Consider the following 72,089-nt stretch of genomic DNA (forward strand, 5'->3'; position numbering starts at 1 on the left):
TTTCATGTTTACATATTTATTTATTGCGCTATTGTGTGCATGGGTCTATGTGTATTTTCATATGTGTGACTGGGTATATGCATGACCATATAATGGTCCACATAATGGTGCATATAATGGCGCACATGTGGAGATTAGACAACAACCTTGGGTGTTGGTCCTTGCCTTCTGCATCCTTTGAGATAGGTCTCTTTGTTGTTTGCTTCCATGGATACCAGACTACTTGGCCCACAGACTTCTAGGAATTCTCCTATTCCAACCTCTCATTTTGTTTTAAGAGAAAAAAGATTTCAGGCCCTTGCTGTTGTACTGAGCTCGGAGATCCAGAGATCCTCACGCTACCCATCAGTTACTTTACCCACTGAATCATCCACCCAGCCCTTGTTCATCACATTATTTTTTACAATAAATCTGATGCTGTCCTTCTAAATGTGACTCTGTGTGTAATGCGCCTCTTTTGTCTGACTTCTATAAAGCTTTTTATTCACAACAATGCTAAGATTGGATTAGTATCTTCCAAAGGTCTTTGTGTTAAAGCCTTGGTCCCAGGGTGATGCTATTGGGAGATGGTGGGTCCTTTAACAGACAGACCCAGTAGAAGGTCTTTAGGCCATTGGGGATGTGTCTTCAAAAGAGACTATAAGATAGAGAGGGACAGATGATGACACTGACTTTGACCTCTGGTCTGCTCTTTTCTTCCCAGCCTGAGCTTTTTCCTGTCACATACTGCTGCTACTGACCTGCCTCACCACAGGCTCAGAGCCAACCCATCACTGGTGAAATCCTCCCAAACCTTAAACCAAATAATTTTTTTCTCTTTGTAAGATTATTTCAGATGTGTGTTACAGTGATGAAAGGCGTTTGAACATAGCAAGCTAAGCTAGTAAGCTCTGCTCTTGTGTGCAGTCGTTCCCTGGAAACAGCAAAGTATTTTGGACCTTGTTTTCCTGATCTGTCAGGTGAGACCAGAGCAGTGCGGACTTCAGAGATAGTTATTCTTCCATTGAAGGGACACGCTGTCCGTGGGGAAAAGCCTTATTCTCAGTTCTACAGGAATTCCAGCTACTGTTATCGCTCTTCCTTTGAGTGGCTCTTAACCTAGCCTTGGGAAAGTCTTTCAGGTGCACATTGATCAATATGTGGCCAAGTACTCAAGGGAGACCCTCTGTATAACTCTGGAATAGTGTCTCTGTAAAACTTTCTTCTGTGGGGGCTGGAGAGATGGCTCAGCAGTTAAGAGCACTGACTGCTCTTCCAGAGGAGCTGTTCAGTTCCCAGCATCCATGTCAGGGGTTCACAATTTGTAACTCCAGCTCCAGGGGTTTCAGTGCCCCGCTGGCTTCCATAGACATTTTCACTCACTGGGAATACAGACACGCAAATAAAAATAGAAATACATGTAGCACAAATAATAAAAATCCAGAGACAGATATTGGGGTTCAAGCTGAAGATCAGAAAAAGAAACTAGCTAGGGCACTAGAGAAGTCTTACCTCTACACCTCTACCAGGACTGGGCGACTGAAGACTGAGCCCTGAGCTTCTGTCTCCTCCCGTCTTATATTCACCTTCAGTGTTGGAATTAAAGGCATGTAACTCCCTTGTACTGGGATTAAAGGTGTGAGCCACCACCACCTGGAACTGTTTCTGCATTGATCTTGTGTAGCCCGGGGTGACAGAGATCCATCTGCCTCTGTAAACCTTTTCCTCAGCAAAGCCTTTAATCCCAGCACTCACCAGGTAGAGGTAGATCTCTGAGTTCAAGGCCAGCCTGGTCTACAGAGAAAACTCCAGGATAAGCCAGGGCCACATATTGAGAAGCCCTGTCTCGAAAAGCAACACAAATAAATAGATAGATAAATAAATAAGCAAACAAATAGATAAATAGCCATCTCCCCTTTGGTACTCCACCCTGTAAACTTTGTGTCTTCATCTTCACAGATTCTAGGCTCTGTCTCTTTGTATAACTAACTATCTTATTAAGACTTTGCAGGTGGCTTTAAGTATGGATTGGAATAAGACGAAGCGTCAGAAAAGGGACCGTCAGAGGCTGAGGCAGATGCTTGTGTTCTGGTCCTAGAAAAGGAAGAACGGTGTCTCCTAAGACAGCGAGCAGCTTCGGAAGAGGTTATCCTGGATGTGCTATGAACGAAGACAAAAAAGGCAGAAGAGAAACAGCCAACGGGGACCTGAGATGGCTTCAGGGAGAGGAGAGGAGGAGGGGCAAGGAGCTGGAAGGAAAGGATGGCTCTGAACTGGACAGATGGGGAGCAGAGCAGCGGTGTTCTAAAGATGACAGAATGCAAGGTGAATGAGGGCCATTGAGACGGCCCAGGGGTAAGGGCACTGCTGCCAAGCCTGAAGACCTGAGTTTCATCCACAGGATCCATGTCCTGGAAGGTGAAGACCAGCTCCAGGACAGTGTCTTCTAACCCCTACACACACCACATGTGCACACACAAAATAAATATGAAAAGGAGAGACGAATGGAAAGAGGAGGTCAGGTGTGGGATGTATTTCCAGGGAAGGGTCCATGGAACTCGGTGGTGCATCCGATACGGCCTTGGAGAACCAGTGTTACTTTGACACTCAGAACTCACTTTTATAGGGAAAGTCTTTGCAAATAATCCCAGTGGTGCCTAATTCCCTGCGGTACGTGGTAATCAATGAATGGTTCAGGAAGATTGAAGTTTGGACTAGCTGGCTGGCTTCTTCCTTCTTCTACCCTTATCTCGTCCTTGCCCTAAGACTATGGAGTGGTGCTGCCCACATTCAGGGTGGGTTCCCCTGACCAGTTACTATACCAACGGCCTCTAGAAATACTCCAGTGGCACACCCACAAGTGAATTTTACTAATATAGGCACCTCTCCATCCAAACAAGCTGACAACTAAGTTAGTCATCACGTTTTTTGATATCCAAGCCAACCTTGGAAATAGGCACAAATATCCCCTGCTATTCAGATAATGACCTGAGACCCAGATTAAATAATTTCTGCATTCCTGAAAGCAAAGTCTGAGACAACCACTTCTGAGTAAGGTACTTATTTTTTAATTTTATTTTTTGAGACAGGGTGTCACTATACAGCCGGCTAGCCTAGCCCACGGTGGTCTTGAACTTACACAGACTTCCCTGCCTCTGCCTCCCTGGTATTAGGATTACAGATTTACGTAACATGCCTGGTTTGAGTAAGAAAAAGTAATGCCAAGGAGATGGAGGGGACAGAGCTGGAGAAAGAGACAGAGGGAGTAAATGGGGAGAAGCCAGTGTCCCCAGGAGGCTGTGCATTGAGCGGACAGCACTGGTTCCTTCATTCCATGCAACCATCTGATCATAACCCTTCTGTCGTAAGGTCTCTGCTGCTGTGAGAGACACCATGACCATGGGAAACCCTGTGTTTTTTTAATTTAAAGTTTTTGTTTTTATTATTTTTACATACCAACCCCGGTTCCCCTTCCCTCTCCTTCTCCCGCCCTCCCCCCCACACCCCATCCACTCCTTAGAGGGGGTAAGAACTCCCTTGAAGAGTCAACAAAATCTGGTATACCAAGTTGAGGCAGGAACAAGCCCCTCCCTGCTGTATCAGGGTTGAGCAAGGCATCCCACCATAGGGAATGGGCTCCAGAAAGGAAGTCATGAACCTGGGATAAGCCCTGGTCCCACTAACAGCCCCTCCCCAACAGATCAGGCCACAGGACTGTCACTCACATTCAGAGGGTCTCTTTCGGTCCCACGCAGGTTCCCTAGCTGTCATTCCAGAGTCTGTGACCCACTAGCTCAGGTCAGCTGTTTCTGTGATTTTTCCCATCATGTTCTTGACCCCCTCTCTCCCTTGCTCATGTGATCTCTCTTCCCCTCTCATCAACTGAACTCCAGGAGCTCAGCCTAGTGCATGGCTGTGGGTCACTTCATCTGTTCCCATCAGTTACTGGATGTGGGTTCTATGATGACAATTAGGGTAGTTACTGATCTGATTATAGGGGAAGGCCCATTCAGGCACCCTCTCCACTATTGCTAGGACTCTTAGCTGGGGTCATCCTTGCGGATTCCTGGGAATTTTCTTAACATCAGGTTTCTCCCCAACCCTGTAATGGCTCCCTCTATCAAGATATCTCTTTCATTGCTCTCCCCTCTGCCCCTCCCCAATTCAGCCTTCTTAATCCCTCACGTTCCCATCCCTTCCCTTCTACCCCCTCCCAGTTTACCCAGGAGATCTTAACTATTTCCCCTTCCTGGGGCCCTCTATGTGGTGCCCCTCTTAAGGTCTTTCTTTTTACCTGCTTCTCTGGGGTTGTGGATTGGGGCCTGGTTATCCTTTGCTTTACATCTAATGTCCACTTATGAGTTTGTCTTTCTGGGTTTGGGTTACCTCACTTAGGATGGTTTTTTCCTATTCCATCCATTTGCCTGCAAATTTCCTGATGTCATTGTTTTTTTTTTTACCACTGAGTAATACTCAAAGATGTAAATGTACCACATTTTCTTTATCCATTCTTTGGTTGAGGGGCATCTAGATTGTTTCCAGGTTCTGGCTATTACAAATAATGCTGCTATGAACATAGTTGAACAAATGTCCTTGTAGTATCCTTTGGTATATGCCCAAAAGTGATATTGCTGGATCTTGAGGTAGATCAATTCCCAATTTTCTGAGAAACTGCCATATTGGTTTCCAAAGTGGCTGTACAAGTTTGCATTCCCACCAGCAATGCAGAAGTGTTCCCTTTACTCCACATCTTCCCAGCATAAGTTGTCATCAGTGGATTTTTTATCTTAGTCATTCTTACAGGTATAAGATGGTATCTCAGAGTCATCTTAATTTGCATTTCCCTGATGACTAAGGAAGTTAAAAAAATCCTTAAATGTCTTTCAGCCATTTGAGGTTCTTCTGTTGAAAATTCTCTGTTTAGATGTGTACCCCATTTTTAATTGGATTATTTTGTATTTTGGTGTCTAGTTTCTGGAGTTCTTTATATATTTTGGAGATAAATCCTTTGTCTGATGTGGGGTTGGTGAAGATCTTTTCCCATTCTGTAGGCTGCCATTTTGCAATGTTGACCACACCCTTTGCTTTACAGAAGCTTCTCAGTTTCAGGAGGTCCCATTTACTTATTGTTGCTCTCATTGTCTGTGCTACTGGTGTTATATTTAGGAAGTGATCTCCTGTGCTCATGTGTTCAAGGCTACTTCCTACTTTCTCTTCAGTCAGGTTCAGTGTAACTGGATTTATGTTGGACTTGAGTTTTGTGAATGGCGACAAATATGGATCTATCTGCAATCTTCTACATGTTGACATCCAGTTATGTCAGTACCATTTGCTGGAATTGTTTTCTTTTTTTTTCAGTGTACAAATTTTGGTTTCTTTGTAAAAAATCATGTGTTCATAGGTGTGGGGATTAATATCAGGGTCTTCAATTTGATTCTAATGATCCATGGGCCATGGCAACTCTTATAAAGGAAAGCATTAAATTGGGGCTGGCTTACAGTTTCAGAGGTTCGGTTCATTATCATCAAGGTGGGAAGCACGGCAGCATGCATGTAGGCATGGTGCTGGAGGAGGAGCTGAGAGTTCTGTGTCTTGATCCACAGGAAGCAGGAAGTGAACTGAGATACTGGTTTAGCTTAAGCATAGGAGACCTCAAAGCCTGCCTCCTCAGTGCTACTCTTCCTCCAACAAGATCACAGCTACTTCACCAAGGCCACACCTCCTAATAGTGCCACTCTCTGAGTTATGGGGGCCAATTACATTCAAACTACCACATTATCCATTGAAGACAGAAGACAAATTTATCCATTAACTACCCCAGCCCACACCCCATGAGTAAAGAAAGTTTCACTACACAGTGTGTTAAAGTAGCATTCTTCCATGCTACAGGTGACAGCTCAGTGAAGTCCTATAGGTTGCACAAAGTATATCAAAAAATGCTTCTGGATACAAAGCAAGGAGCTAGTTCAGATGCCGTCAGACTATCCCACACAGAAGTGCAGTACTGGTTTCTACTTTGGTCACCGTTACAACAGGCAGTGCTGAGAGCTTTTGAAGTGCTCACGATGGCATCACAAACAGAAAGCTGTGGGAACCCAGGTCAGGAATATACATTCTTGCTAGGTTTTCATTTTTGGTTTTGTTTTGTTTTAATGAAGTTGCTTTTAATAGTTTGAGATGTGCCATGGAGAAATATTAAACATAAAGTTATATTAGGGCACCCAGAAAATCCCCTACTGGCATGCTGAAAGACTATCTGTTGTTAATTTCAGATCCATTCAAGTTGACAACCAAGATAACCATCACAAAATGTAAGAGATGGTCAAGGGAGAGAGACACAAGAGAGCAGACCTGGATCAAAGCGAGCGCCATGGGGCTGGGCCCCAGGAACACCACCTGTGGGCCCAGCAGGACCAGTCCCAGGCACAGGCAAGAAGGTTGACCTAAGCCACACACCTCCTGGGGTCCCTCCTTCTGGGCTGCCTTTCTGCTTCTGCTGCCTGGTTTTGGAGCACCTCAGTCTGTGGTAGCAGCAGAAGGCCTATCACCATGCTTGACATGGTGGCTCCGCCTTTTCCTATTCTCAGGAAAGCAAGTTCAGGCTGGTTACTGGGGTCATGGTCGTGGCTCCAGGTCTCATCTGCCTCTTTTGTACCTGGGTATCTATTACTCTTAAAGTTGCTAAGGAGACTAAGTAGGAGGGACAAGTTGGGCAGCAGTAGTGGGGTTACTTTAACCATTTTATCAAGTGTGCTACATCTTGCAGCCCTGGACATTATCTCCCCCTTGTCCTCCTCTTCCTCCATCAGGATTTTGTACATAGATAAGCATCCAACCACTAAGCAACATTGGATTTTTTTGAGATAGGAGCCACAATAGCTGCTTTTTAGTTCCCAGTCCTCCTGTCTGCCACATACTGAGTTCTGGGGTTACAGACGTGTGCCACCACACATTACATCTTATGTCATGGCAGCAGGACCTGCAAGACTCAGAGAAATCTGCCGTAGAACCCACAGTCACATGGGAGAAGATCAGATGTCTGCATTTACAAAGCTATTTGGGGTACGGGGTTGGAAGACACATCAGCATAGTTGGGAGGTTCCTTTGTTAACATTTTCAATCTTGGCAGTTTGGAACGTTTATACTGTGTCTTGTGTGCCTATCCGCTCCCCACTCACTGTTCCTCATTAACAGGTCCCAAAGAAGCCCGGGACAAACGGCTAACCATGGCGCCTATTAACATGTCAGGGTGGACAGTGGTCACCAGGCTCACTCAGTGTCTGTGGCTCCTCTCAGCACCTCTCACCCCTGCACACCACCCTAAACCTCGCTGACCCAGGGGTTTCCCTTCCCTTCCTCCAGCTTCTTATTCCTATAAAAACCTGTTGCTTCTGCCATGCCTTCTCTCTGCGCTCTTGGCTCTTGTGGACCCCTCTCCTTCGCTCCCTATGTGTTCTCTTCCTCTTTTCCTCCCTCCCTCTCTCCTCTCTTGACCGGTTCAGTCTGCTGGCCAGGTTCAGTCCGCCACTTTTCCTCCCTGCTCTGGGCTCTCCCAGCTGCCTCTGGCTGTGTTCTCTCTCTACACATCTACAGTAACAACCTTCTCCTCAACCGACCTTGGAGCGGTCATTCACCTACCCACCTCCCACTGCTGTCGGTGCCCTTCCCCTTCCCAGCCCCCCCTCCTACCCTCAGGTTTAATATTTATTGTCCCTGTATTCGTGGTGTCTGAGAGTCAAAGGAGAGTTTGCAGGTGGAGACCAGAGGGCAATTTCCACAGAGCTGAGCTGTTTCTCTCCATCAGTCTGCTCATCAGGCCTTCATGACAAGCACCCATAACTGTTGAGCCATCTTGTCGCCCCTCGTGTTTCGTGTGTGTGTGTGTGTGTGTGTGTGTGTGTGTGTGTGTGTGCGTGTGCAGGCTTTGTGCAGGTATCCTAGCCGCTGTGTGTTCATGACTGCAATGACTGTGCATAGAAGACAGTATTTCACAGCCTTCCTCTCCATCCTCCAGCGTTTATAATCTTTTTACTCTCTCTTCCTCAGTGCTGGCCGGCCCTTGGAGTGGGTGATGCAGATGGTGGGTGAGTTCGCAGTACTTTGGCCAGTCGGAGCATCTCCATTAATTACCTACTCAGGAAGATGCTTTTCCAACCAGAGGCTTTCCCCACTCGCTGCCACTCGACGGGGATGAACACCAATATTTAGAAAGCAGTCTGATTCCACGTCCATTCTTCCCTGTGGGCCTCCCCTGTCACACGCACCCCACTCTCGGCTGACTGCTCTTGCTCTGACCCTGTCTAAGCAGCCCAAGGCCCCATGGCACCTTCTTCTTCGATTTCACACAGATCAGCACCATCGTTTCCCTCGTCCTTCCCCAGCTCCTTGATAAATGTCTCTTGCCTAATGTGTTGTTTTAAACTTTTTATTGTTTCTGGAAACATGAGTTTTGAACACAGACAGATCTTGTTCAATCCTGCTTCTGCTACTTCCAGCTCTGGGTTTCTGGCAGGTCACTTGCCTGTTCCCCTGTGTGAGAGTAGGCCTTGTTCTGAAACTTACAAACAGCCCCAGGACAGTTTGGCTGTCACACCTCCTATCAAAACACAGCTTATTCTTGGTTTGTAGGAGCGGTTTCACTGAGCACCAGGATGTTTCTGGGTGAATAATTCCGAACCATGAAGCGAGTGAGCCAGGTGTTATTGTAGCTGTAGGTCAGTGATGTGGTCAGGTGACAGTCCTACTTGTTAGGGGTTGGCACTCTAGCTATGCACTCTTAGACAATTCACACACAGTGAGTGAATTCATTAAAGTTGATAAGTTCGGGGGAAAAAAATAAATTGGGACATTGGATTAGAAAGTGGCCTGGGAAAGAGGCAGCATAAGAAAAAAATTACCTTAAGCCAGAGATGGGGAAAGTGTCTAGAGGAGGTGACAGAGCTGGGAATGAAAGATGAAAGTGAGCTGCTGTGTGTATCAGTTACCCACTGCCATGTAACAAATTATCCTGCAATGTGCGGTGTTAAATAGCAAACACTCACCATCCCCATGTTCTAGTTTCGTTCCTGTTGCCGTAACACATGCCCTGACCAAAAGAGAGTCTGGGGAGAAAGGGTTTATTTGGCTTACATTTCCAGGTTGCAGTCCATTATGGAGGGAAGTCAAGACAGGAACTCAAGCAGCTAATCACATGACGTCCATAGTCAAGAGCAAGAGAAAAGACAGAATAAACACCATTTTGCTTGCTTCATCTAGCTTCCTCCTCTCTTCCATGGGTCAGGTCACCCTGCCTAGGGAATGGTGCTACCTACCCACAACAGATTGAGTCCTCCAACTGTCAATCACTAACTAAGATAGTCCCTCAAGGTCAGGCCCACAGGCTAACAAGATGTAGACAATTCCTCTTGAAGATAATCTTCCTAGGAGATTCTAGGTCACTTCAAGTTGACAACAAAAGCCAGTCTGCACCTCTACTGTTTCTGGAGGGCCACGATCAGGCATGGTTGAGTTGGGTGCTTCCATGTAGTCTCTCAGGACACTGAGTTCCAGGTTCCAGCTAAATGTGTGGTCTTACCCGAAGAGTAAGAGTGGAGAGAGGAGGATGAGTTCTCACGATCACCCTTGTGGCTGCTGTCAGAGCTCAGCTCCTTGCCACATGGACTGCTGGCTCTTCTCAAAGTAAGCTAGCAAGAGAGTGGGCATAGATACATGCCTATAAGCCCACCTCAGGAGGCGGAAAGCAGAAGGACCGCAAGTTCAAGGTCAGATAGGCTACGTAATGAGACCACGGTTCAAAATGAAAATGCTGCTGGGGATGAGTGGCAGGAAGGAACGTAAACCAGCGCAACTGCTATGGAAAACATCATAGAGGTCCCTTTAAAACGCACACACACACAAACACACACACATTAAAACAAACAAACAAACAGCAGAAAATCAAAACCTAAAACAAGATCCAGCTGTACCTTTCCTGGGATCTACCGAAAGAAATGAATGCACACACACAATAGAGATAACGACGCATCGGCAGTGCTAGTCACAGAATCAGGGTCTCCATTAGTGGATGAATGGATAAGAAACACATAGATATATATCCTATTTTCATGTACAAAATGAAAAATTATTCAGTAATAAAGAAAAATGAAGTCAGCTGGGCAGTGGTGCACACCTTTAATCCCAGCACTCAGGAGGCAGAGGCAGGTGGATCTCTATGAGTTTGAATCCAGCCTGGTCTACAGAGAGAGTTCCAGGACAACCAGGGCTACGTAGAGAAACCCTGTCTCAAAAAACAAAAGCAAAACAAAAATAACCTACAGATATATCACATTGTCAGGGGAAACACAAAAAAGGAAACGGGAATGTGGAATTGACAGTGTTGTGTTGGCATTGGAGGCTTCAGAATGGACCTTTGTTTTTCTATCTTTATTTCTTTTATTTATTCATTTATTTGGGTTTTCAAAACATAGTTCCTTTTTTTATCCCTGGCTGTAGCGAGTCTTTCTCTGTACCAGCCAACTTCCAAATCATGACATGGAGACATCTTATTAATTATGAGAGGTTGGCCAATAGCTTAGGCTTGTTTCTAGCTAGCTCCTGTAACTTAAATTAACCTATCTCTATTAATTTACTTTCTGCTTCAAGACTTTATTACTTCATCTCCATAGTGTCCATCTTGCTCGCACTGTGTCTCATGGCGTCTCTCCTTCCCAGCATTCTCTCTACCCCGAAAATCCTGGTAGCTGTTGGCCATTCAGCTCTTTATTAAACCAGTCTGAGTGACACATCTTCACAGTGTACAGAATGATTATTCCACAGCACCTAAATGTCCTGAAACTCACCCTTAGACCAGGCTAGCCTCAAACTCAGAGATCAGCCTTCCAACTGCTGAGATTAAAGGTGTATGCCACCAATAAGCAGACATTTTCCTATTTTTCAACACATTTATAAATGAATATAGAAATAAATTTACATGTCTGAATATGAATTTTCAAATATACTTATATGTCTTAGTTCCATATTAAGAAAAAAAGTAAAAGTCGATGTGAACATGTTCCCAAAGTCAAATCTGAGACTAGATCAACAAAAATAAGAATAGCTGTGAGTTACAGTCCACAGAATAAAAATGAATATCTTTGGGTACATGCTATGATAAGAGCTGAATAAATAAGTGGAGAAAAATGAATGACTTATTTGAAGCAAAATTCTAGATACCAACCATAGACAAGAAAGATCCATTCGTTAAACACTGAAGTAATAACTATTGGAGGCAAGAAACACCAGAGAATGCTGAAATAATTGTGATGGAGGCAGGACAACAATTAGCTTTTAGGTTTCTCTCCACAAGGAACCTATTAATTATCCAGAAAACAATATTAAGTCTCATCAGGTGTACACTGATATGTATATATGTATATGTGCATTTTTTACACATAAATCAGTCTTTCTATTACATAATTGTATTCCATTTATGGATATGCTATAGCTCATTCATTCACCTGCTAACAGGTAATGAGGTTGTTTCTATTTTCCAGCGGTGACAGGAGAGTCTGGGAGAACCTTTGAACATAGGCCTTGGTGTAGTTATAAATTAATGTAAGTGTCTAGAAGTGGACTGGTGACTCACGACTCACTGCGGCTTATTGCATGGTTAAACTGCCAAGTTATTTTCCAAGTTGGTTGGATCATCTGTGTTGTCAAAGAGGTTCACAGGCATCCTGCTTCCTCCATATTCTCACATTTGGGTGGCCAATCTTACAAATTTCATTTCCATTATTCTAGTAGATATATCATGTTAAAGATATAATTCATGGTGGTGAGCAGCTTTGACATGTTTATTTGCCTTCCATGTATTTTAAAACCTTTTTATTATTTAATTTTATATATGCATGTCTGTGTGTGGGTATGTGCACATATGAATGCAGGTGCCACAAAGGTTAGGGGAGTTGGATGCCCTGGAACTAGAGATACAGATAGTTGTGGGAATCAAACTCAGATCCTCTGGAAGAGCAGTTCATGTTTTTACCACTGGACCATATCTCTGGCCTCTGTTTAAACCCTTTGATTAGTTTTTTTTTTTATTGCTTTGCTTGTTAGCTGAGTGTTGAACTTTGAGGGCATATATTCTAGATTCTCAGACATACATTTTGCAAATTTTTTCCTTTGACATATCTTGTCTCTCATGGGTTTAAGGATGTCTTTTAGGGCCATGAGGTAATACTCAATGGGCAAGCCAGATGACCTGAGCTAGAACTTGTGTAAAGATGGAGGAGGAGGACCAAATCCACAAAGCTGCCCCCTGGCATCCATGTGTGTGCAGTGACACAGACACTGTGGGCACAACCATACAAACTAATAATAAATTTTTTAAAGAGTTAATGAATTTTATATTTGTCTTAATTTTTAATGAATATATTTTTAACGTTAAAATGTTTAAAGATTTTGCTTTGGTGGCATCTAAGAGATATTTGCCTTAAGAACACTGAATTTTCTTTCTAACTTACAACCTGTAAGAATGGCCAAGATCAAAAACATTGATGACAACTTCTGCTGGAGAGGATGTAGAGTAAAGGGAACACTCCTGCATTGCTGGTGGGAGTGCAAGCTGGGACAGCCTCTTTGAATATTAGTATGGAGATTTCTCAGAAAATTAGGAAACAACCTTCCTCAAGACCCAGTAATACCACTTTTGGGTATATACCCAAAGGATGCTCAATTGTGCCACAAGGGCATGTGCTCAACTATGTTCATAGCAGCTTTGTTTGTCATAGCCTGAACCTGGAAACAAACTAAATGTCCCTTGACCAAAGAATGGATAGGGGAAATGTGGTACATTTACACAACGGAGTACTACACAGCAGAAAAAAATAATGACATCTTGAAATTTGCAGGTAAATAGATGGATCTAGAAAACATCATATTGAGTGAGGTAACCTAGACCCAGAAAGACAATTATCATATGTTCTCACTCATAAGTGGCTTTTAGACACAAAGCAATAAAAATCAGCCTACAAATCACAGTCCTAGAGAACCTAGAAAACAATGAGGACCCTAAGAGAGACATACATGGATCTAATCTACATGGGAAGTAGAAAAAGACAAGATCACTTGAGTAAATTGGGAGCATGGAGATCATGGGAGGTGGTTGAAGGGGAGAGGATAGGCGTGGCTCAAGAAAATCAATTAAAAAAAAGAACACTGGTTTTTGCCTATGTTGTCTTCTAAAGGTTTTACAGAAATGTGACTTCCAAGGTTCTGGGATTTTATAATTAAATGATTAGTTCTAAGCTGCCTGTATTTTCATTACTTGGGAAACAGAGACAGAAAGATAGCCTAGGCTACACAGTGAGTTCCAGGCCAGCCTAGGCTACACAGTGAGTTCCAGGCCAACCCAGGCTACACAGTGAGTTCCAGACCAGCCTAGGCTACACAGTGAGTTCCAGGCCAGCCGAAGTGCACAGTGAGTTCCAGGCCAGCCCAGGCCACACAGTGAGTTCCAGGCCAGTCCAGGCTGCTCAGTAAGTTCTAAGCCAGCCAAGGTGCACAGCGAGACCATCTCAAAAGAAGTTATTATTTCTAGCACCCCCTTTCAGCATTCATATGCAAATGATCATGGCATCCATGAAAACACTTCTCCCTCCTCTTTGTCTTTTCCATGTTAGCCCATTCTTAATTCCTTGGATATTTCTCTACCCGATTTATTTTCTCCCTGAAATTGTATTCATCAGAGTTTCTGGGTCTTTTTCTTTGACTATGTGCTTGATTAAAATTAAGGAATGTTTTAAATTACTCCAGATTAACAGCCTTGAGATTTTAAAAAAAAAAAGACTTTCACAGGTTCTCTTGCAACAACACAGTTACATTTGCATTAAATTTCACCTAAAATAGTGGTTCTCATCAACCTGTGGGCTGTGACTCCAGTGGAGTCGAGACACAGACATTTACATTATGATTCATAACAGTAGCAAAATTACAGTTATGAAGTAACAACAAAAAATGTTTTATGGTTGGGGTCAGCACAACATGAGGAACTGTATTCAAGAGTGGCAGCTTTAGGAAGGCTGAGAACCACTGACCTAAAACATCTGTTAGCCAGACTGACCCTTGAGAGGAAAGGAGAGCTGGCTCTAAGCCTCAGCCGGAGGAAGGTATCTCCATTCCCATGGACTGTGCCGGCTCTGATGGAGTGCACCAACTATATACCAGCCCTGAACTTCAGTGTGTTTATGGTGTGCAGTGGAGAAAGGAGGATCTGGCTGCCTAGGCAGGAGGTCTCGTAGTGGAGCAGTCTTAGCCTGTAATCATACCGGAGAAGGAAGCCGCAGTTGTCAGTTTTTGCCCAAACTGGTCAGTCCTTGGTAATCACTTGCACACACTGCCAACATTCACACTTGGACCAGAGGAAGGCTTTGCCGTACCTCTGAACCTCACCCAAAGGAAGGCTTTGCCACGTCCGTGGGTCTGAGAACTTGGTCCTTAACATGGTTCTGCCCATAGCAACAGTACACATTCTCTCAGGGCCTCCTCAGCTACCCACACTTGTTCCTACAGGGACCGGCTTCAGGGTACCAGAAAAGCAACTTGATACCAGTATCATGACATTGGGCAATTCAATGAGGTCATTGCTACATGGCAAGGACAGGATAGACACTTCTCACGGTCATGCAGAATCCATAACTGGAGGAGGCACGCTGAGGCAGCTGGGTTGTTTCTCACAGTAACAATAAACAGTAATAGGTCGCTACTTGCCCAAGGGCTCAATCTAAACTCTTCTTTTTCAGTGACTATAAATATTATATTGAAATCAACTGTACATGTAATTATACCCTGTATAATGGTAAGCTCTCAAATATAAACCAGCTTAGTTAGGGTGGCACATGCCTGAAATCTCAGCACACGGTAGAGGCAAGACAATTGTCAAATCAAGGTCAATCTGGGCTACCTATGAGACCTCCTATCAAAAACAAAGAGTTTGTTTTGTTTAACTATTGGACAGCTTCCCTCAGAAAGTGGGCTGATGGGAGAATCCAGGTGAGTAGGTCACAGGGATTGATGTGTATTCTTTGCTGGTACCATTTCACGGCAGAGGTTTTCTTGGCAAAGATCTCTCAGGGCAATCTGTTGAGAGGGAACACCTCTATATGAAGGGCTCCCACTCTGCTATTTTTAGTATTTGTTATTAAATTAACTTTTATAACTGTAAAAGTTGTTTTTCCTATTGCTGTGTTAAACAGCACAGCAAAAAGTAATCTGGGGAAAAAGGGTTTATTTGACTTAAGGATTATAGTCCATCCTCGAGGCAAAGAGGACTCTGGGGGCAGGAACTAAGGCAATTTACTGCTTCCTGGCTTGCTCGGTTTGCTTTCTTTTTTGTTCTTTTTGTTTTGTTTTGTTTGTTTTTTGTTTTTCTGCAACAGGGTTTCTCTATGTGCTTTGGAGCCTATCCTGGAACTAGATCTTGTAGACCAGGTTGGCCTTGAACTCACAGAGATCTACCTGCCACTGCCTCCCAAGTGCTGGGATTAAAGGCGTGTGCCACCACCACCTGGAAAATGTTGCATTTCTTTCTGAGATGAATTTGCTTATTGATGTGGGAGTGATTTCTTATTAATAAAGAAACTGCCTAGGCCCCTTGATAAGGCCCACCCTTAGGTGGGTGGAGAAAACAGAAGAGAATTCTGGGAGAAAGAAGGTTAGAGGAGGAGTCGCCATGATTCTCCCGCTCCAGACAGATGCAGGTTAAGATCCTCCCTGGTAAGCCAGCNCAGAGAGGAGAGGCATGGCATCTGGCTCACTTCCCTTCTTCCCAGCATTCTGTTCTGTCTACTCCACCTACCTAATTTTCTGACCTATCAGACCAAGCAGTTTTCTTTATTGATTAACCAATGAAACAACAGATTGACAAATGACCTTCCCACATCAATAGTCAATCTGTTTTATCAACATGGCTGCATTGAGAGGTACTTCATTAGTACAGCAGGCTCTGAGTGAACTATCTCTTGTAGACCAGGTTGGCCTGGAACTCACAGAGATCCACCTGCCTCTGCCTCCTGAGTACTGGGATTAAAGGCATGCTAACCTGGTGGAGGCAATTCCTCAATCGAGGTTTCCTCTTCTCAAGTAACTTAAGTTTGTGTCAAGGTGACAAAAACCAACCAGCACAATAACTCAGAGGGGAATATAGCTCGGTAGTAGAGCATGTGCTTAACAAACAATGACTCTGTCGTTCCAGACCCAGCACCACACACACACACACACACACACACACACATACACGCACACATGCATGTATGTACACGCATGCACACATGCATGCACACATGCACATACACATGCCCGTCCCAGAAGTGAGAAATATTAAATATTCTAGTATTCTGGGCTATATGCTAAATACAGACTTAAAACTGTTCTCTTGCCTAGACTTCTCTTCCTATTTATCCTCTCTGCCTGGCAGCCCTACCTATCCCTCTCTCCTACCTAGGTATTGACCGTTCAGCTCTTTATTAGACCAATCAGGTGTTTTAGGCAGGCAAAGTAATACAACTTTACAGAGTTAAACAAAACAACATAAAGGAATGCAACACATCTTTGCATCATTTAAAGAAATGTTCCATAGCATAAAAGAATGTAACACATCTTAAAATAATAATCTACAACATTTCCCCTTTTTGTCTAAATAAAAATGAGAGATCTTAACTTCAACCTAGTAAAACTATATACAACAAAAACAGTTAGTTACCAAGTAAGAATTACATTTACAATATTCAGACCATTTGTATTTAGCAAATTCAGAGAAAATACTCCATTATCTATCTTATCTTCATGATTCCATCTATCATAATTAAGGAAAACTATAAGTCTATTTTTTTTTAACTTCATCAAAGACCCCAGAAGGATGTAGTATTACCTAACAACAGAGACAGTCACCCAAGAGTCCTCTGCAACCTTGAGGCTTCCATCTTCACTTACAGGCCCAGAGTATCTCGCAAACTCTTCAGTGAAACAGAAATCTTGAAGGACTGTTCTACCTTTCTTGGAAAAGTTCAAAAGTCTTTTTCTTGTGTCCTGCTGGTCCAGTCTGTACAACATATTGTCAGCAGTCAAGGCAAGAGGAGTTTCCTGTCCAAACGGCTAGCCTTGCCACAATTGAAGGCAAATTTCTATAGAGTTTCTTTGATGCCCATCATTCTTTTATGAAGTAAATTAGTACTGCCAGGAACAGACAGATGTGTCTCATTGTCATGAGAAACCTTAGGTTATTAAAAATTTTAAATGCCATATTCTGTAGGTCTTTGAAGTGTTTGAAAATCATCTATGTCTAAAATACAACTGTTTAACCTTGAAAACCTACCTAATGTAACTACAAGTTTGATTATTACATATTAACCACCAACCTCACTTCTTAATTATACATTACATTTTAAATGAGCTGCATAGGAACAATACTTCAAACAAGAGAAAAAACATATATACAGTATAACAAAGATAACTTTAAATTTGTATCAACATACCAAAACCTATACCAATGTAAAAGATTTTAGGTTAGTAGTTGTCTTTTTATCCTATATGCTTACATTCTACTAAATGATGGCAACATCCATAACCCACCAAGTAATCAACAATCAACCACTCCATCTCGTGGGAATGTGGTGTCAACTTCTCTAGACTGTTTCCTGTTATCTATGTGTGAAGGCAGCTTTAAGGGTACCTGAGAAAACTGAAATATTGGCCAAGTCCTGGGAAGACCAGCTGTAACCATTGTTGATACATCCTGTCATGATTCAGGAAGTCTCCCTGATCAAATCTGATCCATATTAACCTGGAACAAATTCACGGTCTCTCATTTCTTATAGAAACAGAAGCAAAACCTCTTCCCCAGAGTAACATACTTTTGACTTATTTTTTTTTAAGTTAATTATTCCTAAGTATCTAGGTTGGTTCAGTTTAGCAGTCCAGTTAGCAATCCCTTGTCTGTCAGCAGCTCTCGTTCACTCCTCAGCATTCACTGCAGCAACACACAGGATCCGGACTCCCTGTGTATTTTCCATCTCTGTGTGGCTTATTCTTTTTATATATTACTTTACTTCTCTCTTTAAAGACTTTATTATTTTTAAACTATTTTTTTTACTGTAACTGTTTATATCTTTTTTCTTTCTTAAGCCTACCCACATTGTAACCTGTCTAGATTTGTCTTTATTTTGTGTATCTCTGTCCCTTTTTGACTGTATGAGCCTTTAAACTGCTAAGCAGTGTGGTTAGGACCTCCGCTGCGGTTTTGGCAGCTGGCCCTGCCTGCTTCTCCAGTCAGAGGTAAGTGACCAAGAACTGCATTCAACCCCCAGATCTGGATACCAGTGCCCTTCACTGTAGCAGGCAGTTTCATTTACTTTTTTGTTTCTACTTAGCATGTTTAAGTGCTCTGCTGACAGCAGAACTTCTTAAAAGAGACATACCTATTTTTTATTTTTTGTTTTCTAAGCTTTCTCAGGCCCTATGAAAATTCAAGCCGCATGTTGGAATGCCAAAATGTAGTTGCTTTTTTTTTTTTTTTAACTCTTCTGGGGCCCACCACCAAGCTCTCAAATAAACACACAGAGACTTATTCTTACTTAGGAATGACTGACCTTAGCTTGCCTTGTTTCTAGCCAGCTTTTCTAACTTAAATTATCCCGTTTCCCTTTAGCTACATTTTATCTCTTGGCTTTTTACCTCTTTTATACACCTTGCTTTCCTTCCTCTGTGGCTATGCGACTGGGTAGCTGGCCCCTGGTATCATCCTCTCCTCCTTTTCTTGCTCTTCCTCTTCTCTTGAACCAAGATTTCTCCTCCTATTTTTCTGCCTGCCAGCCCCACTTATTTCTCTCTCCTGCCTTGCTATTAGCTGTTCTGCTCTTTAAACCAATCAAGTGTTTTAGACAGGAAAAGTAACACAGCCTTACCGAGTTAAACAAATGTAACATAGAAGAATGCAACAAATCTTTGCATCATTAAACAAATGTTCCACAGCATAAACATATATAACAGATCTTAAGCTAATATTCCACAACAATTTAATTTTCTTGTGGCTGGGACAAAGTGCCTGACAAAACATTTAGTGAAGGACAGATGTGTTGTGGCTCACAGCATGGAGGTACAGTTCATCACAGCAGACCACAGCTTGTTTACTACCAGAAAGCAGAGACAGAATAATGGAACTCAGCTCACTTTCCTCTTTTTATCCAGCCTAGGAACCCAGCCCAGTGGTATCTGGAACGAGTCACTCTACCTCAGTTACCCTAATCTAGCATGCTGCCTCAACTCACACTTAGAATCTCTTAGTGCTGTGGGACAATGGTCTGTACCCTGTCAATTGTATTTTAATTGCCGACTGGCCAGTTGTCAGGCAGGGAGTATAGGCGGGGAAACGAGAACAGCAAGAAAAAGATTCAGTCTGTAGTTGTCATCCAGACACAGAAGAAGCAAGATGAGACTGCCTCGCTAAAAAAGGTACCAAGCCACGTGGTTAACACAGACAAGAATAATGGGTTAATATAAGTTATAAGAGCTAACAAGAAGCCTGAGCTAATGGGCCAATCAGTTTATATCTAATGTAGACTCTCTGTGTGATTTTCTCTGGGACTAAATGGTTGGGGAACCGGGCAGACAGAAACCCCAACAAGCAGGCCCTGCATGTTACAATACTCCATTGTGTAAATGTACTACATTTTCTTTATTAATTTGTCAGCTGAGGGTCATCTAGGTTGCTTCCAGATTCTAACTATTATAAATAATGATGCTATGAACATAGTTGAGCAAGTACCTTTGTGGTATGAATGAGCATCCTTTGGGTGGGTACATGCCAAAGAGTGGTATTGCTAGGTCTTAAGGTAGATCTATTCCTAATTTTCTGAGAAACCACCATACCAATTTACAAAGCTTGCACTCCCACCAGCAATGGACTCCTAGCAATAATGGATAGGTAGCCTGAACTGGCTGGTCATCTTCTATAATCAGATCGGTGACTACCCTAATTGTCATCAGAGAGCCTTCGTGCAGTAACTGATGGAAGCAGATGCAGAGATCCACAGCCAAGCACTGAGCCAAGCTCTGGGAATCCTGTTGAAGAGAGAGAGGAAGGATTGTGTGAGCCAGGGGGATCAAGGTCATCACAAGGGAAGGCAGAGAGCTAAGGAGCCCCCGTGGGACTGACAGGACAGTTGTATAACTTGGTCTACTTGTGGGACTCCTAGCAGTGGAAGCAGGGTCTGTCCCTGATGCGTTGGCAGGCTTTTGGGAGCCTAGGCCTCATACTGGGTTGCCTACCAAGCCTTAATACAAGGGGAGGGGTTTAGTCCTACCCCAACTTGTTAGGCCATGCTTTGTTGACACCCACAGGAGGCCTGCCCCTTTCTGAACAGAAACGAAGGAGGAGTGGATGGGGGAGGGAGAGGAGAAGGGAGGAGTAGGAGGAGAGGAGGGAGGGGAATCTGTGGCTGGGATGTAAAATAAAAGAATAAATTTAATTAATTTTAAGTGGGGGGGGGATGCCTCCATAAGATCGGGCTGTAGGAAAGCTTGTAGGGTATTTTCTTAATTAGGGATTGGTGGGAGAGGGCCCAGACCATTGTGAGCCTGAGCTAGTGGTTCTGGGTTCTACAAGTAGGCTGGTCAAGCCATTTGGAGCAAGCCAGTAAACAACGTTCTTCCATGGACTCTGTATCAGCTGCTGCCTCCAGGTTCCTGCCCTGCTTAAGTTTCCTTTGATGGCAAACTGTGATGTGGAAGATTAGCCTTATAAACCCTCTCATCCCCAACTTGCCTTTTGGTCGTGGTGTTTCACTGTAGAAACCCTAAGACACACCCTGTAGGAATCCTCAGTACTAAGGACAAGCCGAATAGCTGAGCCTCGCTGTGTCCTGCTCTTTCTCTAGGTCCTAAACTGCTGGACACCATATGCAAGAAGGCAAGCAGATGGGAGAAAGAGAGGGACTCAGCTCTGCTTCTCACCCTTCAGGGGCCCTACCCACTCTCAGGCAACTAACTGCCTGTGAGTTGTGAACATGTGAACTGAGAGCCAAGAATCTCTAAGTAATTAAAACAACTCTCCAATGGGAGAGAAAAAACCCAAAATAAACAAATAGAAAATGATTTCAAGTGGCACAAACTTGTGGTCCCAGCACTGGGGAGTCAGGACTCCTTGGCAGGAGGATACCCACAAATCCAGGATCTCATAGCAAACTCCAGGTCAGCCAGAGAACAGAGCCCCATTCTCATAAAGAACAAGATGAAACAAACGAGCACACAAGGGAATGAAACCACATCCAAGAGACGGTGCAAATGGTCACAGAAACTTTAGGGGGGGACTGCTATAAATAACATTTTTCAGAGTGATCACCCCAAAATGCCATGTCCCAGATGTACTAGTACATGGGAGATGGAAACAGAAGAAGAATTCAGTGTTATAATAGTAAGAGGGAAGCCAGCCCGGACTACAAGAGATACAAGTCAAAATGGCAATCAAAATGGTGCCAGCCTTCCAATAGCAGATAAATGATTTACAATTTTTTTGAGGGAAATATTTGCCAATTTATGATCTGTCCTTAATAATTACAATAATTTCGTTTAAACATCAGAGGAATCTCAGCTAATTCGCAAATGGTTCAAGTAAAAATGCATGTGTATGTATTAGACAAAAGATGTGTTTCCTGTCTGCTTGTTGGCTCGGGTGAAGTGTAAACAAAAGATGTGATTGGGAAATTAGTGCAGAATGTAACAATTAGTTCCTTTTGAAACAAGTAAGGGGAGATAAAATAGATTTGTTTTGTTTGTTTGCTTGCTTTTTCCCTGGCTGTCCTGGAACTTACTCCAGACCAAGCTTCCCCACACCTCAGAGATCTGCCTGCCTCTTCCTCCCAAGTGCTAGGATTAAAGACGTGTGCCACCAGGCTCAGCCTGGGAGTTAATTATCAACTCTAGGGGAAGTGAATAATTACACTAGAAAGGAAATAAACATTTTGTGGTTCAACCATGAACAAGATTTATATGATTATAAAAATGAGTAATATAATATTGGGAACGAAAGGAGGGAAGTGGTGCAAGAACAGAACATGTGGAAGAGGTCATTCTACAGTAAGAAATTCATATGTAATTTAGCTGGGCGGTGGTGGTGCACAACTTTAATCCTAGCACTCGGGAGGCAGATTTCTGTGAGTTCAGGACCACCCTGGTCTACAAGAGCTAGTTCTCAAGCTACAGAGAAACCCGGTCTCGAGAAAACAAAACAAAAAATTAATATGCAATTTATAAAAAGAGACAAATCAAGAAAAGCAATAGAAAATTATTCTTTGAAAATATAGAGGTAGACATACAAAAGAACTGCTAAACACAGGAATGGGAAAGAGAGCTCAGTGGGTGAAGTGCCTGCTGTCCGAAAAAGAGGACTCGAGTTTGATCCCCGGCACCCAAGTCAAGACACTCATGGAATCCCAGTTATCCTGGAGACAGGTCTGGGCTTGTAACCCAAGTCTAGCCCAGTCGGTGAGCTCCTCCTACCCAGACTCCGCCTCAACAGATAAGGAGGCGATTGAGAAACACAACAGCATCAACCTCTGACCTCCATATGCACATACACGCGCACACACACGCATACACGCACACAAAGAAGGAAGCAAGGGAGGAAGAGAGGAAAGAAGGCAGGCCGGCTGTCTAACTGGCTAGATTGAAGGGAGTCAGCTTTGAGAAACGGAATGGCGTCAGCTAGGATGAGCGGGGATGTGTTTTTCCTAATAGGATTTGTCTTGGGAAACTCTGCTTTAGATTTATCAGCTTGATGCAATTTTATTAGAATTCCTTCACTTTCAAAATTGTCCCAGTTTGAATAAAATGTTGAGTTGCTCCCTGCCTTTGTCAGCTGTGTGTGTGTGATGGATGTCTCCTTGAAAGGAAAAACAGAGTCTAAGTAGAACCACTCTGGTTCGTTGAGCTCAGCCAAATATTTTTATTTTTCTCTTCCTCTCCTTTCTCCTACACCCTCCCCCACCCCTCTCGTTATGAGACAGAGTCTCACTCTGTGGCCCAGATGGCCTCTAACCCAGAGTCCTCTGACCTCAGCTTCCCCAGTGCCGGGGCCACAGATGTGGGTCAGCACACTTGGCTACCTTTGACATTTTCCCCTAAATAAGTTCAGTTAACATAAGCAATGTGTCAGGAATATGAATGATGTCTGCCTTTGAACATTGTTTCTTTTACTGTCTCGTCCTTTTGTTATGTTTTGTATTTTTCAAAACAGGGTTTCTCTGTGTAACTCTGGCTGTCCTGGAACTCACTCTGTAGACCAGATCTCTGGCCTTGAATTCAGAGATCCACCTGCCTCTGAGTGCTGAGATTAAAGGTGTGAGCCACCACTGCCAGCACACTCCTTTAACCTTGTCAACAACTTTAAGAGTGAACAACCTTTACCAGTGGTGAGAATGAGGTCAAGAGCAGTCCTCTGACTGACAAGGTGATAAGGACAGTAGACATTAACCCTCACTGGACAGGATTCAGTTATGTTTCCCATGCTCTGTGACAGTATGAAATCATGAAGCATTTGAGCTAGGCCCCAAATGAGCCGAATTTAAGATGTAAAACCAAGGACCCAGATTAATAGCCTAGCTACTAGAAAAATAGACCATGCAAAACCATGGATCACTCAAGCATCATTTCATAAGCCTGCCCTTTGAAGGAAGTTCTCATCAGTTTGTTGTATGGACTGGATTTGCACCCGGACTTCAGGTGTTGAAAGTGAAATCCAAGCACCACCGTGTTGAAAGGTGAACTTTTCACGGTTCTCTTGTTTTAGTGATACAGCTAGATTATGTAACCCAGGCTGGCCTGGGAGTCACTATGTAGCCCAGGCTGGCCTAGTGCTGGGATCCTAACCACGTGTGGCTATGAAGTGAAAACTTTTAATAGTGTTTGCTGTGTAAAGGAGTTTACCCACCCCAAACCTCCATCTTCATCAGGGGGTGCTACAGCAGGAAGCCTCTCTCCAAGTTCTGGGTTTCCCAGCCTTCAGTGTTGTGATCCAAACAAACTTCTGCTCATCATAAACTGCTTAGTCTGTGGCACTCTGCTCTACCAGCATCACGGGGCTGAGCCACATGCCCAGCTAGGTATAAGGGAAACTACCCCCCCCCCCCAGTTTGGGTAAGGACAGCCCTCCTACCACATTCCCCAACCCTGGAGTTAAAAGAATAAATTTTTCCCACGAAATCTCCAAATAGAGACATTCTGGTAGCTGATCTCCAACATCACACTTTAAGATTAGATAAGTGGGTAGTGGCGCTTGCCTTTAAATCTCAGCCCTTGGCAAGCAGAGGCAGGTGGGTCTCTGAGTTCGAGGCCAACCTGGTCTACAGAGTGAGTTTCAGGACAGCCGGGGCTATTCCAAAACAAATGAATCTCTTTCTTTTCTTTCTTTTTCTTTCTTTCTTTCTCTCTCTTTCTTTCTTTCTTTCTTTCTTTCTTTCTTTCTCTCTCTCTCTCTCTCTCTCTCTCTCTCTCTTTCTTTCTTTCTTTCTTTCTTTCTTTCTTTCTTCTTTGTTTTTCAAGACAGGGTTTCTCTATAGCTATGGAGCCTGTCCTAGAACTCCCTTTGTAGCCCAGGCTGGCTTCGAACTCACAGAGATCTGCCTGCCTCTGCCTCCTGAGTGCTGGGATTAAAGGCATGTGCCACCACCACCTGGCAACAAATAATATTTTAAAAAGAAAGTTATACATGATTTACTTAAAAAAAAAAGTTAAGCCAGAGCTCCAGCTTCAAAATGACCACAGAGGCCACTGGATGTGCAGACTTTGGATCAAGTTAATTTTGCTGCATGATTTTTTTTATTTATAAGTCCTTTATAAGAAAGTTTTAAAACATTAAGGAAAAAGGAAAAGAACAAAAGGAAAAAAAATCTGAATCCCAGTATCACATAAACAATAAACATTTTAGGGAATGGTGTGTGTGTGTGTGTGTGTGTGTGTGTGTGTGTGTGTGCGCGCGCGCATGCAGTGGAGGCCAGAGACCAATTTAGGGTGTTCCTGCCTATCTCTCTTTATCTTATTATTTATTAATGTTGTTTTTTTTTTCGACATGGTTGCATTATATAGTTCTGGCTAGCCTGAAACTTGCTATGGTGACCAGACTGGCTGCAGACTTACAGAGATTCACCTGCTTCTGTCTCCCAAGTTCTGGAATTAAAAGTGTGTGCCACCATGTCTGTCTCTACTATGTCATGTCTAGTTTTTGAGACAGGGTCTCTCACTGTCGTGTAGGTCACTGATTGGATAGACTGGCTTGTCGTAGATCCAGAGCTCCCCTGTGTCCACCCCTCACACTGGACTTGGAGGCACATACTTCTACATGGACTCTGGGGGTTCAGACTCAGGTCCTCAGGCCTGTACAGCAAGCACATTACCTCCTGAGTCACCTCCCAAGTCCCTTTTTAACACAAATCTAAAATTAGGAGCATCATGTAAACTTCTGAGTTTGCTGTTTTGTTCGTTCATTTGTTTGTTTTTTGTAAATACTACTTTGGACAGGAGTCCACGTCTGTAACCACCTGACCACCTTTTCCTTCCATTAGTTGTGTTCTATGAACTCTTCACTTAAAGAAAATGTTATACATATCTGTAGTTGGTTTGTTTTTTTGTTTTGTTCTGTTTTTTTGTTTTTTTACTCTCTGTTCTTTGGGGGCCCAACACCCAGCTCCCAAATAAGTATACAGAGGCATATTCTTTCTTATGAATGAATAAGAATTAGCTTGGCTTATTTCTAGCTAGCTTTTTCTTAGCTTAAATTATCCCATCTACCTTTTACCTCTGGGATTTTACCTTTCTTTCTTCTACATACCCCCCTTTTTTTCTTCCTACTCTGTAGTTGGCTGTGTGGCTGGGTAGCTGGTCCCTGACATCTTCTCTCCTCCTTTCCTTGCTCCTCGATCTCCTCTTCCCAGATTTCTCCCCCTATTTATTCTCTCTGCCTGCCAGCCCAACTATCCTTTCTCTTGCCTTGCTATTGGTCATTTGTGTCTTTATCAAACCAATCAGGTATTTTAGACTAGCACAATAACACAGTTTTACAGAGTTAAACAAATGCAACAGAAAAGATTGCAATACATTGTATCATTAAGTAAATCCTCCAGAGCACTCCTGACTGTAAGGCATCTTAAACTATACTCCACAGCACACATCTTTGTATCTGTATCCAATAATTTCCCTGAAGAAAGATTCCTGTACCAAAGAGCATGTTTGTGGGCTCTTCTAACTCACATTGTAGATTACCCTTCTCGAAGGTTGTTACCTCTACCAATAGAGGGCATGCGCGCATAGGCCCTCATCCAGCCAACATGTGTCTACTTTCATTGGTATGTCTGTCTTTCCTAAGGGCTAAACCACTGAGGAAACAAGGCAAAGGGCTGGGGATTGAGGCAATGAGGACAAACAAATGAAGTCTTTAATTCATTTAAAAGTCTTAATGTCTTTTTCTAGCCCCTCCCACATGATTTATTTTGTCATTTTTGAACTCTGTCCTCGGTTCATCTTCCCAACTTTCCCTACATCTTTTCTATTATTGACTCTGTGACAATCTGTTATTATTAAAATGCATTCCTTTGAGGCAAGGGATATCATTTATGTGTTTAGATTTGAATAGCAATGCCACTATATAACAGTGCTACCATGAAATCAAGGAAGCACAAATTACAGACTCAAGCCTGTCAGAGTGAACTGTTTGATACAATCTCCTACAGGGTCTGCTGCCCTGGAAACAAAACCACTCTGAAGGTAGTTAAGATAGAAGGGTGAAGCTGTACTTTCCTATATCCCCTCCACTCCCCACCCCACCTCTACACCTCCCACTCCTGGCCCTGTTCCCTCCTACCTCCTCCACTAGGTGGACACTGAAATTTCTGTTAGCCACGTTTTACACTTGATCTTAGCCAAAAGGCCGAGAAGCGATTGTTAGCCACGTTTTAAAGGTATACCATTTTTTTTGGCTACATTCTCATGGTCCATTCTTTGCTTTCCACGGCTCATTTACTCTTGGGTGGAGGGCCACATTCCCTGCCCCTAAAATTTCCACCCCTAGTAGTTTAGGGTTGTTTATGTTTTTGCACGCTGGCTAACATCTCCCCTAGAATTTCTACTTGTTCTACTAATCAAGGGGCTCATGGAAGCCTTGTTCAGGTCATGAATCCAACTATGCTCTACCTCAAGACCAACACAGGAATTTAAATAGAGTATGTCTCTGCTAGAGTTAAACAAACACGGAACCAGGTACCTTGTGCTTGTCTGTCAAACTTGTGTTATATAAGCTCCTCTGGCTGGCTAAAACACACAGACCTTTGCACCCGGACCTATCCACACCTAACAACGTTTGTCCTGAGAACTCAGTTGGACATTGTAACAGCTAGTCACAACTGGGTCTTATACTAACATTCGTCTTGGGTAAACCTCCTCCAACACACATGTGTGAAAAACATATTCTTACGTAAAGGTAGACAATGAACTGTTTTCTTTTTTCGGAGTTTCACCTTAAGCACCTCAAGCCAGTAATGCTAATAATAAAATAATAATAATAATAATAAAAAAAATAATAATAACTCCCAGTTAACCGGGACTGGCCTTAAAACATAGGCTCAGATTTTTATAGATCTTGATTTGGGGTGGGCGTGGTGGTGCACGTCTTCAATCCCAGCGCCCCAACGATCTCTGTGAGTTCTGAGGCCAGCTTGGTCTACAGAGTGGTTTCCAGGCCAGCCAGGACCACCAAATGAGACCGTCTCAAAACAAAACAAAAACCACAAACAAAAACAAAGCTCCTTAGCTGCCTTTATTTTCGCACACAGCCACAAACTTGCACAACGCCGCCGGGTCCAATGTCCAATCCCGGGACTGAAATCAGTGACCAAACATCTGCGGATACGAAGGGTGGGAACGCCTTGGTGGCAGCCCCTCTCCCTAGGCACCCAGCAGCTAACCCCGCCCCTCCCGAGGCCCCGCCCCGATGCCTACGTCAGTTGTTATGTCTTGACTCGGGCCCGGGCTGCAGCGGGTCCAGTGCTCCGGGGGCGGCGGCTGCGGCCTGTGGAGGCGGCCGGAGGGCGGCCGCGGTTGGCGCGGCGTATCCGCTCGAGGTGGGCGCTGCGCAGCGACGCAGCTGACAGGAAGCCGCCCGGGAGAGCCGCGTCGGGCCTAGCGTTATTTGCTTTTATTTATCTATCTATTTATTTATTTACCCCCCCCCCCACGACAGTCGCTTCGCGCTCAGGAGCCTCCTCTGCAAGAGCCGCCGCGACGCCCCCTCGCGGGCCGCGGGCCTAAGAGGCGCCGCCTGGGAACCCGGAGCCCCTGACGGGCCTGGGCGGCCGCCGGGGCCTGAAGCCTGGGCGTTCGGCGCGCCACTGCGGCGGCCGCTCCTCCCCGCTCTGGGCGCGCCGGGCCCTGGGCCTGGCCTAGCCGAGCGCCGCGCCCTCCCGACCGGGGCCACGCAGCCCGGCCCCAACCGCCCTCCGCCCGCCCGCTGTCTCTCCGAGCCGCCGCCGGCTCGGGCCCCGCCGCTGGGGTCACCCCTGGTAGGCTCTTGCCCGCTCCCAGCCTCCGCTGCTCGATGGGTGGGGTGCTTTTGAGCGTCCCCCCTGCTCCTTTTCTCAGCTCTTGACCGCAAGGACAGCGCCCGTGCCCTGCCGGTCCCCTCAGCCGCACGCACGCCGCCATCCACCTGCCTCCCCGCGGGGATGGCCCGCCGGTGACCGCCACCGCCGCGCGCCCGCCCCAGCTGCCCTCGTCCAGGCTGCGCTGCGTCGCCCCGCGCTTGACCCCCTCCCCTGTCCACGGCGTCCCGGCTCCCGGCGACGCCAAGAGGGCGAAGATGTGGCTGAAGCTGTTTTTCTTGCTCCTGTATTTCCTGGTTCTGTTCGTCCTGGCCAGGTTTTTTGAGGCCATTGTGTGGTATGAGACCGGCATCTTTGCTACCCAGCTGGTGGATCCAGTGGCATTGAGCTTCAAGAAGCTGAAGACCATTCTGGAGTGTCGAGGTTTGGGCTACTCCGGGTTGCCCGAGAAGAAAGATGTTCGGGAGCTGGTGGAGAAGTCAGGCAAGTGCCGGGCTCCCCGAGGTCGCCTCCACTGTCCTGGCTCTCCCCCCCCCGCCCCCGCCCCCGCCCCCCTCCGAATGAGGCGGCCCCCGGAATGGTCAAGCACACTGCTCCCGAGAGCTGTCCAGGTCTTCTTTGACCACGTTTTCTACGAATATGTAAATCCGGGTTTTGAAAAGGGGGCGTACTAGGTGTCTTGGTGTGTTTGTAAGGTTCTTTGGAAATGACAGTTTGAAAATGTAGGTTGTAAAAAAAGTGTTAAATTGATTTATTCCAGGATTCAAGAACGTCAGTTGAAATTGATTAAAATATAGGAAAGGAAAAACTCCAAAATGTAGCTGTATATAGCAGTATCTGCCTCCATAGTAAAAAGCTACCGGGAGGGTAAAACATCATTAAAATAATAACAAAGAGGCACGTGGACCTAAGATTTGCATGTAAATGATGTGTTGGCTAAGGTGTGCAAGGTGCAGATTTTCTCTTTATGCTTTAAATGAAGTGAACATTTTGTGTCACCGCCGGCCTTCTTTGGAGTTCATATTTTCTTGCAGGATTGCAATTTTTATTTTTTAATTTTGAATATATACCTTTCTTGTCATGTGTCACAGGCATCCCTGCGTCACGTAATGGGTTGAGGAAGAGAACTGATAAAAACGCTGAAAGAATATTTAATGCCTTAACAAATATATTTCCATTAGCCAACAATTTGGGGTTTAGGATTGGGTAGGGAAATACAGTTAATTTGATTCACTGCTGTACAAAGAAAAATGCCTCTTTGTTTAGGTAGTAATCCTGAGAGAGGCATGTAAGTTGAGAGAGGCATTCTGAATTGCTATAGGAAGCGTTTGAAACTGCTGATTATCTTTTTCGTCGTTTCAGGAGTATTTGTCAGCTGGGCCTTTTACAAGATAATTTTTTTCCTTATTTAGTACTGTCTAGACTTATAGTGTGATAGGCAAGAATACAAACTACAGCAGGCCAACACTTGTGGACTCAGCTCACGGCCGGGGTAGGGGGAAGGAATCCTTTCCAGAAGGCCGCATTTTCCAACTTGTCTATTCGTATCTCCCTTCGCTGCCTCTGTGACGCCATTGGTTGTTGGGGGAGGGAAGTGGGTTGGCTAAGGTTATTATCCCATAGAGTTGTTTGAGCACACTTTTCCCCCTGTGAGCTTTATGTTAGGTATTTGCTGCCTTTTGAACTTGTAATTGTCGTGTGGAATGTACAAGGAATCTACATATAGCCTGAAGAATAGACAGCTCAAGTATGATCCACATCACCTGTGTTAAAGCATAACAACAAAAAGTCTTGGAATGGCGATTCGCCTGTAAACCCAAATGTTTGTTGTGGATGGCTTTGCTTCTGGAGTGGAATGGGGTCACTGACTCACTACGTAATATTTACGGCAAAAGATAAATAATGTGACGTGAGAGGTTTGGTTTTTATATTTTATGATACAGGATCCAAGTTTACACTAAACTTGTATATGAATGTGGGGTTTGTTCTGATAGGTAAATATTCTATCTCCCACGCACATAAAAACCTTGTTGCTATTTTAGGCAGGCTGATGGCAAGTTCTGTCAACCTACTTCTAAATCTTTTGAGTCAGAACACATAAACCAGGCTGTTGAAAAATGCAGGCTTATATAAAATTACATGATTACTAGTTTGATTTTTTCTGGATTGGTATAAATTGGTAATTTATTAACAGGCTATATGATGACCCCATTAGAGAGAGTATAAACTGTACTATAAGAGATAGGTTTTATGTCTTCACTCTTTGCTGATGAATGAATCTTGTATTCAGGTGCTATTCTTTTTTCCCATAGAATGAGCATATTATAATATGGCTATTTATGATATTAAAATGAAATTAATCATTGAAGTTGGGAACATGGGATTTTTTTAAATCTTACCAAGTTTTTTGTTTTCTTCAGGTGACCTGATGGAGGGTGAACTCTATTCTGCTCTTAAGGAAGAAGAGGCATCTGAGTCAGTTTCTAGTACCAATTTCAGTGGTGAAATGCACTTCTATGAGCTTGTGGAAGACACAAAAGATGGCATCTGGCTTGTTCAGGTAGAAAGAGCAATAATACTTGAGCACCGTATTTCTGCTAACTAGTATTTACCACTGACCGACACTTCTGTTGTGTCATGCTTCCTAGGCAAAACTCAGTTCTCTTAGGGTTTTTCAAACCATAGTAATGAGAACCAGGGCAGGAGGTGCAGCTCATTTGGTAGCGCACTACTGTGTATGATGCCCTGCCTGACACCACTTAGACCAGGTGTGGTGGTGCACACCTGAAAAGCCAGCCAGCAGGCAGGAGGTGGAAGCAGGAGACCCAGAAGTTCAAGGTCTTCATCAGCTGCTTAGTGAAATCAAGGCCACGTATTCAAGAATACGTGAGACCCTCTCTTTGAAAAACAGTAAAAATTCAAGAGTGGAATAGGAAAGAGTGGAGAAAGGGAATTGTTTTGAGAACCAGCAAAAAGAAATGTATAGAAACACATATGTTCCTTTTTTTTAAAAAAAAAATAATGGTTTATTTATTTTTTCCAGACAGGGTTTCTCTCTGTAGCTTTGGAGCCTGTCCTGGAACTAGCTCTTGTAGACCAGGCTGGCCTCAAATCCACAGAGATCCGCCTGTCTCTGCCTCCCAAGTGCTGGGATTAAAGATATGCACCACTGTCACCTGGCTTTTTATTTTTATTTTATGTGCATTGGTGGTTTGCCTGCATGTCTTGTGAGGGTGTCAGATCCCCTGGAACTGGAACTACAGACAGTTGTGAGTTGCCATGTGGGTACTGGGAATTGAATCCAGGACCTCTGGAAGAGCCGCCACTGCCCTTAACTGCCGAACCATTTCTCCAGTTCCTTTTATTTAAAAGTGTGCACTATTTTTTTATGATCTTTAACTCTAGTTTTGAGTTTATTAGTCCACAGTATTTTAATATGTAAGGGAAGAACACAAAGGCAAATAAATCTGTGCATTAGCAAAGTAACCCACTTTGAATGGCAGCTCTGCTAACTAGCCCCGAATCAGCAGCTCAGCTAAGTAGACAACTTGACTGTACTGGGGAGCTGGGGAGCATGCAATATTTTGTTTATGATGATGAGATCGTTTTTATGATATCAAGACTGTAAGATTTGATTAGTATATTAGAAATTTCAAATTGTAAAGGGCTTTAAAAATTATCTTTTATGCTTTCCATGGCATGGTTTAGGATAACTGGATACACATTAATGTAACCATGTAAATAGAATAATTATATGATATTGAGCATGTAATGTTATCCTAAATGTTGCTTAGAAGAAAGCACCGTTTAATTTTTAAAATCTGCATTTACTTACAGTACACAACAAGTAGACTAGAGGCCTGAATGAGCATGAATGAAGAACGTAGTGTGGAAGGCTGAGACTCACAAGTCCTAGCAGGCTAACCCTTTCTGAAGCACTAAGATGGGACGTGGTTTCTTCAAGTCCTGGGACTTGAACTAGACTCATTTCTCAGATCCTCTGATTTTTTTTCTCTTCTCAGACTGGATTTTATTTAGCCACTGACAGTTCATAGAGATCCCTCCCTTCTTCAGTGCATTTGAGCTTTCACTTTGCTGTTGACAAATTCTGATTTAGGGTGCGAAAATGAAACTAGCTTCTTCATATTGCTTTCTGAGAACAAAGACTTCAAGGTTTGGTTTTAAAATAAGGTTTGAATTCCGAAACCTTAATTGGAGGCCCAGTGTTGTTATTGACTTGCAGTATGATTGGAAATAGCTAGATTTTCTCTGTGTCTGGCCTCAAGTACATAGGCATTTAAAGAGGATGGATTGACGCTGCCATCCAGTGCACCTAAAAGGTGAGCTTTGGTAATTGTGGAGATTTCTCTGGAAGCCCCTGGCCTTCCCTGTATAGTACATTCCTACTGCACTGACTTTTTGCCTTCTCATAATCAGCAGAGGTGGAGCCTGAGAGGGTCCCTTCACTGTGCAGTCAATTCTAGTTCACTTCTGTCTTACTTCATTAACTTAAGAAATACGATGAAAGAGTTGAGAACATAGCTCAGTGGTAGAACGTGTGCTTAGCATGCAGGAAGCCCTAGATGTGATGTCCAATATTGAAAGAAAAAAAAATCATCCATCTCTTTAAAGCTTTAAGAAAGTGTTACTCTATTTCTTCCCCCAGTACTTATTCCTAACAGGTCAAGGAAGATTTATCGGTTTTGATAATTTTAGATCTTTTAACAAGATAGAATTGAATAGCCAGTCCTATCACTATGTATTTATGGCCTAAATGCTTATCACTCACATGAATAGATTCTCTGCAAATGAATGGGGAAGAAGGCACTATATACTTATGGAACTCAGAAGAGTCATGACAGGGGCCTAGGAATTGCTTTGAAATCCAGGATCTGCCTGTAAATTAAGGGAATATCTGATTGACTAGTTAGCAATCTATTCTTCACTTTTAAGTTATCTTTTTTTTTAAAAAAATTATGTTTATTTCATATATATCAGTGTTTTGCCCCATTTATATCTGGGTACCATGTGCATGCCTGATGCTCACAGAGGCCAGAAGAGGATGTCAGAGCCCCTGGAGTTAGTGTTACAGATGGTTGTTAGCTGCCATGTGATGCTGGGAGTCAACACAGGTAGAGCAGCCAATACTCTTACCCACAGACCCGTTTTTCCAGCCCCAATTATCTACTTTTTGATGTCTTACTGAAGATAAATATATATGGATTAAATTCCTTAGTATATGACAAAGTTAGCCCCTTTATTCAGTATAAATGGCTATGCAAGGCCCTCTTCTAGGACATGGAGATACAGCAGGAAGATACCGAGGGCTATCTATGCTCAGACAGCTCACATTCCAGCTGTGAGAATCAGACACCAAATAAATTAATATTTAATACAACACCAGTAAGTTGAAAGTTATAAAAAGGAAAAGAAGCAGGCTAAAGAAACAGAATAATGAGGATTTTTTTTACAAGGTGGCCAATATAGCTTCTAGTCTCTGCCTTGCCTTCTCCCAAAGTGTTTTAAAGGCATATTCACAGTTGAAAAGCACCTCCTAAGAACAATGGGATGTGTTTATATGGGTTCTTTATAAAGAAACAGGACAATAGGACACAGTTCTCCAGCAGTCAAATCAAAGTTTGCACTAATTTCCAGTGTCTGACTTGTGTTCGTTGTGGCCAGTGACTGACGTCTGTCAGATGGCTCATCTGGTCTGTTAGGACAGCTGAGACCTGCCCTTGGCCCTGGGAGCTGACCTGCTAAGCTTATTGGCTGGGCACCTCCTGTAAGCTTCATAGTTATTTTTGGGTTTTTATTTCTTTAGTGTTTTAAACTATACTTAAAAAATTTAAAGTATCTTCTAGGAAGAGAAAGAAAATGTTCTCTTGGTCGGTCGTCGTTCTTCTGCCAGGTCATATTAATCCAGTCTTTTCAAAGGACAGCTTTCAGGAATACGTTTTCTACAGCTTGAATTGCGGTTCTTTTCTGCTTCTGTCTTTGTTTTCTGTTGTTGTTGTCTGTTTTGAGGCAGGTTCCCACTTTGTAGTCCAAGCATTAGCAGCCTTCCTGCCTCATCTTTCTGAGTGCTGGATTATAGGTGTCAGCCATCATGTTAGTCTCCATGTTAGGTATTGTAAAAGACGCTTGTGTTTGTGTGTTTGTTTTTTTTTTTTCCTTTTTTAATGAGGAGTATTTTCATAGACTGTACTGCATTGACCCTGGCCACTTCTGTCTTCAGCTTGTTGAGCTCGATTCCATGTGCTTCCTCAATTCTCTTGTGTGTGTAGAGACTGGAACTGTATTGCTTTTCCTGTTGCTGGCCAAGATACCTGGTGGCAGCAGTGTAGGAAGGCAAGGTCTAGCTGGGCTCCCGGTGTGAGGATCTATCCGTCATGGAGGGGAAGCATGGCAGCAGCAGTGTGGGAGGGAATGCCACTGTGGGACCACAAAGGACTGCTTTGCAGAGTTGATTCTCCCTTCCTTCCAACTCAGGTCACCAGGCTTGCCAGACAAATGCTTTTACCCACTAAGCCATTTGATCCCCTCATCTCCCACTTTTTAAAATTACATCTATCTTTTGTGGTGAGAAGCACTTACTGAGATCGAGGGCAATTTGTAGGAGTTGGTTCTCTCCTTCCACCAGCCATCACAAGAACTAATTTTCATTTTTAAATGTAGCAAAATCTGTGTGGTAGCTTTATCAATAATATGTACTGTGTAATGCGCACAGAATCAAGTCCTTTGTGGCACAGTTGGTACAAAGTTACAACTTCCTGCTTTGTCCCTAACCTAAATTCCTGTCTCTCATTAGCCATTTATTTCCCAATTTTGTGGATTCTTTGATTCTACAACTAGCTAGTCTTCTTGGCACCAAAATTAGAAGATGATTATTTTGTTTCAAAATGTTGCTGGTCAGAGACACAAATGGCAAAGGCTTTTTGGAAGAGTTATATAGTGAATAATAATATAATGGAAGAGTTATATAGTGAATGGCTTTTATGGAGTTGTTCTCTAACATTTTTATTTCTTTGTTTTGACTTTTGTCATGATTCGAAAAGGGATATAGCTGCTTGTTCCCTATTGGATGGCCCACTTAATGAGCTTAAAGTCACTGAAGCTGCACAGCAGTGAAAAAATTCTTTATGACTTAAAGAACTGGAAAGCTTTGGGCATTATTTACTGAAGTATTATGTTAATGCATTTCCTGTTTGGCTGGAACCTGATTTTAAACTTGTTTATCTTTGCTCTTAGATAAGAGTTTTGTTTAGGGCATTTCTAATTTATTCATCCTTTTATTGGGCTACTACAGAGCAAAATATAAGCATAAGCATAATACAAGCAAGCCACTTGTGTTTGTCTTTACCCATAATTTAAGCCAATGAGAATAGTACACTTGATTTTAGCCAGAAATTAGAGAAATGGTAACAGGGTGAATACTTAAAAATTAGTTAATTAAAATGCTATTCAGTTTTAGCTTTTGTCCATCACTGACCCTTCTTTAATGTATGCAAAACTTTCAGTTGACTAACATAACTGTATAGGATTTTAGCAAAGTAATTTCTAATTGTATAGCTGTAGTAACAGAGTTATATAAAATGATTTCATTAAAAGCTTAGATGACTTACATTTTTGTACTGCTCTCTCAGTTGGGGATCCTTAAACACTTCCAGAGCAGATGCTAGAACAGATTGCTGAGTAAATAAGGCCCCAGGGTTGAACATTGTCATGTAGCTCGTCAGCTGTGTTCCCAACTCAACTCACTCACTCCTGCTTTCCCTGCCAGAGCCTAGATGTGTCCGGGAACAGCCCTCTCTCACTCCTAACACAAGAATGCTTGTCATGAGTCTACACGGTACTTCTACAGTGAGCACCTGGGTCTTCTCTCAAAGCTGCCCGGAGACTTAGAGCCGTGCTACATTGACAGAAGCAAGCTCTCAGCTCCTTGGAGTGATGTTGTTGCCAACACAGGCTTAACGTGCCTCAGTTATTTTATAGCTTTAGTCAAGAAATGGAAAAATGTTCAGGAAAGAGAGTTATTTTAAAAGGGAGAGAAAAGGAGGAGCAGAGAAAAAGGGGAGTGCAAAATCCAGAGAGTAAGAGAGAACACAAAGAACAAGAGAGTATACTCTAGACTCACAGAGACCTACCTGTCTGTCTCCTGAGAAATCTGAAAATTACATTCTGGGGTCAAAAGAACTACTGTTCACTCTTGAGAAGTGTAAGGAAAGAAAGTAACACTTGCCTTTGGCTGGGTATGCAACTGAGTGGTGGAACATTTGCCTGGTATGTCCTTAGTGTCCTATGTTCCACCTCCTGAACCCCACCACACACACACAAAAGGAATCAGGAAGTAGGCACACTATGCCTGACTGCCCTGATTCACCAGGTAAACCTTTGCATATAGCTTTAGACCAGAGAAAAGGTAAATATTAAATATTATCTTAGGTAATGTGATTAACCTGAACCTCCTTAAAATGCCCAGGTCCTCAGTCATCTAAGAATGGGTGAACTCATCTCTCCCTCAGTAAGACCATCTATTTTCATTAAAAACACTATCAAACCATTTGCTTAATTCTCTAATCTGTATGCGTATTGAGTATCAAATGTATGTTATATATGTTACATTTACATGTACATTTCCATAGGGTTAGAACAGCAGTGTCCATGACATTGTGGAGGTACTGGAGTGATCTGGTAGCACAGAAAGGAGACTTCCATTTTCACTTCATGTGCCCCCAGCCTGTGATGCCCCTGACACTTTAGACTTCCCAGGAGAAAGGCCACATTTTAGGTAGCTGTACCACCCCTTGCCTCTCCCAGGGAGTTGACTGCTGGTACTCAGTTCAAACATGCCTGGAGTTTCACTTCCTGGAGGATTTTTGATTATGGAATTGGTTCTTCCTGCTAGAAAGATTAGAGGTCTCAGAGTATTGTGTTGTAATATTAAATTGAGTAGTGTTAGTAAAGATGGCATTTATGAAAACAGCTTAGGCCTGTATATATGCTGTACTTAAATTTAGATGCCTCATAAAAACTTGAGATTTTTTTTTTGGTTTTCCAATTAATTGTATTTTCTTTTATATTTAAAAAATTTTATTGCTATCTTCAGTGAGACTCTGCCTCCATTAAGTCAGGAAGATCAAAGGATAAAGAGAAGAGATACTAACTATTAAACTGACATAAATAGAGAAGCTATTAACGTTTTGAAAGTCAATTTAGATTTTTTTTCTTTCTTTAAAAAATAATCTCTTTCTCTGAGACCTAATTGTGTTTGAGGAGTATTTACACAGTTGTTGTAGAAGTTTATGATTGTCAAGTTCATTATGACTGTTCCTTTTCCTAGAGTCTTTCAAAGTTGCTGAGGGAAAAGTCCTAAGAGTAGCATTGATCTAGTCAAAGCATAGTTAAAAGAAAACATGTTTGATTCTTGGCTATAAAAGTAAACTTGGAAAAATGTGAAGTTTGAACTGGTTAAGTCCACATATGATAATTTTTATAAGCTTTATTTGTTTTTTTAAAACATTATTTTCAAGGAGAAATTGATTTCAGGGCCATTTTCTATCTGTGTAACATAATCCTAGAGACTAGGTCACGTGGTAGAGAATATGGCTAGATTTTTCAAAAGTTTTTGACTCCTATTACTCCTAGAGCTTGGGGTTTAACACCCTGCACTTGTGTATTTTTCTAGTTGGACAGTTTTAGCTCTGTAAGTGAGAGCCAGTAAGGCAGCAGGTAAAGGTGCTCACTGCACAAGCCTGCTGACCTGAGTCCCGTCCTCAGGACCAGCACAGTAGGAGAGAACTGACTGCCGAGAGCTGTGCTCTGCTGTCCACACGGGTGCTGTAGCACTCACGCTATATACACTAATAACAGTAAATTAAAATTTAAAGGGAAAGAAGTAATTCAGTTAAACCAGAACTAGAAAGAGGATTTTTGCTGTAGATATGAATGATTGGGTTTAGCCAATTAAATTTCACTTTTTTCCCCTTTCTTTCTCTTTTGGGAAATAGGTCATAGCAAATGACAGAAGTCCTTTGGTGGGTAAAATCCACTGGGAGAAAATGGTAAAAAAGGTTTCAAGATTTGGAATACGAACAGGCACTTTTAACTGTTCTAGTGATCCCAGGTAAGTGGATTGGAATCTTTCTTGCTTAATAAAGACAATACTACCAGAAACCCACCTGAACAGAAAACTAATTTTATGTTTAGTGTACAGCTAGTTATTAAGATGTCTGTAGTTTTGCATAAGCTGCTGTTTGTTGACTTTCTGAGCGAGCCCTTAAAATGGTCTGTAGTCCTTTTGTTTCAGTATCCTCTTGCAGATAGACGGTGTGGGTGACATCACTGTTCTCATCTGCAGCTCAGACTGACATTGAACTCACTGTAGCCCTTCTTCAGTCAAGGGCTGGGATTGCAGGCATACACTACCACTTTCGCACTTCTGACCTCGAGTTTGCATTTCCTTAGTCACTTTCCTTCTCTTCTACAACTGTCCCTAGGCATGCCCTTCTCCCTAACGTCACAGTCAGACTTAGCATTCTATTTAATCAAACATATACTTTCTAACTTTTCTACCCTTCACGGTTTTCTTTCTCTTCACATTTTCTTAGTTTGTCATCTTCAATAGTCAGTGTATTATTACATTCATTTTTGTCCTGTTATTCCATTTTTTACATTTAAAAAATTTAGATTATATATGTCTGTATAGAGGAACATATGTGGATATAGAGGAATGTGTGTGTGTGTGTGTGTGTGTGTGTGTGTGTGTGTGTGTGTGTAGAGGAACATGTATGAGTGCAGGTGCTGTTGGAGTTCAAAAGATGGTGTAGGATCTCCTGAATCTGAAGTAATAGGCAGCTGTGGGCCACACTGTGTGGGCACTGGTGAAAAAAAAATCAAAATTTTTTATATAGCCAAAAGAAGTGACTAATAAGTTGGGCAAAGTGGTATATGTCTGTATTCCCAGTGGGAGGTAGAAACAGGAGAATCTCAAGATCTCAAGTTCTAAGCCAACCTGTGTAGTGAAATACTGTTGCAAAACAATAACAACAAAATTGAAGAATGTTTTTGTGATAGTATCAGTGAATTTATTCTGACCTTTAAAATGTTCTTTTTGAATTGGATGTAAAGGGTTTTATGCTGATACATGGTAATATAAGATTCTTAAAACAATATATGCATATAGTCTGGTCTTCATTTGGATACCTTTAGATTAGTATTTAGAAAAATGAATATTAGTAACCTAGTATTTATAAGTGTTAGAAATTATTACCCAAACTTGGAAAACACGATTTAATTTTAAAGTTGTGACACAGGGAATATTCTTCTGTTGGGTACTCTTAAGTTCTCTTCAGAATAACAAAACTTAAAAATATGAGTTCTGAACTGAAAAGAAAATATAAAAGGAAGAAATGAATCAACTAAAACCTTGCCTGCTCTACAAAGAAAGACTCTGTGTCATAAAGATTATCATTTGATATATGACACAAATCAGAAATGAATGTAGTTATAGGAGAAAAGATAAAAATAATGACCAAGCATAGAGATGTGGGACTGGAGAGATGGTTCAGTAGTTAACATTTTTCTGCTATTGCAGAGGACCTGGAGTCAGTTCCCAGCACCTAGATAGCTTACAGATATCTGTCTCTAGTGCCAGGGGCTCTGATATATTGTGCACACATGATACATATAAACTCACACACACACATAAAAATAAAGGCAGATTGTAATGAACAGAAATGTGTCATCACAAGTATCTTGCATTGAAAGCTCCTTAGATAATATCTGAAGGAGGCCATCATATACCTGCATTTTACCTACTGTGCTTTTGGCAAGGGCAAAAACAGATTCTAACCATTGAACTATTTTACATTGGATAAATATATAGTTAAGGGGTAGAAATACGTCTAAGGCAGGTTGTTTTTTAAACCATTTTATGTTGATGGAATCTGCATTGTAAGGGAGTGAATCAAGGAGTAGGAAGCTGAGAGTCAGGATCTATGATTCAGAGTTACTGAGATTGCTTCCCAGAGTCCTCAGCGACCTGCTCTTTGAAAGTCAACATAGCATCTTCATTTATCTTTCATTAGACCACAGTGTTCCTAAGATTAATTAGTCATTTTACCATTATAGAGCATAGGCCACACAACTAGACTTTCATCTCTGATCCTATGAATGTGTAACATACTCATTTAACCGTAATAAATATGAACATGTGCTTAATAAATAAAATGAGCATCTATGACTTTTGTCAGTTTTCTGAGTAGCAACATAAGAAACCAAGTGGAACCTGTTTTTAAGTCTAATGAAGCATAGCCATGTGGTAGATTTTTTTTTCTTTGGTTTTTCGAGACAGGGTTTCTCTGTGGTTTTGGAGCCTGTCCTGGAACTAGCTCTTGTAGACCAGGCTGGTCTCGAACTCACAGAGATCCGCCTGCCTCTGGCCCCCCCCCCCCCCCCCCCCCCCCCCCCCCCCCCCCCCCGAGTGCTGGGATTAAAGGCGTGCGCCACCACCGCCCGGTTTATGTGGTAGATTTTTTAAAAAATCCTTTATCAAGATAAATTTTGTGCATCATAAAATTCCACATGGCAAGTTTGGGGCAAGGAAGGTGTTATTAAAAAAAAAGGAGGAGGAAAATGTTTCCAGTTATCATCTATGCAGTCATGCAGCAGCTGTTTCCTTTTTAGTACTTCTCATCACCTAGTTTTCAGAAGGGACAAACGTCCTAGCAAGAGCTTGTTGGTACCAAAAGGAGTCGAGTCCCCTGCACCTACCGAAGACTTAGCCAAGTGCTGGTCGCAGTTATGCTCTTCTGCGGTCACTGCACTGGTGGACGCGGCTCGTTCTTGGGCCACATCTCTTTGTCGGTATACTGTCTTTGCTTCTTAAATGTTAAACCTTTTCTTCGAGTCTTCATTAAAGAGAGAAGAGAGTTACCCATGGAACTTGGAGTAACTCTCTTGGACTGGCTTATGGAAAGCTCAGTCACTCTGTGGTCGACAGTGCTGCTGCTCTGTGGGCATCAGGTCATGTGGTAGTACTTACGAGAAATCGCAAGGCGGGGTTTCTTTCTACACCACCTCAGGCACCCAGCTTGTAGGAGCATTCATCCTTCTCTGTCTCTACTTAATGTCCAACCATCTTTCAAGACTTATTTCATTTCCCAAACCTTTCTTGAGATCTTCCCATGCTCAAACCCCTGCTGATATCCCTTTTCTTTGATCTTTCATATTGGTTTTGCATCCTTCACAGGATTTTTTAAATTCTATATGAACAGAAATTACTTTCCATTATCTTTGGTTCTTATTATGTAATGAGTATCACATAAGAGATGCTGAAGTATTTACTGATTCTTCTGTTTTGTACAACCTTTTCTTTTCCTAGAAATATATTCAAAGCAGACTATAGTAAACTAGCTTGTTCTGACACAATTACCAAGTATTGGTCTCTCTGGTTATTTGAAGGTTATCTGAGAAGAGGGTAAAAGGGGACTTTTCAGGCCCTAAAGAAACTGTTAGGATGTAAGTTGTGCAGTAGCCCAGCTGTTGACTACAGTTTACTCTCTTACAGGTACTGCAGGAGAAGAGGCTGGGTTCGTTCCACCCTCATTATGTCTGTCCCACAAACAAGTACATCTAAAGGAAAAGTCATGCTTAAAGAGTATAGTGGACGCAAGATTGAAGTAGAACACATTTTTAAGTGGATAACTGCCCATGCAGCTTCTCGAATCAAAACTATATATAGCGTTGAACATTTGAAAGAAGAATGGAATAAAAGTGATCAGTACTGGATAAAAATATACCTATTTGCAAAGCTTGACCAACCACCAGCTTTCTTCTCTGCATTAAGTATAAAATTTACTGGAAGAGTTGAGTTTATTTTTGTTAATGTGGAAAATTGGGACAACAAGAGTTATATGACAGATATTGGTGTCTATAACATGCCATCATACATACTTAGAACTCCTGAAGGAATTTACAGATATGGTAACCACACAGGTGAATTTATATCCCTCCAGGCCATGGATTCATTTTTGCGCTCATTACAACCTGAAGTAAATGATCTGTTTGTTTTGAGTTTGGTTCTAGTTAATCTTATGGCTTGGATGGACTTATTTATTACACAAGGAGCCACCATCAAGCGGTTTGTGGTTCTCATAAGCACTTTAGGGACATACAATTCCCTAATAATTATTTCCTGGCTACCTGTGTTGGGCTTTCTACAGCTCCCTTACTTAGATAGTTTTTATGAATATAGCTTAAGATTATTGCGATACTCTAATACAACCACACTGGCTTCATGGGTAAGGGCAGACTGGATGTTTTACTCTTCACACCCAGCCCTGTTTCTCAGTACCTACCTTGGACATGGTTTGCTAATTGATTACTTTGAGAAGAAGAGACGGCGCAGCAACAATGATGAAGTTAATGCGAATAATTTGGAATGGTTATCAAGTCTGTGGGACTGGTACACTAGCTACCTCTTCCACCCGATTGCTTCTCTTCAGAACTTTCCTGTAGACTCTGACTGGGACGAAGACCCTGACTTATTCTTGGAACGGTTAGCTTTCCCTGACCTTTGGCTTCATCCTCTGATACCAACTGATTATATTAAAAACTTACCAATGTGGCGGTTTAAATGTCTTGGGGTACAGTCTGAAGAAGAAATGTCAGAGAGTTCTCAGGACACTGAAAATGACTCAGATAGTGACAACATGGACACTTTTAGTAGTAAGAATGTATTTGAAGATAGACAAAGCATGGTTCACAGTTCTCCAGGAAGAGCAAGCCACTGTGATGCTGGGGCTTGTTCATGTGCCAATAAATATTGTCAGACCAGCCCGTGTGAAAGGAAGGGGAGGTCATATGGATCACATAACACTAATGAAGATATGGAACCGGACTGGTTAACTTGGCCTGCTGGTACACTGCACTGTACTGAATGTGTTGTTTGCCTTGAGAATTTTGAAAATGGATGTTTGATAATGGGGTTACCTTGTGGTCATGTATTTCATCAGAATTGCATTGTTATGTGGTTGGCTGGAGGCCGACACTGTTGCCCTGTTTGCCGTTGGCCTTCGTATAAGAAAAAGCAGCCATATGCACAACAGTTGTTGTCAAATGATGTCCCATCGTAACCATGTGCAATTTGTCTTTAATAAGCTTTGAGTATCTTACAGCTTGCCTTTTTAATGTTAGTCACAAGTTTTGTGGTTTGAAGTTTAGTTTAATGTTAGTGCAGTGACAGGAAGTACACATTATGCTGATGTTGATGGCAGAGTTGATCTGGTTGCCTGTGTGTCAGTTGAATGCATACTAAACTGTAAAAATTTATTTCCAGCATTGGAAATTCAGAAGTTAATGTTTTTTGTAAGCACAAAAGAAGTATAGTAGAAATTTATCCTAGGAAGACTTTACAAGGCAGAGTCAAATCTAGTGGGACTGAGCTGGTTTCTTATTCTAAATGTTTTCTCCCTTTTTACAATCTTTGTCCAGCACCTCTTGGTTAAATAATGTATGCTCTGAGACATGAAATTAAAGCAGATCTATGAAATAAATTATTTTAAAACCAGAAGGTTATAGGCTTTCCAGTGTTAAGCTGTGGTACGGCGACTGCTTTTTGTAGGTGTGTTGCTGGTGTGTTAATTCCACGGGGAAGGAGAGGGCAGGAATCCTGCCGCTGCCACTGGCTGTGAGTAGTGGAATCCTCACCGCTAGGCAGCTTTGACAGGAAAGCATGTCATGGGGGTTTTTAAATAAGTGTTACATTTTGTTATTTAGCATATTCATCTAAATAAAAGCAACTATGGCTTATTAGTCATACAAGGACTAGCTTGTATGTTTAACTGACTTTTTAAAAAAGTCAGTGCTAGAGGAAAGCTGAGATTATAGATAATATAGTAAATATCTATTTCTCTTTAATGCTCCATATTTGTATTTTATTACATCTACTTTATCACTTTTTAATGACAGTTTTAATATTTTTCCTTCCCCCCTCCCCCGAACCTGTTGAAAATACACTGAAACATCATGCTGCTTTAGCCCTGATCTGTCACCGTATGTCCCCTATAAGTCAGGGCTTTCTCTGCAGACACCACATCACTGTCACCCCTGAAACATAATACTGACTCAGTAACAACTGATACATGACCTTTGTTCCCCATATCTTTTATGTTTCATCTTTCTTGTGACTGTAGCGAAGAATCATTTATTATTGGGTTTGGTCTCCTCTCATTTTATCCTGACCTCTGGAGAAACTGCTGTCCTTTTGTTTTAGTTGTTTTGTGTGGTGCTAAGGCTTGAACTCAGGACCTCGGCATAATAGGCAAGTACCCTGAGCTGCACATCAACCCTTTTTATTTTTAAATTTTGAGATAAGTCCCACTAGGTTTCCTGGGCTGCTCTCGAACTCAGTGTGGCTCAAAGAAGCCTTACACTCAATCTTCCTGCCTTGGCCTCTGGAGTAGCTAAGATTACAGGCTTGTCCCACAGGTCTGGCGCCCTTTCTGATACTGATATTGGAAAGGTATAAATGAACGGGTTTGCACAGTGTTCCTCATTCTCTTTCATGGTAGATATGAGTGTTGCCCATGTACACATCAGGATGCATGTGGTACAGCTTTATTGTTGGTGATGCTAAATTTGTGTAAAGTGCTATCTGTCAAGTCTCCTTTGTGGGACACTTTCTCTCTGTGTAGTTTAAGAAGCAACCTGTGAGTATACGATCCTTGTCCTTGTCTCAGTTGCTTAAACAGCCAGTGACGATTCTCTGAATCAGTTATCAAACAGTTGCCGTGTGGGCACTTTACAATTTCATCTTAATGCTACAATTATTAGCTAGAGGTGTGTGTGTGAGAGAGAGACACACAGACACACAGAGACAGACAGAGATGGGGAGTGGGGAACAGAGAGCGCAAGACTTTCCATTTTTCTTCCATGTTTTGAATATCACTGAACTCAGGGTTTTTGTTTTCAGTCTATTAAAACCCCAGGTGTTAGAAGAATGCTTAGTGGTTGTGCGCACTGGCTGCTCTTACAGGAGTCCTGGGTTCAGTTCCTAGCATCCATGTGGCAGTTCACCACTTCTATCCACAACTACTGTTTCAGGGGATTCAGTTCCTTCCTGCCTCTGCAGGCAATGAGTGTAATGGTACACAAGCAAAGCCCCCCCCCCCACATACTTAAAAAACAGCTTTGGTGCTCAAACAATGTTTCTCTCTCTCTTCCCAGAAGTCCCACCTATATCTCCTGCCTAGCTTTGGCCATTCCGCTTTTTATTACACCAATGTACACCGATACATCTTCACAATAGGCACCTCTAAAATCCTTAGTTAACTTCAATCCAAATGGCAAGGGAAAAAAAAAACTCATACTAAATTGCTCCCAGTACTAACATCTTTTTTATGATAAATTGTGCCTTACTTTCAAATACTAATAGAAAATAGATGCTTTCCCACTGTTTGTGGGATTATGTCATGATAAATCCATCATAAATTGAAAGTATCACAAGTAAAAGTTGGATTTCCAAGTCTAAACTACCAACACAGTACACTGTAGAAGAATGTCAGTTGTCTCCCCTTCAAGACCCTTTGACTGGCAGTTCCAGCTAGATGCCCCATCCAGAATACCTTACTTTTCTAGGTTAGGAAATGCTCAAAATTTCAACTCATTTCTCTAAAGAGATAGACTTCTTTTTCATTGTCATAAAAATCAAGAAATCAAACATCATAAATAGGGATCTGGGGCCATAGCTCAAGTCAGGAAAGTGCTTGCCTAGATAGAATTCTTGAAGCCCTAGTTGATCCCCAGCATCATATAAAGTGGGCATGGTGTAATCCCAGCACTCAGAGGTGGAGTCAGGAGCCTTAAGGATGCTAAGGAACATTCTTAGCTACATAGCAAGTTCAAGGCTTGAGCAACATGAGAAGTCTGAAAAAAAAAATCAAGAGTAGGCAGCTACCTAGTAGTAAGACCTAGTAGCTATGGAATTTGTATTTCATAAATTTAAGAATTTAAAGTAGCAGCAGCCAGTACTGTGTGCTACTGAACGAAAGCTGCACTCATTTCTTGTGGATGGGTTACACCATTGCTCACCTCTTTCAGCTCATACTTCTAGTAGATGGCTCCAGTCTACCTGTTCCTCAGAGGCTCTTCCTGCATCGCCAGTTTTATATATCTGCTGGACAGCTCCTCATGGGTGGTGTTTGTTCTACCCAGGTCTTCCTGGGCATGCCAGGCAAGCACTCTGCCACTGAGCTCCATCCTCAGCCCTTGTTTTTTGGGGGAACAGGGTTTCATGGAGCTTGGGTTGGCCTTGAATTCATAATCATCCTGTGTTCTACACTGCCATGCCCTGGCTCTGGATTCTTTCCATGAGCTATAGTGTCCAGTTGTCTCTCTTCATCCCCAGTCACCCTCTTAAAGTTCCAGTCTCAGGTAATGGAGATGAGGAGGAATGTGTGTGAGAGAGAAAATGTACATGAAAGTGTAGAAATGTTTAGACTAAATTTCCCCAGCTTTCCAGAGCACACTGTATTTTGGATACCATGGCCCTAGAATGTTGAAATAGGAGCCGCAGGGCTGCGTCCCCGGCACCCGGCAGCCCGCATGGCTAGCTTATGCCCCGAAATAATTACACGGAAACTGTATTCTTTCAAACACTGCCTGGCCCGGCTAGTTCCAGCTTCTTATTGGCTAGCTCTTACATATTGTTCTAACCCATTTCTAATATTCTGTGTAGCCCACGAGCTGGCTTACCAGGGAGGATCTTAACCTGCGTCTGTCTGGAGTGGGAGAATCATGGCGACTCTTACTCAGCTTCTTTTTCCCAGAATTCTCTTCTGTCTACTCCGCCTACCTAATTTTCTGTCCTATGAGGGCCGAGGCAGTTTCTTTATTAATAAGAAATCACTCCCACATCACTAGAACAGGTCTTTTAAACCTTTTTCATTCATGATCCCTTTCACCCAAGAAAATTACCTTGGATGTATTGGTATATAAAATAGCTATACAAATCAGATGTTTACTGGCAATAAAATCATAAACTCATTTAAAAACAAACCTCTATTATGCATACAGCTTTACTGTTCACTAACGAGGAAGGCAATTTTTCACACTAGCGAGATAGGTAGGTGTGCTTAGTTTTACACAATTAAATCTTGGCTGAATATATTATGTTGATCTAGCTTACCACATCTTCGTACTTTAGAACTAATCAGCATTTTTATTTTTATGGCTGTCAGTGCAGAAGATGCCGCTTTGCATACATATGTAATATAAAATGAAAAGCAGAAATATGTTTAGAACCATTTCAGAAATTATTCTGAAAATTATTCTATCTAATCCTATGTCAAAATTCAACAATTTTTAATAAAACTGAGTCAACAACTAGCAATTCTTAAAATCAAACAATCTGATGCAATCCAACCCAAAGATATTTAGTAATTTCACTAGTATACTGATATTGGTGATTACATGCTGAGAAATAAGGAAAATATTTCAAGTCTTTGCTTCCTATGGCTAACCCAGGATATTCTGTAAGAGCAGAATGTGTGTATGTACTAGAAACTCTTCAATCAGTCACATATGATGGCCCTGAGTCTGAGCCGAGATGTTTCAGGCCATATGTGTTGGCACTGTGTGGTACCGCTGACATACAGTGCAGCCTGTGTGTTGTATGTTCAGGACAACGCTCTAGTGAAGCCACCCTGTGCAACACAGGTGAATGTCAAACACCTCAGCTTCATCATCTGTGATTTTGTAATACCCTTTGACCTTTTGCAAATTCAGGAAACTTTGACTGTTATCAAATTTATTCAGACCCCCACATTCATTTACTGGATCCCCATATGGGGTCACAAGCCACAGTTTTAAGAAGTTGAGGCCTAGATAAGGAATCTTAGCATTGGCCAGCAGTGCCCCTTGTCATACATTCCTGGTTTACTTTCATTAGTGGTCCGCACCTGTACCTCCCATGCTAGAATTTTTCTCCGGGGGTGTATTTTGCTATCATCCCCTCTACCTGGTGGTATTGTTCCCACACACAAAAACACATCTTTGCTTGTTGTTGTTAAAATCCTTTATGCTAGTACAAAATTTAATATTGATTATTGCCAAGTTCTCTTAGTTTGTGTATGATGGGAGAATGGTCTCTACATGTTAGAATGGTGCTTGAATACGCCTTGTTGTTTTGAGGGCCTGTTGTTATTGTTGTTTTAGACAGGGTCTTACTGTGTAGCTCTAGCTGGCCTAGAGCTCACTATGAGCCTCAAACCCACAGGAATCCAACTGCTTCTGCTTCCCAAGTGCTGGGATTAAAGATGTACATATCTTGTTCCCTGGTGCTAGAGACCAGATCCAGGGCTCTGTGCATGTTAGGCAAGCTCTACCACTGACCTCCATCACCAGTCTCTAAAGTATCTTATCGATAGTCTGTCTTAAAACATAATCAGGCACCTAAGAGATGGCTCAGTAGTTAAGAACACCTACTCTTCTTGCAGAAGGCCAGCTTCAACTCCCAGCATCCCTGTTGGGCAGCCCACGGTTAACTCTAGCTCTAAGGGGATCTGACATACTCACGTGCATATATTCTCCACCATATAGACATAATCTAAAATAAAAATAAACCTTTAAAACCTGTTCAGTATTGATATGGAGAATATTTAACTGTGTAGCCTATGTATAATGAACAACAAAGGTAACCTTAAAATTAGCACCTAAAGATATGTCAAAATTAGGCATTTGTACTTCTTCATGGAGAGGTGGGTGGAGACAGTGTTTCTCTGTATAGCCCTGCCTGACAAGTGGAACTTGCTTTGTAGACCAGGCTGGCCTCAAGCTCATGTATATCCACCTGCCTCTGCCTCCCGAGTGCTGAGACTAAAGTTATGTGTCACCATGCCTGGCCGGCATTTGTGTCTCATTTTTTAGTATCTGCCAAACCAATGAAACCCCCCTCCCAGATATTCTCTAGGAACTTAGTTCTACTCTATGTAGGTTTTGAATGAATTTGATAACCTAGCTTCCTAGTCCCTGTAGCAGGAAATATACACATAGAGTCTATGGTGAAGGCCAGAGGCAGCTGCATTCCTCTCCTTGAGGAATAAGAGGGGAGAGGCGTTCGAGGTGATTCAGCACTAAAAACAGAGTACTAATGTTGTGAAGATGTCACTGAATCTGACAAAAGAAAATGTTTCTATTTTCTGGACAAGTTATTTGGAAGATGATGCCGTGAGAAGACAGAGTTCTGCCTGGAGTCCTTTACAAGATGCTAATGTGACTGGAGAGGTGGCTCAGAGGAAAGAGTACCAGGGTTTCAGTCCCAGCACCCATGGCTCAACAATCCCCTGTAACTCCAGCTCCAGAGGATCTGAGTCCTCTGGCCTCTTCAGGCGCCTGCACACACACACACACACACACACACACACACACACACACACACACACAACTGTAGGATAATTCATGACTAGCTCAGCCAGTAATGTGTGTGCTTTGCAAGCACAAAGACCTTAGTTTTCTCTAGAACCCTTGTAAAATGTGCTGGACAAGGAATTCTGTCCTTCTTATTCCAGAGAGACAGAGAAGAGGATCCCTGGAAGTCAGAAGTGGATTCCTGGAACTGACTGGCCAGCCAACTGTAGCCTACTTGTAGAGGCCAGTGAGGAACACAGGCTAGAAAAAGAAAAATGAGAGGTACCTGAGAAACTACTTCTGAGATTGTCCAGTGGCCTCTGCATGACACACACACACACACACACACACACTCCTGCACTCGCCCAGTTTATCTATAACCCTGGTGATATAAAATTCATAAATTTCATAGAAAGACAGTGTCTATAGCATATTTGTATCCTTGCTATTGCAAAGTTCTGCAAACTCATTTGGGGGCATATTTTTCAGAATGCCTTTTTTGTTGACTAATCAGAGACTGGTGACATTTCTACATGGGTAGCTTACTTGAGTTTTGTGATTTTTTTTTTTTAGAACAACTGGTAGGGTGTTTTACAGAGAAGAGCAGTCAGAACACTTGTATCTTCAGGAGGCTCATATTTGTCTTCCATATGCTCTGGTTTGTTTTCAGTCCTGAGCCAAGTGGCCAAACAGTAGGTTTCGGAAACAATACCCAGCAAGCTGACTCCTGCCTTTGTTGCCAGAGACCTGGGTAGGAGGAACATCTCAATTGCCAAATAGCAGTATCCTGGGCTTTTAAACTGTGTGCTCAGTTCATTTCCTAGTGCTGAATATGGTGCCCTGCGACCCAGCTCAGTGAACGAAGCGGTGCCCTGCGACCCAGCTCAACAGACACTGCTTTATTTTGAATCCACCCAGCAGTGTTCTATGAGGGGTAAAATCGGGTGTGACTCTTCACTGTTTTCCTACTTAACACCATAGAACCTGAATGTCAGAATCGTGTGTGATGGCCACTTAGTCCAATCTTCTGCCTTAGTTTAGGTTACTGATGGCCTTGTTATATTTGGCACGCTTGTCATCTAACAAAAGACACCATACCTTCCAAAATCTGCAAACCCCACACCTGCCAGGACTCACAGAGAAGCGTGGGGTAGCTGGCAGCTCTGTGGCCTGTGGTGTTGAAGATGAACACCTCATTGGATGCTTCCCACGCAACCATCTTTGGGAAGAAAAATGAGTCAGTTTGTCTTTTGAAAAATGCAGAAAAATATAATCTGCTCTCCTGGAAATGAGTTTCTGTCACTCATTCACCAGAATCTTTATTTCAAGAAAGCCCATGAGCTCCTTCCTGTGCTTTCAGAGTCAAACTCCTCCCCTCACCCCGGTCATCTCCAAAAGGGGGACGGGGGCCACAGGACCAGCTCCTCATTCTAGGCAGGCAGGTCCTGCTGTTCCCTGTAGGAGGGCAGATCTGTAGGCTCTGCTGTGTTCTCATGGCCGTGCAAAGGACCGAGGGTAATATGCTGAAACAAAAGGCAGTTTGTAGCCCAATATGCACCAGATGGAGTTGCACAGAAAGGACGCTGTCGTTTTCTAGGGACTAGAAAAGCACACAGGAACCACTGACTTGCATGCCTGTCCTGAGGAAAGGCGTGGAGTTGGAGAACATTAGTATGAGTTTTCAGCAGAGGAGGTCATAGTAAGTATAAATTACATTGTTTACCTGAGGCTGCTGAGGGCAACACTAGCGTTTTCAGAAATAATGTTCCTAGAGGAAGAACTACGGGTGGGAAGTGGGAATGGTTTTTGTTGCTTTGTACAATATATTCATCACCTAACAAGAGAGATGGGACAAGGATGGAACAAACACACAATGTTCTTGATGTCATTTTGTTTAACCACTTCCAGACATGAGAAGGAAATATAGGGCCAAGGGGATGGATGACTTGGTGGGTAAAGGCAGGTTAAGAAAGACAACCCGGGTTTGGATTTGGAGAGCCCACATAACAGCCAGATGCAGCAGCGCACATTTGTGATCCCCACATTCCTATAGTCCTGAACTATAGTCAGCTAACTACAGAACACACAGAAACAAAAGAGACCCAGCCTCAGAGAAAGCCAAGAGTGAAAACTGACTTCTGACCATGTCCTGGTTCCCAACATGCACTCTGGTATGTTTCTTAGCTACTTCTCCATTGCTGTGAAGAGGCACCACGACCAAGGCAACGTATAAAAGAAAGCATCAATTGAGGGCTTGCTTCCAGTGTTAGCTGGGTAGTCCCACATCGTCACAAAGAGCATGGCGGCAGGCAGGCATGGCACTGCACAGTAGCTGAGAACTTAGATCTCACCCACAAGCAGCAGGCATAAAGATAGCCAGACTGGGCCTGGTGTGGGCCTTTAAACCTCAGAGCCCATCCCCAGTGGCACACTTCCTCCAACAAGGCCACACTTCCTAATCCTTCCTAAACAGTCTACCAACTGGGAACCAAACATAATGACTTCTGGGTCTATGGGGATCATTCTCATTTCAATCATCACAGTAATGTTTGCCTGTACAGACACACAGACGCACACCAGAACAAAACCCATACCACTCCTGCTCCAAAGGAGAAGGAAAATACATTCATTTTCTCTCTTTAGTTATTCCTTTGAAAGACAATGTGTTTCCATAGAAATAGAGAAGTGGGGGTCTGGAGAGATGGCTATGACCCAGCAATTCAGAATACATATTACACTGCTCTTCCGGAAGATCCAATCCCATTCCCAGCAGCCGTGTTAGAGGCTCACAACTGCCTGCAACTTCAGCTCAGGAGATAAAACACACTCTTCTGGCTTCTGTAGGCAACTTGCACTCACTTGTACAAATCCACACATAGACACACACGCAAACACATAACTAAAGATGAATCTTAAAAATATGAATATCAAATGTACAAATCTTTAATTTATTATAAAGTCAAACCATTCATGTTACCAGATTAGAAAGAGAATGGTTTTAACCCAGAAGCCTCTTTCTGGTTCCTTCCCCATCAGTACCAAGGTGGGATGCAAAGGCAGGAGATGTTAGGCAGATGTGGGAAAGGATAAGAACCTTTCGCTCCGTAAGCTTGATATGTCTCCTGTTTGCCAGAGTTTCAGCCTAGATCACTGGAGACTGCCTTACATAACAGTTACACACAGACGTTTATAGTCCATGCCTAAAGCAAGACTACAAACAAGATTATTAAAAATAACTAGTAACTAGTGAACCATGCTCAGAATAAAAATATATGTAGTGGGGCTGAAGAGAAGGTACAGGAGCTAAGAGCTGTTCTTCCAGAAGACCTGAGTTTGATTCTCAGCAACCACATGATGGCTCACAGCTGTCTGTCACTCTAGTCCCAGGAGATCTGATACCCTTTTCTGACCTCTCAGGGTACCAGGCATGCATGTGGTGCTCAGACCTATATGCAGGCAAAATACTGAGGAGGCAGAGGCAGGTGACTGTCTATGAGTTTAAGATCAGAATGCTCTACACAGTGTGTTAGGCCAGCCAAGGCAACATAATGAAGTCCTGTCTTAAAACAAATTTTTTAAAGTGTGTGTGGGTACATTTTGATAAGCACTGTTAGGGAATTTCCCAGAATATCTGTGCAAACTAAGATGGCTGCAATATTATTAGGCAGTATAATTTTATGGGAACATCATTGTACATGTCGTCCATCACTGACTGATGTGTCCTTTCTTGGCACATGACTGTATTTTGAATGAATGTACCACAATTTAATCATGCATTCCATCATGATGGACATACAGCTTATTTCTAGTGCTTGGCAATGACACATAGTGAGGCTATGAATATTCTCATATATGATTTAGAGTGGGATTTCTGGATTACTGAGTTTCCCTATGCCCAGTTTTGGCAGACACTAATTGTCTGAAGTCAAGACCCAGCAGATATCTGAGGCCTCAGATAATACCAAACCCAGTGATCACTAATTTTTCCCATACATCTTTATGATAAATTTCAATTTATAAATTAGGTACAAGCAAGTGATTAACAATAAATAGAATGATTATAAATTATGTTAATATTCTCCCTCAACGTCTTGTTTTTTCATTATAGGAGACATTTTATGATTTTCCCTTGGCATTTCCAAATTACTAACATCATCATTTTTTTTAAAGTAACATTTTTTATTTGTTCTTTGACAATTCCGAACACCGTGCTCATATGCACCCAGACTTCTTCCCTCCCCCCCCCCCCCCCGGCACCTCCAGCAAGTCACTCAATAGACACTTATTCTCACTGCTTGTACCAGTTGTGAGTCTCTGCATCAACTGTTGACTGCTGAGAGAAAATCCCCTGTAGCTTAGCTTAGGGCAGCCCCAAGCCATGGCCTCACCACTCGTACCCAGGGCCATTACTCCAGAAACGAGTGTTACTTGAAACTGATAAGACAAGCTGATAACCAAGACAGCACGTGACATTCGCAGTGTGCACACTGGACAAAAGGGCAATTCCTGTTCTAGGCAGGATGGTAAAAGATTCCATCACTGTACTCCGAATGGGGTGGAACTTAAAACAATGCTTATTTCTAAAATAGTCCATTTTATATTTTCAGCTTGCCATTGGCAGCAGTTGACTGAAACTGTAAAAGGTGAAATCACAGCTAAAGGAATATGAGTGCACAGGTTATAAGACAGTATGTGCAGGGCTCGCTCCGTGCAGGCTCAGCTCCTATCAGATGAGCACACAGGCTATAGACAGTATATGCAGGGCTCGCTCCGTGCAGGCTCAGCTCCTATCAGATGAGCACACAGGTTATAAGACAGTATGTGCAGGACTTGCTCCGTGCAGGCTCAGCTCCTATCAGATGAGCACACAGGCTATAGACAGTATGTGCAGGGCTCGCTCCGTGCAAGTTTGGATGAGTGCACAGGCTATAAGACATTATGTACAGGGCTCACTCCACGCAGGTTCAGCTGCCATCAGGGCTTTGGGCACCCACCCTGTGGGTAAGTAGTGGGCTGTTGCAGTTTGGAAACAGGTTCTTTCATTTCCATTGTTTTCTCTTCTTAATCACTGATTTCTTTGGGTGAGAAGGGGTGTTTGTTTTGTCTGGTTTTGTTTAAACGGTCTCTCTATGTAACTAAACTGACCTCAGTACACTCAATACAGGATCCTCCTGCCTCAGCCTTCCAAGTGCTGGGATTACAGGGATGAGCCACAATACCTGAAGACATTGCTCTCTCTCTCTCTCTCTCTCTCTCTCTCTCTCTCTCTCTCTCTCTCTCTCTCTCTCTCTCTCTCTCTCTCNGTCTCTGACAGGCTGGTCTCTAAGTCATTCTGCAGCAAAGGATAAACCTGGAACATCTAATCTTCAGATAGGTCAAACACCATAAGCCTGGGGTGCTGATTTCTAGCCCTACTAAAATGTGGTCATACAGTGTGCCGTGTACACAGCTTGTATTTCATGTGTGACAACTTCCTATCTGCGTGTACAAAATATGACAGATCAGTAGGTATCATATACTTTATATGTGTCTTCCTGATCCATCAAGTATCAGAAGAAAGCTCTTAGGTTTTCTATCTATAATAGTGGAGATTACAGCCCCTACTATAACTGTATTTGGCCAGCAGGTGTCTAGGGGGGCAGTGAAGGCTAAGCAAGGACATGTGTACAGAGCCCTCTTTTTGAGATCATTGTGACTATTTTTTAAACATAATACTTTTATTATTTGGGAATTTTGCATAATGAACCCCCAGACTCACTCCCCAGTCTTCCCAGGCCTACCCCTCTTGTGACCTCTCCCCTCAAAAAAGAAACAAAGCAACAATAAATCCATCAAACAAACAAAAGACACAAGTCCAATTTGTGTTGCCCACATACTAACCGAGCATGGTCAAACTCCCAGCGGCCATCCCCTTAAAGAAAACTAGGTCCTTTCCCACGTGCGTCCTTTCAAGAATCCATCGAGTGTGGAGAGCTGCATTCCAGCATCCTTAGCATAATTTTTAAGAGTTCTCTGCGATAACTTCCTGGGGGTGGGGGTTCTTAGAAGCCATCTATGACTCTCTTTCTCAGCTGTGAGTCTGAAGTCATCGGTGCCACTGCGAAGTAGCTTCTTTGTCCCTTACAGTCAACTAGAGAATGGACCATAGACTTCTGCATGGTTACTGGAGACAACACAGACATACACATGGCCCAGGCATCGATACGTGCCACGGACCTCAGCACAGCCTACACTGGCAGTACAGACCACAGACATCAATGCAGCCCTCTGCTGAAGCACAGGCCATGAACACCATCATGGCCCCTAGTGGCAGTTCAGCCAACGGACATCATCGTGGCTTCAGGCTGCAGTGGGACCACAGACCTCAACATGTCTTCAGGCGGCACACAGGCCACCCACTTCAACATGGCCTCTGGTGGCTGCACGGCCCATGGACATCACGGCTCCAGGCTGCAGTATGACCACCGAGCACAACGTGGCCATCAGCGTGGCCTCAGGTGGCTATAGAGTTGTTACATGGATTGCTACTATTTTTAAAGGATTGTTACTATTTTTAAGGGACGTTCTTTGGGATTTCATTTAGTATTGATGTGTGGTTTATGGAATTCTGTTGGGATCTTGTTAGGTTTTCTCTCACAAACATTTTATCCATCATCAGTCATTTGGAGAGAGTTTTCCAGAATGACTCAATTCTGGTGTGTTAGAACCAGCCCAGGGTGTTAAGAAACTGAAGAAGATCAGACAGGCCTGGGATCTCACAGAGAACAATGTCCTGGTGGCGCCAGAGCAGAGGCATCCCTGAAACTTGGTTGGAAGAAGAGAGCTTAAGGTGGCCTAGACAAAAGTAGCTTTTGCTGAGCTACTGGTCCTTCTCAAATTACCACCGAACTGCCTAGGCACTCCAACCCCAGGAATCCTTGCTAAATCTTCACGGATTACTCTGCTGGCTGCCTGTGATTATAACAGACTTAGAAATAACCGGGGAAGAAGCTGGCCAGGGTTACTCCGAGCGACAGTCACGGTGGCTGTCACCACAGCTGCACAGATGGCCATTCGGCAGGGTGCATGGCCACGAATAAGCCATCCTTTGGGTTTTCCACAGCACTTGGAAGGCATCTTTTTCTTTCTTGCGGTTTCCAGGTTGTTGTCCTTCTGATTGTGGCCCTATGTATTTATTTTCTCTCTGGTTATTTTTAAGATTGCCACCGTATTCTTATCAGAAAGAGAAATTAGGATCAATATCCTATTGAGAATACCTTCAAAATGTTAAGTATTTAGGAATACATCTAATCCAAGAAGAGAAAGGGCTTACAATGAAAACATCAAGACACCGAAGAAGGAAGTCGCAGAAGATATTAGCAGACACTAGGTGATGGAAAGACCTTTTCTCGTGATCCTGAACTGGCAGAATTAATACTGTGAAAATAAATACTAAAATTAATTTACAAGACTTAATGCAGTAACTATCGAAATTCTGATGGTATATTTCATAGGCCTAGAAAAAAAACTATACAAGAATGCATATAAACTAAAAAGAGCACAAACAAGGAGCAGGAACACTGCTGGAGGCATTACAACATCCAGCCTCAAATCATACTACAGAGCTCTCCGGATAGAGACAGCCTAGTGCCGCCATAAAAACAGGCAGACCAAGGGAATAGAACAAAGAACCCAGCAGTAAAACAACAAAGCTATGGACACTTAGTATTTGACAAAAGAGGCAGAAATATACCTTGGGAAAAAAAAACAAGTGTTATTTATGTCTCCAAGGGAAGAAATTCTTACAGCATAAGAAATTCTTATGCATTGAATTCCATATTCAATCATGGAACTTCCACAATAAGGATCTTACTTAGTCCCAATCGTCTGCCAAGGTACTTCATAGTACTTCACAACAGGAACTAAATTCCAACCTGAGTTTTATATGGAAAAATAATATCAAACATAAGAAATACTTACTGTCACTGAAAAAAAAGAAATTAAAGAAGACCCCAGATGGTGGACTTCCTATACTTAGACTGGCAGAATTAATATTTTGAAAATGGGTATATTACCAAAAGTCATATACAGAGTTAATGAAACTCTCATCAAAATTCATATGGAAACACAAAAGGCCATACACAGTCAAAGCAACACTAAGCAGAAAACACAACTGGAGGCATTACAATATTTGACCTTAAATGATACAGAAGAGCTAAACTGACAAAGACAGCACGGCACTCGTGTTGGATGCTTTAAGTCAAGTTGACACAAGCTAAGGTAATCTCAGAAGAGGGAACCTAAATTAAGAAAATGCCTCCATGAGATCAGGCTGTAGGCAAGCCAGTAAGGCCTTTTTAATTACGGATCGATAAGGAGGGTCCAGTCTATTGTGGGTGGTACCATCTTTCGGACAGTGGTCTTAGGTTCTATATAAGGAAGCAGGTTGAGCAAGCAGTGGGGAGCAAGGCAGTAAGCAGCCTCCATGGCCTCTGCATCAGCCCCTGCCTACAGTTCTTGCCCTGTTTGCATTCCTATCCTACCCTATCCTATCCTTCCTTCAACAGTGAGCAGTGGTGTGGAAGCAGAAACCAAATAAGCCCTTTCCTTCCCAAGTTTCTTTTGGTCGTGGTGTTTCATCACAGCAACAGTAACCCTAACAAAGATAGTACTGACACAAAAAAAGGCATGTAAATGGATTGAAAAGAATTAGGAACTCATAAATAAATTCACACGGCTAAAGTTAAAGTCACCTAAATTTTGAAAAAGGCATCAAAACCATATGCTGAACAGAAACATAGACTATTCAACAGATCGTAGTAAAACCAGGTGTCCACATGTAGAAGAGTGAAGTTACACACTCATCGCTCACCCTGCACAGAAATCAGTTCAAAGTTGATCAAGGACTTTAATTTAAACCATGAACTCTGGAACCTGCCAGAGAGAGACAGAGGGAATACACGTCACGTTATAGAGACTGGCCTAATAATACAGAAACCTTCAGGTTCCATGCAGTCCCAAGAACCAACCAATGAGATTGCATGGAATCCGAAAGTTTATGCACAGCAAAGGAAACCATCAGCAGAGCAAGTAGCCTACAGAACGGGGAAAATCATTCCCAGCCACTCCTTAGATAAGGGGTTGATATCTAGAATACATAAAGAATTGTAAAAACTAAACACCAAGAACAAAACAAACAATAAAAATGGGCTAATGAAAAAAATAGACAGTTCTCAAAAGAAGCACAAATACCATTACAAGTATTTATAGTTGTCACCACCACTTAGCCGTAAGGGAAATGCAAAGTAAAACTACAGAGATTCCATCTCACCTCATTTCAAGTAGCTGAGATCAAGAAAGCAAACGATGGGGCCTAAGAGACAGCAGTGGCTACAAGAGCACTGGATGTTCTTCCAGAGCACCGAGGTTTAGCTCCAGCATCCCCAGGGACTCAATGTCCTCTTTGACCTCCGCGGGGACCAGCATCCACATGGTGCAAAGACATCCATGCAGGCAAAACAGCCATATACATAATAATAAATAAATATTTTTTTTTAAAAAAGAGGCATGGTGGCACAAACCTTTAGTCCCAGCACTTGGGAGACAGAGACAGGAGGATCTCTGTAAGTTTGAGGCTAGCCTGGTCTACAAAGTGAGTTCTAGGACAGCCAGGGCTACACAGAGAGACACTGTTTCAGAAAGGAAAACTGACAGTGGCAGGGAGTGCTGGAGAGGATCCGGGGAAGGAGAGGCTTTTCTGGCTCATTGCTGGGGGGAGTGCAGGCTAGCACAGTCACTACGGAAATCAATATGGAGTTTTCCTCAAAAAATTTAAAAGAAACACCAAAATGCCCAGGAAAGCCCTCCTGGGCACAGGCCCCAAAGATTCCAACTCTTACCACAGAGACTGGACACTCCTATTTATTGCTGCTCTGGTCACAATAGCAAGAAAATGGAGTCAGCTTGTTATATCCATCAACAGAAGAGATGGTGAAAATGTGATATATATATATATATTCACATATGGAATTATACTCAACTGTAAAAAATGAAATCATGAAACTTGCAGTAAAATAGATGGATCTGGAAGGCATCATATTAAATAGATAACTCAGGCTCAGAAAGACAAAAGTCCTGTTCTATCTCATATGCAAATTCTAATTTTCAATATGTGTATATGTAAATAAGAGTGTAAGCGTTGGTATAGGCTAAGACACTAAATAGGGGATCCTGGGAGGGAAGAACGGGGGGCAAATGGAGACAAATGGGTGAGGAAGGAAGGCTGCTGGGGATGAGAGGGTATGGACATTTGAAAAATAACTGAGGCTGGAAGGTTGAAAATAACCAGGAGGTGACTCCAGGTCATGTTCACTTTCTCTTGAGATACATGATGGATAAGAGCCCCTTTAGACCCGAAGATTCATCAGAAACAAACCATTTGGGCCAGAAGAGATGGCTCAGTGGAAAGGGTGCTTACTGCCAAGCCTGATGACCTAAGTTCATCCCCAGAATCTACCTGGTGGAAGAAGAGAACTGACTCCTGAAAGTTGTCCTCTGACCTCCACATGCATGCATGGCACAGGCTCCCTGCACCCATGTGCACACATAAATAAATAAAAGTATGCAAAAGTGCTAAGAAACAAAGATAAATCCATTTCAAATCCATTGTCATCTAGAAAAATTCTATTTCCCGAGATTGGCTTATACTTAACATACACTAGAATAAAGTCCATCTACAAGGTAAATTTTGGTTTTTATTAGGCAAAAATTCCTACTAGTGGTTGGACCGTGGTTTTCTCATCCAAAGCATTTCACTAAACAGCTACCTCATAAACAGGGAGACTGTGGGCAAGAAGCTCCGAAGATGAGTGTCTTACAAAATGAGCAACGCCAAACTGGGAAGCTAAGGAAAGATGATTCTTTTGTTTATTACATATTCCCCATTTTCATGTCAAATTCAGAGAAGGACTAAAGCACAGGCCCTGAAGCATCTCTTGAGTCAGGGATACTCATCTATTTGCACCATTTTCAGGGATTGAGAGGAAAGCGCAGAGACAGCTTCTGAAAATGTGTGTGACAAAATGTCTGTGTGAACCTTCGGCAGCGGCGCACGAGCCTGTTCAACACGTGGTGTGCTTGGCAGGAGAACGGAGCCAGAATGTCTGCTCACTGAGTTCTTCCCACCCTCTCAGAAGTGAGAGTCTTAGGAAGAAGGCTACATGGCATACTTCCTGACATTCGTGCAAGAAGGACAAACTATGGCCACAGCAGTAGCTAGAAACGGGGACAGTATCAGGGCAGAAACAGAGTGTGTGTTGCTGACGGCAGACTCCAAGACATGCTGTGGAAGGAAGCTGCATGTTCTCCTTTCAGTTGCCAAGGGACGGTGTGCTGCTGCGCTCCTGACTCTATTAGTCTCTGTGGTCTTTCCACTCCATTGAGAGCCAAGTACATGCATTAAGATGTAGGTGTGGAACTCAGAGGACAACTTGCAGGAACTGGGTCTCTCCTGGAATGTGGATTGAGCTCAGGTCATCAGACTTGGCCGCAAGTGCCCACTGAACCATTTGCTGGCCATAGGTTCTTATTATTAAAAAAAAGTCTAGGACTTTGCATGTTCTTTATTTATTGTGGCTATTTGATACTTTTCCTCACTAGGTTATATGAGGCTTCTTATGGGTTCACTGTTATTTTCCTGAGGCCATAGGAATATCTGATGCATAGGGCTTGTTATGTTTTGTTGACTATTTGGCAATCCTGCTTGAAACATTACTGGTTTATGGTTTTATTTTGTTTTAAAAGTGGTTTATTCTTTGGAAAAAAAGGGCTGTGTGTGTTTTTTAAATAGGTGTGGTGGCACACCCATTAAATTTATTAAATAAATTTATTAAAGAAATTCCGGTGGCCAACAATAAGCAAAAATATGATCATCAGACTAGTAAAGAGGGAAATTAAAATTGTAAATAATGTTTATGGACTTCTAGGGTAAGATAACAGACTAGAACCTGCTTTCAAGTGACTCTGTGACAGAATCCTGGTGACAAAGGACAGATTATTCCAAATAGAAAGAGAAGAACACCGGCAACCAAGAAGGAAGAGAGCAAAGCACAGAGCAACAGAAGACTGTTGCAACAGGTAGGAGAAAGATTCCAGATCCAGTGGATGCTCCAGCCTCAGCTTCTACTGGCAAAGGGAAACTGAAGCTATAGCCAAAGGGTGGACCAGGCAGCCCTGTCACGGCAAGGCTGGCAGGGAGCGCCCACCACGCAATCGGTTAATGTGTGGTACTTATATAGATTGGAGGTCTAAGCCATAGGACAAGTTCTGTTTGGTTAGGTCTTCAATCCAGTTGAGGATTTGTGGCAGTGAATTCCCCTGTGTAGCAGGCCAGACATCCACTCTATTACTCTTGGTATTTTGCTTGAGGGGGGCCAACTGTTAGAGACTTGTATATTCTGAAGACCCGAAGACAAGGGACAATTGCAAGGTGGAAGCCTGGGGACACTGCTAGAGGGACTAAGGGGCAGACGGTCACACAAGGGAACGGAGGAAGAGGTTTGGACATCAACATGCTGAGTGTAGTCTACACAACAGCTAGGACTGTAAAGGGCACAGTGGTTGGTGGCCCAGTGGCAAGCAGCAGAGCCCTATCACCAGAGGGTAACTATGGAGACTGATGATAGTGCAGGGCCATCACTGGAGGGTAACTATGGAGATGGGTGATAGTGCAGGGCCCATCACTGGAAGGCAACTATGGAGATGGGTGATAGTGCAGGCCCATTACTGGAGGGTAACTATAGAGACTGATGATAGTGCAGGTCCATGGCCAGAAGGTAACTATGGAGACTGATGATAGTGTATGGCCCATGGCCAGAGGGCAACCATGAAGATGGATGATAGTGCAGAGCCCATTACTAGAGAGTAACTATAGAGACTGATGCTAGAGCAGGCCCATTGCCAGAGGGTAACTATGGAGACAGACTATAGCAGAGCCCACAGCCAGTATACTCCTCAGTCTATCAAGCTGCCTCCCAGTTGCCTGGGTAACTGCCTGCGGGACTGACAACACTTGAAATCCAGCTTCCTCTCTTTCAGGATGCTTCCCTGCTGGACAGGATCTGTATTACTTACATGAGACTGCTCCCCAAGTAGGGATGGCAGGATTTGGTTTGCTGTCCCAGTTCTCTTGCCTTGGATGTTAGTCACACAAACTGGGAAGTCCCTGAAGTGACTGTGACTTCTGGCATGCTCTCTAACTGGGTGTGGTAATCAAGACTGAATGACACACCACTGAAATCACAACATCTGTGGTTACCTGCACTGGCCCTGAACAAGACTGGACCTGTCAACAGTCAGTCATGGGGAAGGAAAGATCTCACATGGCCCTACTATCCCTTACTGCTGAATTGTTGGCTATTGACAGATTGGGGAGGAGGACTCATTGTCTTCAGTTGTGTATTTACTGATGATCCCACTAGGTTCCAGCACACAGCTCCAAACCCAAACAATAAATGTAAGAAGTTTGAGGGGATAGGAGGGTGGTAGATAGGGGTCCTAGGAAGATGGGAGGGGGCTGAGAGTGGTCAGTCTGCATTATGTACATGTGTAAAATTAAAGACAAATTAATAAAGAACTTAATTGTGCCTTATTGTATGCTGGTGAAATAAATTCCATTCTCTATAAAAAGAAACAAAAAATTATAAACAGAGGTCTTTCTGTCTGCTTCTAAATACTTACTCAGAGGCTTATGTTTGTTGCAAAGAGGGGGGGCTGCTTGTTTGTCCCAGCTGCCCAGCTATCTTAGACCCAAAATAACCACACAGAAACTGTATTAATCAAATTACTGCTTAGCCCATCAGCTCTAGCCTCTTATTAGCTAACTCTCACATCTTGGTTTAACCCATTTCTATTAATCTGTATATATATTGCCATGTGGCAGTGGCTTACCAAGAAAGATTCTAACCAGCCACTGTCTCAGGCAGAGGATCCATGATGTCTCTCTCTTGCTCCACTTTTCTTCCTCCCAGGATTCAGTTCTGTCTTCCCCACCTATCTAAGTTCTGGCCTATCAACTACGCCAACACAGTTTCTTTATTCATTAACCAATGAAAGAAACATACAAACAGAAGGAGTGCCTACACCATATATTAATTGTTAATGCTTGACTAATAGCTCAGGCTTATTACTAGCTAACTCTTACATTTAAATTAACCCATATTTTTATTTATGATTTGCCACATGACTCAAGGCTTGTTACATCATTTTCTATATATCCTGCTTATTTAGAGGCTGGCTGGAACCTCCTCAACTCCACCTCTCCTCATCTGAGTTTTCAGTTTGATTGTTCTACCTAAACTTATCCTGCTTGGCTATTGGTCAAACAGCTTTTATTATTAACCAATGAGAAGAATACATATTTACAATGTATAGAAAGATCATCCCACAGCATTTCCCCTTTTCTGTCTAATCAAAATGGAAGGTTTTAACTTTAACATAGTAAAATTACATACAACAAAACAGTTATCAAGTAAGAATTACAATTATAATATCTAGTCTATTTGTATTTGATAAAATTAGAGAAAATATTTAAATATCTATTCTATCTTGGTGAGTTTAATGTTTTATATCTAATTTATCTTTTATCATAACTAAGAAAAACTATAACTATAATTATCTAGTCTTCAACTCCATCAAAGACTTAGCTTTAAAGTCTCATGTGGTCGAAAAAAAAAAACAGAGGCTACACAATAAGGAGAGATTCATACAAAAAAAAGCCTCTAAGAAGCCGGGCGGTGGTGGCGCACGCCTTTAATCCCAGCACTCGGGAGGCAGAGGCAGGCAGATCTCTGTGAGTTCGAGACCAGCCTGGTCTACAAGAGCTAGTTCCAGGACAGGCTTCAAAACCACAGAGAAACCCTGTCTCGAAAAAACAAAAAAAGAGAGAGAGAGAGAGAGAGAGAGAGAGAGAGAGAGAGAAAAGCCTCTAAGAGGGTTACATTCTACTGAGGAATATTACATAGGCTTAGAAGAGAATGGAGAAAGAGTTACACAGTCACAGATTAAAAATTATAGTTTATTGTCATTGCTTTTATCTTGATTGCATTTCAATTTCAGTGCTTACTCTATATTACTTGTGACACTTTTCCTCCAGAGTCATTGGTGATATATAGCAGATGGCTTTATGTGGTTTGGGGCATGTTTCTATGCCTAGTTTTGTTGGCTGTGTTGCTACTGCAGTAGTCTATTTTCTCCTCTCTGGTTCATTTTTAGGACTTGCTCCTCAAGAGAAGGCCTGTTCCTAAGAAGACTCAAATAAGAACAGAAGAAGCCACATGAGAGCCTGTCTCAAAGATAAAAAAATCGAGCTGGAGGGTGGTGGCGCACACCTTTAATCCCAGCACTCAGGAGGTTGAGACAGGTAGATCTTTGTGAGTTTGAGACCAGTCTTGTCTACAGAGTGAGTTCTAGGACAGTTTCCAAACCTACAGAGAAACCCTGTCTCAAATAAATAAATAAATAAATAAATAAATAAATAAATTAAATCTATTAACTGAAATTATAGCAGAAAATTCCTCCAATCTAGAGAAAGATGGACACTCAATCACAAGAAGCATTTAGAACCACAAATATACACAACCAGAAAAGAACCTCTCTAGAACACACTATAGGTAAATGTTCAGAATGCTGGGTTCAAGCGGCGGGGCGGGGCGGTGCATATCCTTAATCCCAGCACTCAAAAGGCAGAGGCAGGCAGATCTTTGTAAATTCTAGGCCAGCCTTGTAATTCCAGGACAGTTAGACTTACATGGAGAGACCCTGTCTACACACACACACACACACACACACACACACACACACACACACACACGTGTGCACACACACACATATACACACAATGCAGGGTGTAGTGGTGCTGGCCCATAATCTCAGCAACTCAGGAGATGAGAGGACCTCAACTTTAAGGTCAGTTTGGGCTACAGAGTGATACTGTGTCCTAAAATAAAATAAGAAATGGTAAGAATGAAGCTCATTGGTAGACTACTAGCATGTGCAAGGCTCTGAAGTATACCGCCCAGTAACCACATAAAACAAAATATAAGATAAAATAAAAATGCTAAGAATAAAAGCAGAGAAGTGATATTAAAAGCTATAGTAGGTGGTGTTGAAAACACCAACTCACAGTGGTAAACTCATGCGAATAATACCAGATCTTTTAGGAGAAACTCTAAATACAAGGAACACATGGGATGATATATTTCAAGCTCATAAAATAACTGCCAAAAATGATCATATTTAGCAAAGTTATCTTTTTAAGTCCATGGAGAAATAAAAACCTTCTAGGATGTCTTAGTTATGGTTTATATTGCTGTGATAAAACACCATGACCAAAAGCAATTTAAAGAGAAAGGGTTTATTCTGTCATCCAGGGAAACCAGGGCAGGAGCTCAAGGCAGGTTCTTGGCTTTTGTTGAACTGCTTGATTGACACCTCCCACCTCACCGCGGCAACTGCCAACTAGGAGGTTCTTCGTCTTTAAAAGCTCCCCATAATCTCCATCTGGGCTGCTCTGTGAGGAATGTTTCTCTTCAGGCAGTCGCTGGATAGCTTAATACAGACTCTCAGTTTGAATTTTGGTCATGCTGAGTGGTCTCTAGGTCTTTACCCTGTGACACCAGCACACAAGATAAGGATAAACTGAAACAACCCATACGCCCAGTTACAGAAGATACTTGAAGGATTTCTGCACGCAGTGGAGGAAGAAATCCCAAACACTAGAGCTCAGGCAAAAGCAAACCCCATAGGAGACATAGATGAATAAATTAATGCATGTCTATACCAATAGTATAGACAGAACAAGTAATATTCAACCAACCAGGAAAACAACCAAAATGACAGGAACCAGCAAATACTTCTAAATAACCTAAAAGTAAATGGTTTACAGGTTTTTATTTTATTAGGCAAATTAACATAATTTATAATTAGGTTAATAAGTCTAAATGTAAATGGTTTCAACTTCCTAATTAAAAGTAACAGGCTACTGCTTGGATTAAAAGAAAAGATTCAAATGTTTGTTGTCTTCAGGAAGCATATCCATGGGTCAACCAACATACAGCTGAAATAATGTAAGTTGAAGCCTAGTGGTGGTGGCGCACACCTTTAATCCCAGCACTCGGGAGGCAGAGACAGGCAGATCTCTGTGAGAAGCCTGGTCTACAGAGTGAGTTCTAGGACAGGTACCAAAGTGGAAAAAAAATGTAAGTTGATACAGCAGGTAAATGGAAGACAATGCCCATGTCTGACAAAGCAGACTTGAAGCCAAATTTAGTCTGAAAAGACAAAAAAGGCCACTGCATGTTAACAGAGAGAAAAGCTCTTCAATAAGTTATAATAATTATAAAAATACCAGCACCAAACACTGATATATCCAATTTCAATAAACACTATTGGACATAAAGGGACAGAGAAGTCCAAATACAATAGTAGTGGGTGATTTCAACAACACACTCTCATCAACAGCTAGATAATTCACATAAAAACAGTTAACCCTGAGGGACTAGAGAGATTACTAAGCAGTTAAGAACACCTACTGCTCCATCAGAGGACCAGAATTCAGATCCCAGCATCTGGTAGCTCACAAATGTTCTAACTCCAACAGACACAGTGCCCTCTTCTGGCCTCTATGGGCACATAAACACACACAGATACACAAATGAACCTTTTAAAAAACATCAACAGAGAAATGTTAAACTGTCCTATAGATCAAATAAGTTCAACAAACATCCACAGAATATTTCATCCAAAAGCTTTAGGGTACACATTCTTCTCAGCAACCCATGAAACTTTCTTGAAAAATCAATCATATTTCAGGCCACAAAACAGTCTTAACAAATTTTTAAATTTATGAAGTGATATGTTGTATCTTACCAGGTACAAGGATAAAAGTAGAAATTGGGGCTGGAGAAATGGCTTATCAGTCAAGAACATGTATTGCTCTTGCGGAGGGCCTGAGTTTGGTTCCCAGCATCCATGTTGGCCAGTTCACAAAGGCCTCTAACTCCACGTCCAAGTGATCTGATGCCCTTCTCTGGCTTCCAAGGGCATGTGTATTCATATGCACATACACACACAGATATGCACATAGTTAAACTGAGTTCTTTAAAATTAGAAATCACTAACAAAAGAGACTACCCAAAACCTAGATCATGAACAACACATCTTGAATGATCAGCAGGTCATACAAAACACACAAGAGAGAGTTTTAGAATTCATAGAAGAAAATGAAAATGAAGACATAGCTTATCAGAAACTTTGAGATACAGAAGGCAGAATTCTAAGAGGGAAGTTGATATATTTGAGTGTTTACATATAAAAATCAGACAGACTACCAAGAAACAACTTATAGTGCACTTCAAAGTCTTAGAAAAGCCTAGACAAGACAAATCCAATAACAGGAGATAGAAAAAAATAATAAACATTTGGGCAGAAAACGATGAAACAGAGAATAAAAGAACAATATAAGAAATCAGAGAAGCAAAGAGCTGGTTTTCTGAAGAGATGAACAAAGACCAACAAATTTGTATCCAAAACAACCAAAAGTAATAGAAAAAGATCCAAACTGATAAAATTATATACAAAACAGGACATAATAATATAGCAAGAGAATGCAGAAGGTCTGCAATAGAGAGATGACTCAGTGGTCCTCTTGCAGAAGACCTGAACTTGGTTCCCAGCACCCACACTGGGCAGCTGTAACTCTAGCTCCAAATCTCACACCTTTTCTGGCCTCCAGGCACCTGCTCTCACATGAATTGCCCTTCTCAAACACACAGAATAAACCTGAAAAAGAAAGAGAAATCAGCAGGTCATTATTAGAGGATATGATGAAAATGTATTTTCCAAGTCAACTGGAAAAGCTAAAAGAAATTAATAATTTTCTAAGCACCCATGCAAAAATTGAATCAAGAGAATGTAAACAACTTAAATAGATTCATAATGAAAAAGAAGACAGAAGCAATAATTAACAATTCCCCAACCAAGATAAACCCAAACCAGATGGATTCAGTGCTGAATTCTACTTGGCCTTTAACAAAGAATTAACATTCATACTCCTTCCTACTTCATAAAATAGAAAGAGAATGATTATCACAGAATTCATTCTACAAAGCAAGCACTACCCTGGTAACAAATTCAGATAAAAACAGAAAAAAAAAACCTATAAACCAACTTCCCTAATGAATGTAGATGCAAAATTTCCCCAGCTGATACTTGGAAACCAAATTCAACAACAGATAAAAGGTGTGCCATGATCAAATTGGTTTCAGTCCAGGGATACAAGAAAATTTCAACATATGCAAATCAGTTAGAGTCTCAGAGTACATAGACTGGTCACACGGTCATTTCAATTGATGTAGACAATGCCTTTGGCAAAGGCTAGCGTCTCTTCATAAGAAATCAGGAACAGGGGCTGGAGAGATGGCTCAGTGGTTAAGAGCATTGCCTGCTCTTCCAAAGGTCCTGAGTTCAATTCCCGGCAACCACATGGTGGCTCACAACCATCTGTAATGAGGTCTGGTGCCCTCTTCTGGCCTGCAGACATACACACAGACAGAATATTGTATACATAATAAATAAATAAGTAAGTAAATAAATAAATAAAAAGGTTGACCTTATTTTAAAAAAAAAGAAATCAGGAACATAATGAAAGCTAAACATGGCAAACCTGTAGCCAATATTATACTAAACGGGAGAAAGGTGAAAGCCTTTCTTCTAAAGCCAACAACAAGGAAAGTGTTTTTTTTTTCTGGTCATACTCCATGTGGTACTTGAAGACTTAGGCAGAGCAATAAGTAGGAGAAAGCAACAAAAGGGACACAAATGAGAAAAAGATCAAATTATCCCTATTTGCTGATGGTAATGGCATCTTATACTTAAAAGGCTCTGAAGAATATAAAAAAACCTTTATATCTGGCTATCACTTTCAGGATATCAGAAGATATAAAATAACATCCAAAACATTAGTACCTTTATTATATACTAATAATGAGCATGCTGAGAAATATCTTAAGGGAAAATTATTCCACTTGACAAGAGTTTAAGAAAAATAAAAATACGCAAACTTGCCCATCCTCTGGCAACCTCAGTGGGACTCTGAAACACAACTTGCTACAATACAGAGAGGACCAAGAGGTGAGTGAGCAGCCACCCGGTGGGACACCACACCCTCTAGGACCTCCATAGTGGGGCAAAACCCCGGCCCCTCCCCCACCTACCTCAGTTTCTCTAGCCAGCCAGCAGGAGAGTTTCCTGCTGAGAGGACCAAGAGAGAAGACCAAAAGAGGAACTCTGAAGCACAAGCTGTGACTGCACAGAGTGGACCAAGAGAGCGAACCAGGAGAGAAGACCAAGAGAGCAAGCTAAGAGAGATGTCAGTGGCTCTCTGAGACACAGACATTGACAGTACATAGCAGACTAAGAACTGACGTGAGATTCCCTTCTGTATGCTGTGAATACAATTGGTTAATAAAGAAAATGTTTTGGACCTATAGCTGGGCAGAACAGAGGTAGGCAGGGAAAACTAAACTGAATGCTGGGAGAAAGAAGGCGGAGTCAGTGAGATGCCATGTAGCCACCAGAAACAAACAAGTGGCCTCTTACTACAAAGAACAATTCCAAAACACTCAGACAGCCACTGCAAATATTGGGCCAAGATGCAAAGACACTGCCAGCATCAACTGAAGGAAGAGATGGGTAGGCACCAATGCAAGAATTCATCCAACAACTTAAAAAAACAACATGGTAACATCAGAACCTAGTGGTCACACAACAGGAAATTTGATCATCCTAACTCAGAAGAAGCAGAAGAAAACGATTTTAAACATAACTCTATGAAGATGATGGAGATCTTTAAAGAACATATGAAAAACTTCCTTAAAGAAATGGAGGAAAAGACAAAAAAAAATCCCTCAAAGAAAACAAGAAAAAACAATCAAACAGGTGAAGCAAGCAGTTTAAGACTTGAAGACTGAAATAGAGGCAATTAAAAAAAACACAAACTGAGGAAATTCTGCATATGGAAAAATCTGGGTAAACGAACAGGAACTACAGAGGCAAATATAACCAACAGAATATAAGAGATGGAAGACAGGGGCTGGAGAGATGGCTCAGAGGGTAAGAACACTGATTGTTCTTCCAGAGGTCCTGAGTTCAATTCCCAGCAACCACATGGTGGCTCACAACCATCTGTAAAGAAATCTGGTGCCCTATTCTGGCCTCAGGCACACATGCAGACAGAACACTGTAAACAAAATAACTAAATAAATCTTAAAAAAAGAAAGAAAGAAAGTGGCCTGGTGTCAATAAATAGATTATAAAAAAATTTAAAAAAAGAGATGGAAGATAAAATCTCAAGTGTTGGATACTATAGAGGAAATAGATTCATAGGTCCAAAAAAAATACCATTAAATTTAACAAATTCTTAAAACAAAACATCTAGGAAATCTGGGACACCATGAAAAGACCTAATCTAATAATAATAGGGATAAATGAAGAAGAAGAATTCTAGCTCAAAGGCACAGAAAATTCAACAAAATCCTAGAAGAAAACTTTCCCAACCTAAAGAAGGATATCCCTATGAAGGTACAAGAAGCTTACAGAACACCAAAATGACTGGGTCAAAAAATAAATGTCCCCTCACCATATAATAATCAAAAGTCAAAACATACAGAATAAAGAAAGAATATTAAGAGCTGCAAAGAAAAAAAAAGGTCAAGTAACATATAAAGGTAGACCTATCAGAATTGCACCCTACTTCTCAATGGAAACCATGACAGCCAGAAAGTCTTGGGCAGATGTGCTGCAGACACTAAAATACCATGGATTCAAGCACAGACTACTATACCCAGCAAAAGTTTCAATCAGCATCGATGGAGAAAACAAGATATTCCATGACAAAACCAGATTTAAACAATACGTATCCACAAACCCAGTCATACAGAAAGTACTAGAGGGAAAATTCCAACTCCAGGGAGCTAACTGCACCCATAAAAATACAGGAAATAGATAACCTCCCACAAACAAAACAGAGGCAGAGACCCGCATCGGAGCACTGGA

The 72,089-nt window shown here is 42.3% G+C and overlaps 1 protein-coding gene across 1 annotated transcript; it reads left to right on the top strand.

The window, feature by feature from the left end:
- Positions 1–28,834: 28,834 nt before the first annotated feature.
- Rnf103 (ring finger protein 103) lies at positions 28,835–44,166 on the top strand. The gene is made up of 4 exons (XM_050126409.1): positions 28,835–29,075; positions 31,013–31,152; positions 38,603–38,718; positions 42,163–44,166. Exons 1-4 carry the CDS (start codon positions 28,850–28,852, stop codon positions 43,727–43,729), a joined length of 2,049 nt encoding a protein of 682 aa, XP_049982366.1. The 5' UTR covers positions 28,835–28,849; the 3' UTR covers positions 43,730–44,166.
- The last annotated feature ends 27,923 nt before the right edge of the window (positions 44,167–72,089 follow it).

This window comes from Alexandromys fortis, unplaced genomic scaffold, assembly GCF_014885135.2.
Source record: "Alexandromys fortis isolate MF-2015 unplaced genomic scaffold, M_Fortis_MF-2015_v1.1 scaffold_257, whole genome shotgun sequence".
Lineage (NCBI taxonomy): Eukaryota > Metazoa > Chordata > Mammalia > Rodentia > Cricetidae > Alexandromys > Alexandromys fortis.

Bases quoted from the DNA above. Each gene is read 5' to 3' on its own strand.
- Rnf103 (XM_050126409.1), top strand. From the start codon at position 28,850: ATGTGGCTGAAGCTGTTTTTCTTGCTCCTGTATTTCCTGGTTCTGTTC. The intron at 29,076-31,012 runs GCAAGTGCCGGG...TGTTTTCTTCAG, and splicing joins GGAGCTGGTGGAGAAGTCAG to GTGACCTGATGGAGGGTGAA. The intron at 31,153-38,602 runs GTAGAAAGAGCA...TTTGGGAAATAG, and splicing joins ATGGCATCTGGCTTGTTCAG to GTCATAGCAAATGACAGAAG.